Source organism: Ursus maritimus, unplaced genomic scaffold (genome assembly GCF_017311325.1).
Source record: "Ursus maritimus isolate PB19 unplaced genomic scaffold, ASM1731132v1 scaffold_28, whole genome shotgun sequence".
Lineage (NCBI taxonomy): Eukaryota > Metazoa > Chordata > Mammalia > Carnivora > Ursidae > Ursus > Ursus maritimus.
In genome coordinates this window covers 6,330,003-6,400,807 of record NW_024425341.1, presented here as the reverse complement: position 1 = coordinate 6,400,807, position 70,805 = coordinate 6,330,003, and the positions used below count along the sequence as shown (strand labels likewise).

The following is a 70,805-nucleotide window of genomic DNA, read 5'->3' as shown; positions in this document are numbered from 1 at the left end:
AGAAACCACAGTGGGATGTTCTGTGTACTGACCTACTTAAGAGCCGAGGGCCGTGGACGGTGAGGAAATGATAGGTTTGCTCAAATGAGCACAGCTTCCTCTTTCACCCTCAGCCGGTCTTGCTCACAGGGCAGAGGGCTGCCCCACTACAGCAGCTTACTGTGCACTGAAAGCAAAGGGGCAGAGGGAAGCAGACGCCTAACACTTAAAGAGCACCGATAGCATACCTGGCACTGTGCACACTTAGGGGCGTCCTCATCTAAGTCTCGCAAGAATGACACGGAGTGGACATTACACCCATTTTACAAAGACACTGAGGCTCACAAGTGAGGTGATTCGTCCAAGGTTTTGCAACTGGTAAAGGGCACGGGCAGATTCTGAGTCAGTTCTGCATTTCTCCAAAGTTCCTATTCTTTCTCTTACACCAAAATTCCTGCTTTGCATTCTCTCCTAATTCACCTCCCCTCTGCAACACTCCAGAGGAGGGCTCAAATTTAAATTCTTTCTGAGGCCAGCTTAAGCTTTGCATTTAAAAGTCCTATCGTAAGAAAAAAAAAAAGTGTTCTCGGAAGAAAGGGGGAAAACCCGCCATAGCTGGCCACCCATCATAAATCGTAAGATTACAGATAAAGTCCAGTTTGCAAAGCCATCGAGAAGAACTCAGACTGGATTTAAAAAAATAAAGCCAGTATCGGAGAAAATGCTGAGAGCTATGATTCTGGACCTTTAGAGGGAAACCTTTTATGGTTTTTAAAACCACAGGCCGCAGCTGGAGGTGGGGGGGGGGGGGGAGATGCAAGGTGTTTATACACCACCTCACCCCTGCCAGTCTGGTGTCTTTCCAATTTATTTTCCAAGACGGAGCCCGGAAGTGTTGGCATATTTGTCACTTAGATGTCCAGAGGACTATTTGTAGTTTTCTCTCCAGTAACGTGGCTCAAGGGTAGCCCGGGTGATGAAGGGTGGTTAGCTTTTGTAAATACCCACTGCACGCACCTGGAAAGGGGAAGCTGCTGAAAGCTGCCTGCGGAGCTCAGATGACCACACCAGCCGCAAGGAGTTTCACCTCTTCACCCTGGGGAGGCCAGTGGGTCAGGCCGCCTCCCCAAGCTCTTCCCCGAATCTCAGTCCCTTAGCCTCGTGGGGGATGCAGAGACGAACTTCAAAGCAGGCTGTCAACAGTTCCTGGGACATGCCCGCCTCTCCAAAAGTATCCTGTTTGCTTTGAGTGATGCTACAACCAACTCTAGAATCCTCCCTGGGGGCCTATTATTACCTGATACATAGGTTCAGTCCCCCAGCACCAAAGTGGGATTTGTTTGGGGAACCCCCAAAACCACTAGGAGGTGTGAATAGACGCTTCGTCAACTGTTCCTATCATGTATTTTTCACAGGCAAACCTAAAACCGAACACCAGGTAGCCAAGAACGGGCACAGGGCTATTTAAGGATGTGAAAAGCAGACCAACTCACAGGGAAGTGTCCCATGCAAACGTTCAGAATTTTTAAAAATCCATGCTGGATTTATCAAAGCTGGAAAAGAAGACAGGAATTGCTTCTTCTGACAGTATTACACGCGTCATTAAACATTCAAACGGTTTGAGCAAGGGTCCTTTTGGCATATGCATAATTCAGCAATAAATGAAAGCCTGGATTTGTGAATGTCTCACGCTAAGAAATCCCAAACCAGACATGTTTGTGGGTTTCAACATTCAAGCATCAATTCGATTTCAAGTGTTTCTATTCACTTGGTTGTGTGCATTTTTCCCCCCCTCACTTAATTCCATCCCCTCGAGGAAGTAGTTCATCAATCATGAAGTCCCAGCATAGCCACACAGCCTCTGATGGCAGAACGGGTGTGTTCCTGCATTACCTTTCATGTAGGCCCAGAAAGCTTCAATTATCTCAGAAATCAGGGCTAGGTTCATTTTCCTAGTCCAAAGGGCAGAGCACAGAAAGAAAGCCATCATCCCAAGGTAGTGAGTTTGTTTTTAAGCCCATATTCTGGAAAAATCCTGCAACCGATCAAGAAAATCAAACAATCCCTTCTCTAATCAAATAATTATTTCAACTTATGATTAAAAACCCAGTTCTTCAAAAATCAAAAGGATCTCTGAATACGTAGAAAGTGACAGAGGACTTATATAAACTATATTTTAAAGTAATAACAGGCATAAGGTAAAAATGCAAATCATACAAAACGGTACAAAATGAAAACTTCAATCTTCCTACCCCTCTACGCCCCTCACTCAAGTAATGGTCCTGGGCATATATAGGCAAAAATGCCTGTTACCCAAATAGGCTGCCCTGCTGTTTTATTTTTTATTTTTATTTTTTTTTAAAGATTTTATTTATTTGACAGAGATAGAGACAGCCAGCGAGAGAGGGAACACAAGCAGGGGGAGTGGGAGAGGAAGAAGCAGGCTCATAGCGGAGGAGCCTGATGTGGGGCTCGATCCCATAATGCCAGGATCACGCCCTGAGCCAAAGGCAGACGCTTAACCGCTGTGCCACCCAGGCGCCCCTGCCCTGCTGTTTTAGAGTTTTTTTGGGTTTGGGGTTTTGTTTGGTCAAACACAAGACAAGGCAATAGCTAAAAATACAGAAAAAATCATTTATGTCTTTTATTGCCTGGATCTGCATTGTCAAATCTCCTGGGCTTTTTTTTTAAACAGTCATTTTGAGAAGAGCTTAAATTATCCAACCATGCCCAATTCTCAGGGCCAGTCTGCCTCCCAGCGCACCATTTCTCACTATGCAGCTCAAACACATGGAAAATTGATCACAGGGGGTCTTCCCTCGGAATGTGACAGGTTGAGGGCCGTGTGGTTCCTGCTCTTGGGAAATGAAAAGTCTCACAGCAATGCAGACTTTTGGGATTATACTTGTAAAGGACTGGCCGGTATGTCTCAAAAATAATCTTTCTGAAGCTGAAACAAACATGTTTTTCCTTTAAAACATTCCAGAGGGCAAACACGTACAGGGAAATGCTGGCTTCAAAGATTCAGTTCAAACATTTTTACATAGCACGCACTGGAAATACAAAATGAAAGGGCCAGATTCTGCCCTTAAAAGCGTACCCTCCGGTGGGAGAAAGAGACCAAGCTCACCAAACATCACCGAGTGTCACATTAGGACCATTGCTGCCTTTTCTTTCTGACTTTGAAGCATGAGAAAATAATTAGACACGGGAAGAAATGCCTGCTAAAGGATACAGTTTCATCCCAAGTAAGGACTCTCACACACAAATAAGGTCCTCAGCAAAATTAAATCCCAAGGGGCTATGCGAACCACCTACTCAGGGGCTCCAGCAAAACGAATACTGTATACTTGTATGAGACACGGGAGGCTCCCAGGAAAGGGAGGGGAAGAAAGACCACTAGCTCTACAAGTGACTTCAACATCTTCATGTGTGTTAATTTCAAGGGGTCCTTGTCTGGGGGTCTTGTTGGACCCCAGGGTCAGTGGTGGACTGCCTATTTCCCTCCCCCTACGAAATCTCTACCTGCCTTGTAGCGCGAGTCACCTCCGTGGCAACCAAGCATTGTGACCCAGGGGATTATGGCCTCAGGTGAGGGAAGAAGCAGGAAGAACAGAACAGCACCTGCTATGGTATTGGACAGAGAGGACACTCCCAATCTTTCTCAGACGAAGGATTTTTCTTTCAAAGCGATTCCTTAGTTGGCTTCGCCAGGAAATAAAAATAAGGCTGAAAATCACATGGGGTTAGCAGTTGAGAATGTCTAAAAGGGGTTCTGAAGAGGGGTGAGTCCATATGGGTGAAATGTCTGGACTCTTCACTTGGTAGCCTAGAAGCAGTGTATAGCAAACAGGGACAGAAACGTTTACGACCTATAAAACAGTTGTGGTGTGTACCCTGCAGAGGCGAAGTAGTTTAACAAGTTTTGTCATTGCCCTTGGTAGCTGGTCATCGTTACCTAACTCGGAACACAGAATGATGGATCGGCCGAACTTGCCTCCTTAGGTGGCCCTCTCTGCCCACTGTCAACAATTTGGAAGAATTTGTAGTCAATCATGAGAGAAGTAAATGGCTCGTTTTTTTTTTGTTTTGTTTTGTTTTGTTTTTAACCCCAATCCCTAAGACAGCCATCCTGGCAGCACTGAAAAGCTATCTGTAGACACCAAACTCAACCCTAAAAGCTGGTAAGTGCCATGCTACAGGAGAGAGAACAGAAAAATCGGGTTGAAAATGCTTTGGGTCCTTTCCATATTATTTGCTCTACGGAAATTCTCTTAGAAAGTCAGCACAACAGGTTACAGAAATTTTTTGTTAGGGCACCTGGGTGGCTCAGTTGATTAAGTATCTGACTCTTGATCTCAGCTCAGGTTTTGATCTCAGGGTTGGGAGATCCAGTCCCATGTAAAGAGAAAGAAGAGAGGAGAGGAGAGAGGAGAGGAGAGGAGAAAAGAGGAGAAGAGAGGAGAGAAAAAGGAAGAAAGGGAAGGAAGGGAGGAAAGAAGGAAGAAAAAAAGAAAAGAGAAAAGAAAAAATTTTTTTTTACTTTTTTTAAATGAACTCACTTGCATGCTAATCTGACCATTATTACCTTTTCATGTATCTTCTTAAAGTCTTTTTCCGGTACATTTTAACAATCACTAGCTGAGAGATTTTAGGCAAGTTACTTAACCTCTCTGTGGCTCAGCCTCCTCTGAAACAGAGCTAAAAGCACCTACCTCATCAGGATGTTATGAAGATAAAACGACCCGATATATGTCAAGCGCTCAGAACAGTGCCTGGCACTTAGGAAGCATTCGGTAAGTATCAGCTATAATCCTTACTCAGCTGTAACCGGAGCAGACATGCCATTTTATTTATAGTGTTGTACACATTACTGCCCTCCGGTCTTCGTACCTGCCATTTCTAATGGCTGCACGACCCTCTGCAGAGTGCACGTATACCACGGTCTATACGTGAGCTATTCAGATAGCTCTCGGAAGGGAATTCAAGGCATTAACATTTCTGACGGGCTATACTTCTAGTTACCTGACCTTATCCATCAAATCCGAACAATGGTTTGCGTGTGAAGGGAGGAGGAAAAAACTCAGTTACAAAATCAGTTTGTATTACACAATTTCTAAAATTAAGAAGTATATAAGAGTTTTAAAAATACCATGATCGGTGTATATTTTCTGTCACTTACTGAGAGGTTTACCGACCCCCAGATATAACTCTTTAGTGTTTCTACATAGCAGGGACAAGAAACAGAGGGCTTCCAAACCCTTGTGGAGATACGGCAGGATGGCATAACTGACTGAAGTATCAGCATCAAGACCTGTGTTTTATTTTATTTCACAAACTTTATTTTTTAAGAATTAAAAAAAAATTTTAAATTTATTTTTGCGAGAGAGCGCAGGCATGAGGGGGGGCGGTTGAGGGAGAAGCAGACTCCCCCCCTGAGCAAGGATTCCCCGATGTGGGACTCAATCCCAGGACCCTGGGATCATGACCTGAGCTAAAGGCAGACACTTAACCAACTGAGCCACCCAGATGCCCAAGACCTGTGTTTTAAGTGGAAAGTAATCACTCAGTGCCAAATTCCTTGTAGGTGAGGACTATAGAGAGAGCAAGCATCAGTATTTCAAGATTCTCTAAAAATTCGAAAAATCAGGGCGCCTGGGTGGCTTGGTTGGTTGGGTGCCTGCCTTCCGCTCAGGTCATGATCCCAGGGTCTTGAGATTGAGCCCCCCCAAGTCATCATCAGGCTCCCTGCTCAGTGGGGAGCCTGCTTCTCCCTCTCGCTCTACCCCTCCCCCCCTTGTGTGTGCACACACGCGTGCTCGCTCTCTCTCAAATAAATAGAATCTCTAAAAATAAATAAATACATAAATAAAAATTAGAAAAATCAACATGTTTTTAAACATGGAAGTCTACCCCTCCTATAATCATTTACTTGTCAATTCCTTTTTTTTACTTGATCATATCTCAAAAAGCCACAAATGCTAATACTCTACCATCTGATCCAGCATCTCACCTCTTGCCCAATGGGTCTGTCAAAGCACAATCTCCTAGCAATCACGGGGTCCTTTATCACTCATGCAGAGACTTGACGAATGGGACAAAAATGCAGTGGCCTTGTTCCCCATCTCTTGAATGGGATAAAAGAAAACAAACACACCCTAGCATAAGGGACCTACCAGTCCACTCCCCACCCCACAGACAGATTCGCACTCTTTCAGCGAGAGCTCCTGGCAAGGAAGCAGAGTATCGATGATTTATCTTGCAATCAAGCTGAGACTCAGGAAGGAGAGGGGAAAAACCCCCACATTTTTAAATCTTGTTTTAACAACCAACGATTAGTAAAAATGAGAAGTGCCACTGGCGTACAAGGAAAACCCCACAAGACCGCTGCTAGAGGAGGCAACACCCCCGAAGAACTATCCTGGGGTGCAGCCCGCGCTGGGGCCCTTCGCACAGGACACCCATTCTTCATGATCACAAGAGGCCTTTTCAGACCAGGCTTTCTGGAAGCCTTAACTGGTCTACCTAGCTTAGCTGCGTCCTTTCTCATCAGAGTTTTTAAAAATTGAAGTGCACAGCAGCCACACCTCTAGAAACATTTTTCTGGGATTTCTTATAAATGCCTCCCCTCTACTCCATTCAAAGGCCAGCATTCAGGAAAGGACACTTCATCACCACCGCCTTTTTTCTCTCCACAGCCACATTCCTAAATGTGTCCCTCGGGGCCACCCTGGAGACTAAAATCCTTGATTTTTCTCTAACAGATTCTCCACAGACTTCTCCCTGCAGGAAAGGAATTTCTCATCTCATTAGTAGCTAAAAGCAGCTCCTTTGCCAAAGGCATGGTTAGCAGGAGGCAACCTGCTTCTGCAGTGCTAAGAAAAGCAGTGGCCAGCGAGCCACAGCCAAAACCGAGAGACAGAAGCAGAGCTCTGCCTTCACGCCTCAGACGCCCCTGGTCTTTAATCCCCTGGGCTGACCGTCAGATTAAGCCCTTCTCCACATCCACCCCGTGCCGACAGGGACCTCAGCAAATCACCATCATCACTCACTCACTCACTCACTCACGCAGTCGTTCTGAGCGCCTGCCCTGGGTCACATGGCAAAGAACAAGACCAAAGTGGTCCCGGCCAAGGGAAAAGCAGGCGAAGCCAGGCGTGGTCTCCTGAGCCCACTGGGGCACCGGATCGGACTCAGGACACCTTCAGAGGAGCAGTTCTCACTGCCAAGGCTTTTCCAAAACAAATGATCTTGGCGGGGGACTGATTTTCTTCAAAGACCAATACAAGGGTCTGGGTGTTGATTTTGTTGGAATTCAAAGGCCCGGAGGCTTAGAGATCTGCACAAGACCCAGAATCAAAGGCCACCCAGGGCACTGCTCTGGGGGGAAGATAAGGCCTGAAATGACCTCTTATCACTTTCTCCATTAGGCTAGGGCTTCTTAATCCCTCTGGAGCTAAGCCAGAGCTAGGTCTCCAAGAGTACAGAGCGCGGAGCACAGTTTTCTAGGATGTATGGCAACTAAAATTGTCGTATTTTAATAGATATCTGAGATTACTGTTAAGGGGGAAAAGAGTAAGGTCAGCAAATGCGTGCTGGGGTGGGCAACATTTTAATAAGCACATGTATTGCTTTTAATGTAATGAGAACATTTTTTGGTTTATCACTACAATTAAAAGGACATATCAGATACTACTTCTAAAAACCTCCCTCTGACGGTAGTTACAGAAATACAATAGAGGTCTTTGTAACCAAAGGGAAGTTTAAGCAAAGTGAGAAAGGCACAAGACTCCTTTGTACACCTACCTTCCCTAATGTGAAAAGCATGTAAATGGGTGACTTACTTGTCTCCACAGTTTTATTTTTCATTTACGGGTTTATTTTTCCTAGTGTTATATATTATTTTCTCCTTTTCTGGGTCCTGTATTCCTTGAGCAGTGACTTCATCCGCTGTGTTTGAGCATACCAGTGAGATTTCATTAGCTACATACACTATTACAAAACAAAGACTCGGCCTGTATTAAAACTATAAATACTTGGACACACACACACAGACACCCTGGTTTCAGTGGCGTTTCTCTGGACTCAAAGGTGTCACTGCCCAAAGCTGTCTTTGTAATGGTGACCTCACTCCAGTATCACGGTGGCTGCTGGGGAAAGAAAGCGCCACCACTTCCTGGTTCATTTTCAACAGCAAGCTCTCCCTACTTTATTAACTCATTTTTATCACTTCCTCTCTCTCACCCCCACCCACATGCGACCCATCACAAACCAGGCCAACTGAACCTCCAAGATATTTCTGAAATCCACCACCTCTGTCTACCTCCAGGGCCGTCACCCTGGAGCAAGCCACTACCATCGGCGGCCTAGATTAGGAGGCCTCCCGTTTTGTCTGTCTGATTGCAGGCTAGGCCTGCCTCAGATCCATTCTCCACCCAAGAGCCACAGTGATTTTTTTAAACGGGGATCACAACACCCCTCTGCTTTTAATACTCGGGGACTTCCCACTGCTCTTAAATAAAGCCCTGCCTTCCTCTTCAGCCTCAATCTACACAATCTTTCCAGCTTCCCAGGCATTCCCACCTCAGGGCCTTTGCACAGGCGGCTCCCACTCCCTCAGGTCCCATTCCTCTACTTTTCACCAGAAAAATCTCTTCGTCCTTCAGGTTTCTGCCTCAGAGAAGCTATTTGCCATCTCCTTCTTTAACTCATGTCTTTCCCCCTCCATCCTCTTATGATACCTGTTCTCTTCCTCCACAGTACTTATCACAATACATGCTTATTTATTTACGTGTTCATTTGTTTAATGTCTATCTTCCCCACTGGGCTCTGAGCTTCCTGAAAGTAAGGATCGTGTCTGTTTTGGTCACTGTTGTTTACACCCCAGTGCTTGGCACACAGTAGGTATTAAAAAATATTTACTAAAAATATAAGAATGAGATCTTGCCATCTGCAACAACGCGGATGGGCCTAGAGGGTATTATGCCAAGTGTAATAAGAGAGAGAAAGACAAATACCATATGATTTCACTCATATCTGGAGTCAAAAAACCAAAACAAATAGCAGAAACAGACTCATCAATACAGAGAACAAAGTGGGTGATCACCAGGGGAGGAGGAAGTGGGGGATGGGCAAAAATGGGTCAAAGGCAGTGGGAGGTACGGGCTTCCAGGCATGGAATGAGTAAGTCACGGGGATGAAAGGCACAGCACAGGGAGCAGTCAGTGGGACTGTAATAGTCTTGTATGTGACAGACGGTAGCGACACTTGCAGTGGGCGTAGCATAAAATCACTATGTTGTTCACCTGAAACTTAGTGTAATACTGAATGTCAACTATACTTCAATTAAAAAAATTACTAAAAATACAGGTTTTAGGGGCACCTGGGTGGCTCAGTCATTAAGCATCTGCCTTCAGCTCAGGTGTCGATGAAGCCCCGCATTGGGCTCCTTGCTCAGCAGGAAGCCTGTTTCTCCCTCTCACTCCCCCTGCTTGTGTTTCTTCCCTCGCTGTGCCTCTCTCTGTCAAATAAACAAATAAAATCTTTAAAAAACATATATGTACAGACTTTAAAGACAAAAAAAAAAAAAAGCAGTTGAAACTTTCCCCAAGCTAACTGAATGTCTTACAGATGAAATCATAGTCAAATAATACCATGAGGGTGTTTCTCTCTCATCCGTGGAACAATGACTCTAAAGTACCCTCCCTCTTCTTAGTCACTTCATTCCACGGCTGTAAGCAGGCTAGGGTTACTTCTTCCAGAGCTGAGAGTCTCAGTCCCTGGCATCTCCAGCACCCAGCAACCAGTTTACTTCACAGGAGTGGGAGGGAACTGTGGCCCCGTGAGAGGCAGGACCGTTTCCAGTAAGGCCCAATGTTATCTTTAAGGGGAGTCCCAAGAAAGGAAAAACTTAATCAGTAACATTGCTCCAATTTTTCAATTTGTTACAAAAAAACCTAAATGAACTTAGGAGACTTGACAGTACAAGCACAAGCACCGGCTGCTTAGTACCTATCTCTCTGCTCATTTAAATCATTTGTCTGCATCCGACGCTTAAGGAAAACAACTATTGAGCCCTTATTTCTTTTTAATAACCCGCATTTCCTTTGACAACTTACTACGGTATCTTACTACAGTTCTTCAAAGTCTCTAACCTTTATTAATATCCAATTCCTTCCATATGCAACCAAATTCCCTCTTGCATCTTCAAGAGATGTAAGAAAATGACTCTCCATCACTCACTCTCTCTTCATGGCGGGAAGACTATTACAGTATTAAGTTTCATGATATTAGTTACTCAGTGGCCTTCCGGCCGCCAACCTGAACGGAGGTTTATTTTAATCTGTCCTAAACAGATTACTTCCCCACATCTTGTTGCTCGTAGTATCCCAAAAAGGTTTTTTTTTCCTTAGACCAATCTAGGATCCCAAACTACATGAGACTAGAGAGCTGAGCAGAGAATCCCACGTGTTGCACCTGTTTTTGCCTCGCAGATTCATGTCTGTTTTATGATCATGAGACTTAACTGGTTCCCATTTAACCAAGGCCCCACTATGACCCGGGGTCTTTAACAGGTAAGGATAAGAGCAAAATCAATGCATTTCAGTTTCCTCTTAACGACGGGGTCATGCACTCCTCCCTATTCAAATTATCCTACCTCTAGGTCAGCCTCCGTGTGGTGTTTTAAAGATGTGCGTCATCACGCTAAATTTAAGGTCCGCAAAATGTGAGTCCCGAAAAGCATATTCTCTTGCCTCCAAATATATGACAGATGAGGGCTTATCAAGAGGACAAAAGGAAATTCTAGCACAGTTAGCTCTTGATGTCTTGAGTTTCTGGACCCACGACAAGAGTCATACTCTACAGCAACTCTTCTTTGCTCAAGATTAACACACATGCATGGGCGCGCACACACACACAGACACACACACACACACAAACCTAGAGACCAAAATTTAAGCTTTTGTTTTGTTGCTGGTTTTTAATACCTAAGGTGGAGTCAAACCATTAATAACTAGTTCAAATGACTTTCCTAGCCCAACCAGTTTCTTTCTGGTAAACTTCCGCCTCTCGGTATATATCTCACCCTCCAAATCTCGGCTATCTTGAGCACCCAAGTGGTGTACCAGGGCAGCAGACAGCCTTGGTTTAACTAGGTTCCCCGGCACCTTGGAAAGTCCCAGGAAGCGGGAGATGGAAAGCTTGCAATTTCACCTACTGCTGAGGGGGCAAAAAAGACTTCGTTTGCAATTATGGGGGGGGAAAAAACCCAACACATCAACTAAGCATCACTTTCCTACAGGTTGATACTGTGACTAAGTGGTAATCAGCTCATACAATAGAGACAGGAGTAACCGTCTCGGTTTAGGATTACACTGGAGAGGAGCACAGAAATGAAGATGCAGACTTCTGAATCCTTCCTGAAATAGGGAACTTAAGGTTTTCATTTCTCACAAAGCAGTAACAGAACGTTTTGAGTCTATACACAGGCCCCAGTAATCCAGGAACCCAGAAACATCCTCCAAATATCAATTAAGCCCGGCAAGAAGCTCCATGTATAAATAGGGAAATGTGGGTGTTTAGAGACCAAGCAGCCCAAAGCCTAACAATGAGTCAGGACCACAGTGGGCACCAGACCCAGGAATCTGGAAGCCTCATCTCTGGCGGGGACATGCGATCTTTCAAGGGAATAAAATGTTCACATAAGAAACAGACGGCAGAGACAGATGATAATACCCGAGCATCTTGGGACGGAACAAGACAAGGGATGGCCAAATGGCACCCAGTTGAAGCTGGAAAGGAGGCCAACCCAAGGCCCCAAATGTCATTTAATCAAATGGAAAATTAGCATTGCTTCAGCGCCTCCTTAGCAAAGGCACTGCTCACCTTATGGCTTGTAAGCTAATGCCAAGAGATACCCTACCCATCCTCACCTCAAGGCTCTCTATTTTTATCTGATTTGAATTCAGAAACGCCTATTCATCTTTGGCCAGATAAGTGAATCAGGTATTGCATTTGCAAGCATGCAAGCTGAAATTGGACCCACGATGCAGAAAAGGGAGTCTGGTAACTTCAAACCCTCTGGTTTTTCCTGTCCCCCTCACAAGGGAAAGTTAAAATACCATTTATATCTAAAACACCCCACGTGAATCCATGTGCTTCACAAACCGTGGGAGTTGGGGTAATATGACTGACTGCATATTTAAAGTTCAGCAAAGTAACCAATTAAGCTAAGGAGGCCAGCTTTTGGGACAGTACTCGAGCATAATCAAATGTTCCATAATCAAACGCTCCATGACAAACACCTGCGAAAGAGAATAAATAAATGGGTGACAGCTTGAAGTGACCTGGGTGGTGCCCAGCTTTCCCTGTGGGAGTGAGATACCCTAGCACACAACTCTAGACTGAGAAGTTACAGGTGAGCGGCCATCCATTCCGAGTAGGACCAGAGAGAACCCGACAAAGTGCCAAAAAGAAACAATGCCTACCTCCCACTTCAGCTGGGCCAAGGGCAGGCGCTGGCTCCAACCAGCATTGGGAAATCCTTACTAACCTGGGGTTCAGGGCAAACAGGGTTAATAATTCTCAGTCTGAAAGTGAAGACCAAACTGTTCTAGCATGCTGGGGGGCGGGGGTGGGGGAGGAAAAGGAGAAGAGGGAGAAGCGGATTCTCTTCACCAACCCCATAGGCAGTAGCTGAGGTGGGGGTGAGGGATAGCCATCTCTGGGCAGCCTCCACCCCGCACTGTAATGCCCCAGCTCTGTCCCTGGGTGAGCCTCTAAGGCCAGACAGTGTCAGTGGGGTTCACCCTCCACTTGACCCTCCGCCTCCCGGGCCCAGCCCTTCCCAGCTCAGAGTCTAGGACAGTGAAATACCCAGGAGGCGTTCCACAGAAGCTAATGAGCGTATCAAACACCCACACTACCCACACTAGGAAGAAGAATTCGTCAGCCCACATGTATTTTCAATTCATTGAAAATCCATTAAGTGCTTACTAAGTTCCGGGCGCTGAGAGACGTCCCGCAGATTCAAAAACACCCCAGGTACTCCCCCACCCCCACCCCAGCGCCGGCTTCAAAGAGCCCACACCCTGGGAGGGCTGGGGCGGGACCGCCTAGGTGAGAATATGATTATCGGCCAGGGGGAGCCCTGTCCAAAGGCCTCTCTCCGTCCGTCCCCTTGGGACACAGCGGCGCGGGGACCGCCGCTCTCGCTTTAGAAGGATCTCAGCACCCAGCCGCATTTTCCCCACCCGCACTGCCCCGCTCCCCGGCCGCACTCACTGGGTCTTCCTGCGGCCCTGGTCCCGGTGTAGCTCCCGCAGGTCCACCTCGGCGCGGCCCAGGAATTTGTCGAGGCCGAGCAGCGCGCGGTGCAGCACGGTGAGCTGCAGGGTGGCGGCGGCCGCAGGCGCGGCCTCGGCGGACAGCAGCGGCGGCAGCTCGAAGGTGGCCTCCTCCCGCCACACTGGCGCGCCCAGGCTGCGCTCCGACACCGAGGTGGCGTACTTCTCCTTGCCCACCTGGATCACCGCGTACGCGTCGCTCGTGCCCCCGGGGCCCTTGGCCCGCAGGCCCCGCGCCTGCAGCACCGTCACCTGCACGTGCGTTGGGGACCACACGGCCCCCGGGCCCCGGCCCGCCGAGGCCGCCAGGGACATGGTGACGGCACCGCGATCGGCTGGGAAGCGAGGAGAAGATCGCCGCGGTCCGCGGGCTGTGCGGCCCGCCCCCCCGCCACAGCCTCTTTAAGGCTTCCGGCCACGCCCCCGCCAGGGCCCGCCTCTCCCCGCCTGCACAGCCCCTCCCGCCCCACCTGCCCGCGCCGCGCGCGCCCCTGCGGCTCAGGCTGGCGAGCACCCGGCGCCGGAGGCTGGAGCGGCTGGGGCGGGGGCGGGGGCTTGGAGAATTCCGGTGCGAGGGGTGTTGGTTAAGGCTCTGGGTCCCCAACCGCCAAAGGTCGCACGGCCCTACCGGAACTGACCGGGGCACGGCCTTGAGAGTCAGACCTCATTTCCAATCTTGCACCGCCAACTGGCAGGTGTGTGAGCTGGCACAGATTACTTAACATCTTTTGGTCTCAGTTTCTTCACCCATAAAATGAGATAACAATCTCCTCGTAGTATTGCTGTAAAAAAGATAATGTAGCCTCGCACACGGTGAGTCCTCAATCAAGAGTAGCTATGAGAGTGATAATGAACGCGATCCCAAATTCAGGGCTCTTGATTTTGACCAGCCGGTGGTTTACTCTGGAGGACGGTGCGTCTGGGATGGCGCTAGGTGGGTGCGGAAGAAGGAGGATCATTTGAGGGCCTGAAAAGGGGAAGGTAAGGGGGTGGGGGGCGGTCATGGGGTGGTGTGGGAGTGTCCTATTTTGCCCTGCCCTCGCCAAATAAGGTGAGGCTAAGAGGCTCAATTAGGGAAGGGGAATAAAGGAGGAACTGAAAATAGGATTGCCAAACCAGACATCGGGAGAACAGAGTGCCCTCCCGCCCCCCCCCCGTTCCCCAGCTCTCCCCGGCTGGATCCTCATCAGTCTCTCCCTGCTTCTTATCTCTGGGCTTCCAATCATCACTTCCTTGTTCCAGATGTCCGTTCGATTGGCAGACTCCCTTCATTCCCAAGTCCTGCTGACTGTAAGACTTTGTTCGTATTTCCCCATGGGTAAGTTCCCAGTAGTCCCTGTCAGGGCAGGGACCAGGTGGTGACTTATTTAACTTGTCCCTTCCATAGCCCCTGGCAGAAACCTGGGTACACAGTAGGTCCTCAGGAAGTGCTATGGAATTGAAGAGTGTGCGGGTTATACTAGCCAACCATGAGTACGTAGAGTTTCTTTTTCCCACGGAGAAAATTAGAAGATGCATGATGCCTTGGGTTTGCGACTGAGGGTGCCTCCCGTGTGGGAAAGACCTGTTCGGTATGTTGTAAATATGTAATGGTGAAAGAAAGGGAAAGAAAGGAGGGACCAGACAGGTAAGTGATGGGAAAGCCCTAATAGAACTCTGCTGTTTGGGTGCCATTTCCGCTTCTTGGCCATCTGTTGGTGTCATTCAAACCCATGGCTCCATTCGTTACCATAAAGATTTACTGAGAACTTCATTGGTGCCCATGCTAGGAGCTACGGAGAGCACAAAGCCCCCTGAACAAGATCCCGTTCCAAGGCACACCATGGCAAATGCTATAAAGCAAGTCCTACACTAATAAAATGCTTTGGGGGTTTTGAGGTTGGAGTGATTTCTCTAAGCAGGTAGATTTTTTATGAAGGAAGTGACCTTGAGCTGGGCCCTAAAGCGTATACCAGATTTGACAGGCCGAGAGGAGGACGTGGGGGAAGAGCATTTCAGGAAGAGAGAACAGAACAGCTTAAGCAAGTATGGGGGCCGGAGAGTTCATGGCATGTTTAGGGGTTATGAGCGCCCCATTGGGGCTGGAATGTGGGACATTTTAGGAGGGCACTGGGGGCGGAGGGTAGAGAGAAGACCGCCACGGCAGGTGGGCCCGATCACGTAGATCATGATTGCCAGGCTTAGGAGTTGATCCCACAGCGTCAGACCAGGGCGAGCCAGCTTCAGAGGATTTTGAGCAGTGGTGGGATGAGGCTTGCTTCACGTTGTAAGGCAGGTATGAGCGGGATTCACCCGGCAGCCAATATCATGGCGGGTCACAGCCAGATGCCTGCATGCCCACCCGGGGCCTGTCTGCCTCTGGCCCTACTCTACCCCGCCCCTGACCCAACCTTGATGTCTATTCCAAGTTGGTCCTGTATTCAACAAGGCGTTGACTTCCCTCCGGGTTTTCCTACCTGTGCACTGCTCCACTACATCCCAGCTGGACAAAGTCAGAGATCTGGGGTCCCCGCTGATACTGGGAGTAAAGTTTTTCAGCTCTCCTCTCCCATCCGCCCCCACACTCACATTGTTAGTGCTGCCCCACAATAAAGATAGCAAGGAATGAACCCTAGCCAGACAGCCTCACAGGCTGAGTAGGACGCCAAGCGTCCCTTCCATTCATGGAAAGGATTAGAGGACAACGGGGGCGAGAGGGAAGGGAAAATGATGAGTACCTTGTGACTGCATGTGTTTGCGTTTCTGTCAGACACACATAGGCTCTGTGGTTAAAGCAGAGGTGGTGGTTTGGGGGAGGGTAAGGCTGTCCCACCACCACCAGGACATCAAGATCGAGATCCTTCCAGACACTGGACGCTGGCAGGGGTTAACTCAGAGGAGTGGGGGCTCACTAGAGGCAGGAACTGGAAATACGTCAGGGGAGAGAGAAGCCAGGAGCTAGAGCACCGGATGTACTTGGTGCTAGAATGCCCGGGTGGCGGTTTTCTCCCTTCCTCCAGCCAGAGCACGTTGTCCCTCAAGCCTCACTTGCTGACCACCCCTGAGTGAGTCTGTCTTCTCCCAATTTTATAGCCCCACAGTCCAGGCTGGCGGGGTGCAGGTGCAACGACAAGGACCACAACAGGGCTGGCGCTCCACCCGGCCCTGTTCCCTACCTGCCCTCAGAGGAATCCACCTGGGCATCCCTCCACCCTCTCCCACAGGCCAGACAGTCTTGGGGTGGCTGACCCCTCGCAGGTTCACTGCATTCCAGGAGTGCTTATAAACACCTCCCACAGCCAGGGTGCGGCGAGTTGACTTCTCGTTCCTCTCACTGGCCCGCCTCTAGCCCTGACTGAGAGAGAAGAGGAGTTTCTGTTGGCCCTGAGCACGTGGACAAGGCACCTGGCAGGTTGGACTGGACAGGTTAGCCACCTGTCCTCCTCCCAAAGCAGCAGAGTAGAGCGTGCCAGGACTCCCAGACCCCAGCTGTGCAGTTAGAGGACCAGCGCGGGTTTGCTTTTGGGAGCAACCAGAACAATCCCCCAGGATAAGACATTGTGTAGAGCCATGCTAGGGGTGGGGAGGAAGGGCCAGCGGAGGGAGAGACGTTGACCACCCTGCCGCTGCCAATCACTCCTGTCCCCAGCTCCCCAACTGCAAGAGAACTAACTCAAAAACCACCTCTGGGGGGGGCACTTGGGGGGCTCAGTCAGTTAAGCTTCTGACTTTTGGTTTCAGCTCAGGTCATGATCTCAGGGGTGTGAGATTCAGCCCCTGCATCAGGCTCCACGCTCAGTGCGAGCCTGCTTGTCCCTCTCCCTCTGCTCCTCCCCCTGCCACAAAAAAACCAAACCACCCCTGGGTGCTCTGAATGAGCTAATGTGCAGTCCCAAGGGAGGAGCGGAAAGAGGCTAGTAATGGTTGCTTGTCTTTCTCCTTTGCCTTGGACTCTGGGGTGTGGTGACAAACGTCCACACACATGACTCATTCACTGCAGTGCTTGTAAACAGCCTTCTGGCTTCTCCAGGTCCAGCTGCCTCGGACTCTTACCCACTCAGCTGACCAAAGAGACTACTTTCCAGGTGTCAGCCTTGGGAGCAAGGGGCTCCTGCCTCAGGGCTCAGCGAGTCAGGGGGACAAGTCCCCAACATCAAGCTCTCTTTCCATTGGCCCCGGTGGGTGTGGCCATGTGGAAGTTAAAACTACAGTCACACCGGGGGCCCTTGGGGGGCTCAGTTGGTTAAGCGTCTGATTCTTGGTTTCTGCTCGGTCATGATCTCATGGGTTGTGGGACTGAGCCCCGTGTTGGGCCCCACGTGCAGCGGGGAGTCTGTTGGAGATTCTCTCCCCCTGACCCTCCTCCCACATGCATGCACGTTCTCCTCTTTCAAATACATCAAAAAACACAAAAAACAAAAAGCAACTATAGCCACACTGGACGGTGGATGGTCTCAAGAGGCCAATGACTAACATTTCCCCCTTTCCCCCATTACTTTGTTTAACAAAACTTGCATCATAGATAACACTAAGCTATTATCATTCAAATTTATCTAGGCTCTTCAGAGAAGGCCCTTGAAGCTTACAACTACAGTCTTAACAGACTGTAGAGAGAGAACTCGGACCCCTCACCTTCCGCTTTCTCCACTAAGCCTTCCGCTGTGCCTCTCGCATTCAGAATGGCTTCTGGTTGCCTAGCTTCTTTCTTAGGCTCTGATTCAGCACCTGTTTTATTCCCCTGTGAGCATCTCAAAGGCAGGAAACATGGTCCTCATCATTTCTGGCTCTCCCCGTGCCTTGCAAACAGAAGGCAGGTCAGGTTAAGTGGGAGAGGCATAGACGACTCTGAAGCCTTTTAGCACCACCCGATATAACCATCTTTTGAAAATCGAGGCTTAATTTTTTCTGATTATAAAAGAAATACGTGTTCCTCATTGGTGCAAGCTGTACTTCACCTTTCTGGAATCGGTTTCATGACATACAAGAGGAGACCAGAAGTTCTGAGCCTTTATTCCTCCTTGAATTGTCCCATTGGAAACCACCCCTCAGGGTCTTGTTCTCCTTCTGGACTCTTCCATGTAAGGCACGAGCCTCCCCTTTCTCAACTGCAGGGACCCCTGGACACAGACCCGCAGAGGCAGAGCTGGCCAAGAGGTGGTGTAAGCGGCCCCACCACCCCTTCCTTCTCTTCCCTTTTGACGCAACAGCACATGGCGTGAGGCTGTTGGGAATGCTGACTTTTGACCCTAAGGAATTATAATATAGGCCTAAAAGCCTCAAGGCAAGCCCAGTGTTTGACATTTCACCAGTTCCAAGGCTGGGGTGGGGGTGGGCACAGCCAGAATCAGACTCTTTACCGAGGGGTCCCCCTAGGAAGCAACCCAGGTTCTAACCAGGTTCTATCCTTAATACCCTCTTCTTTTTTTTTTTTTCAAGATTTTATTTATTTATTTGACAGAGAGAGACAGCCAGCGAGAGAGGGAACACAGGCAGGGGGAGTGGGAGAGGAAGAAGCAGGCTCCCAGTGGAGGAGCCTGATGTGGGGCTCGATCCCAAGACTCTGGGATCACGCCCTGAGCCGAAGGCAGACGCTTAACGACTGAGCCACCCAGGCGCCCCCTTAATACCCTCTTCTTACCTGCCCTTATGGTCCCTCTGATGAATTTCTGCCCGCCTTCGGGAAATGCTATCCCTTACCTATCCTGGGATGTATAACGCTTTTCCTAAGTCTGAGCCCTTTTCCTAAGTCTAATCATTCACCGTGGAGTAACTTCCTGTTGCCATCCCAACCACTGGCACTCCAAATTGGGAGACGCCTTCAGCCAGGAAAGTCAGTGACACTAAGGGCTTATAGAGCAGTTTGGGAACGAATTACAAGACAGCACATTTTGTGACACCATTGGGTTCCCCGATTCGAGGTTCCATCAAAACCCATTAGACTAAAAAATATATATACATGTCCCCAAAACAGACATTCCTGAGAGATGGTAGTGCCTAAACCCAGAGTGAGAAAGAAAATATTGTCAATAATCATAATATTTAATAACCCATAGGTATTGAAATCTAATGTATACGGGAAGTAGAAGAAAATGTGAACAAGGTGAAAAGGAAAATGTCCTATAAACATTATCTGCAGGAAAGTGCATAAAAGCATTCAGCGTGGTGAGACTTCGCCACCCATATCAGGAAATAGAGCAGTATTGGCACATGCAGAAACCATGCCTGCGTCCCTCTTGGTCACCGGGCCCCCTTCTTTCCATAGGGTAGCAAGCACCATCCCAGCTCCTGTCCCCTAGGTTAGTCTTTTGCTATTTTTGAACATGATATATATGAATCATACGTTAGGTATTTATTTGGGGTCTGGCTCCTTTCACTCACCATATAAGAGTCACCCATGGTGTGCGTGGAGCAGTAATGTGGTCATCTTTATTGTTTTATGGTCATCTATCACAATTTTTCATTCTACAGTTGTAGACATTTAGGTTGTTTCTGGTTTGGGGCTGGTAGTGTGCTGAATGACGCCCCCAACACACAAATATATGCACATCCTAATCCCCGGAACCTGTGAATACTACTTGTTTAGAAATCGAGTTTTTGCAGGGGCACCTGGGTGGCTCAGTCAAGGGTCTGACTCTTGGTTTCGGCTCAGGTCATGATCTCATGGGTCATGACATCGAATTCCACCCTGGGCCCCATGGTCCGTAGCGAGTCTGCTTGAAGATTCTCTCCCTCTGCCCCTCCCTCCAGTCTCTCACTTTCTCAAATAAGTACATCTTAAAAAAAAAAAAAAGTGAGTTCTTGCAGATCTAATCAAGAATCTTGAGATGAGGAGATCATCCTGGATTGTCCAAGCGGGCCCTAGATCCGATGACAGGCATCCTGAAAGGAATGAGTCAGAGAGGTTACGTGGAAGGGGACAAGGCCATGACAAGGAGCCAAAGGCTGGAGGAATGGATCCCCACGCCGTCAAACGCCCATAGCCACCAGAAGCTGGAAGAGACCAGGAACAGAATCTCCCCTAGAGCCTCTGGAGGGAGTGGAGCCCTGACGCTTTGATTTCAGACTTCTGACGTCCGGAACTGACAGAGAATTAATCACTGTTTTAAATCACCGAGTTTAAGTTAGTTTGTCACGGCAGCTACAGGGATCGAACACAGAGCCATTAAGAATAAATTGCTGTACATCCTCGTATGTCTTTTTGTACGTCTACACATACATAAACATACAGACACACACACACCTATGAATGGAATTACTGGATCGGGTTGGGTATGTGTTTAGCACTAAGAGGTATTGCCAAATAATTTTTCAAAGCGGTTATACCAATTTATACTCCCACCTGCGATGTTTGAGAAATCCAGTTTCTCCACAGGTTTGGCAGCCGTGGCATCGTCCGTCTTTTGTATTTGCTCTTCTGGTAGACGGCCCGCAGTTTTCATTTGCATTTCCCTGAGGACTCACAAGCTTCGACACTTCTTTACTGGCCATTTGGATGTGGCCTTTTGTGATGTGCCGTTCAGGTGTTTTGTCCATTTTTCTTTTCTGTTGTCTATGTTCTTATTGACTTGAAATATTTATATATTTGTATTATATATAATATATAATTTCTATGTTTCTATTACATATATATATATATTAAATACCTTTGTTTAAAAATGCTTTGCAAATATATTCTCCCACCCTGTGGCTTGCCTTTTCACTCTCCGTGGTGTTCCTGGGTGAAAAGCACTTAGTTTTAATGAAATTTGAGTTATTCGTCTTTTCTTTTATGCTTAGTGCTTTTGTGTCCTGTTTAAGAAAATTTTGCTGCCCCAAGGTCATGAATATAGTCTCCTTCATAATCTTCTAGAAGCTTTATTGCTTTAGCTTTCACGTTTAGGTTAGCAATCCACCTGGAATTAATTTGTATGAATTGTTAAAAGATAATTTTTTATTTTTTTAAAGATTGTGTTTATTTATTTGACAGATCACAAATAGGCAGAGTGGCAAAAAAGATAACTTTTTTAAAAGATAAAATCATGGGGGCGCCTGGGTGGCACAGCGGTTAAGCGTCTGCCTTCGGCTCAGGGCGTGATCCCAGCGTTATGGGATCGAGCCCCACATCAGGCTCCTCCGCTATGAGCCTGCTTCTTCCTCTCCCACTCCCCCTGCTTGTGTTCTCTCTCTCGCTGGCTGTCTCTATCTCTGTCAAATAAATAAATAAAATTTAAAAAATAAATAAAAGATAAAATCATGACTCTCATACAGATATAAAAATGAACACGTTAAAAATTTACTTATTAAGAAGAAAAACTGGCAAGGTGTTTCAACCTGTTCAAAAGTGAGTCCAAAGAACAGACACATTCATAGATCAGGAATATTGAAATGAATATGCAAATTGAGGCAAAATAAGTTTTTCCACGGGGGCGGGGGGATGGTGTCCCTCCACCACACAGAATTTATTTTCATGAATTTTGCTTTGCTATCAGCTATCTACAAAGATATAAAATAGTTGCCATAAAATCACAATCAGATAATCCAGACGCCATGCTACAAAAATGCAGTTTTCCATGGAAGCATAAATTTTTCCAACTGTATAGTAACAGATAGGAATCAAGATTCTTTTGGTTTTACACAAACATATCCCATAGACCCAGCACCATTTATTGAAGAACCTAGCTCCCCCCCCCCCCCCCCACCAGCTCTTCACTGTCACGGTTATGTGTGGATTTGTTTCTCACTTCTACTCTGGTCCATTGGTCTACTGGTCTGTTCTTGAACCGATGCCACACTGTCTGACTATTATAGCTTTCTAATACTTCTTGATATCTACCAATGTAAAGCCTTCAGCTTTGTCCTTCATCCGTCTAGATTTCTTGGCTGTTCTTGGCCCTTTGCGTTTTCATATTCATTTTAGAATCAACTGTTCATTTCTTTTTTTAAAAGATTTTATTTGAGAGAGAGAGAAAGTGCACAAGCAGGGGGGAGGGGCAGAGGGAGAGGGAGAAGCAGAGCTCCTGCTGAGCAGGGAGCCCAATGTGGGGCTGGATCCCAGGACCTCGGGATCATGATCTGAACTGGAGGCAGACGCTCAACGAACTGAGCCACCCAGATGCCCTCAACTTGCTCATTTCTAAAATGCAACAAGACAAAACAACAAAAACCTGCTCACATTTCGATTGGGATTGCATTGAATTTATAGGTCAGCTTGGGGGAAATTGCACATCTTTACAACATTGAATCTTTCAAACAATGAGCAAGATAGATTCTTATTAAATTTGATTTCTCTCAACATTTGTAGTTTTCCACGTAGGTCTCGTACGTCTTTTGTTAGATTTATTCCTATGCATTTGATGTTTTTGATGCCATTGTAAACAGTTATCATTTTACATTTTCATTTTTTTAAAAGATTTTATTTATCTGCCAGAGAGAGAGCACGCACAAGCAGGGGGAGCAGCAGGCAGAGGGAGAAGCAGGCTCCCTCCTGAGCAAGGATCCCGATGTGGGGCTTGATCCCAGGACCCCAGGATCATGACCTGAGCCAAAGGTGGACGCTTAACTGACTGAGCCACCCAGCATCCCTTCATTTTTGTTTTTAATAACCATTCATAATTTGTAAAACCTCTCTGATCCTGGGGCACCTTGCTGGCTCAGTTGGTAGAGCATACAACTCTTCATCTCAGGATTATAAGTTCAAGCCCCACACTGGGTGTAGAGATTACTTAAAAATAAAATCAGTGTTTGGTCCTTCTCCTTCATTTTCCCTCTCTTCTTCTCTGCCATATATACCAGCCAGTGAGATCCTTGAGGCCCACCAGGAAAAAGAGGGCTCACTTAAGAATGCAAAGGGCTGACCCTTTGAAAAAGGACTTTATTTTTGTTTTTTTTAAGATTTTATTTATTTATTTGACAGAGATAGAGACAGGCAGCGAGAGAGGGAACACAAGCAGGGGGAGTGGGAGAGGAAGAAGCAGGCACCCAGCAGAGAAGCCTGATGCGGGGCTCGATCCCAGAACGCCGGGATCACGCCCTGAGCTGAAGGCAGACGCTTAACGACTGAGCCACCCAGGTGCCCCGAAAAAGGACTTTATTAAATTCTTAACCTAAAGCCTTCATTTACCTCAATTTCTTTCTTTAATACCAAGCCTTCCTTTATTTATGTATTTATTTGAGTTTTTATTTCCATCACATAAAATTCACCACTTTAAAGTGTGCAGTGCAGTGTTTTTTAAGACCTTCACTATGTTGTGCAATCATCACCACCATTTAATTCCAGAACATGTCCATCACCCGAGAAAGAAACCCCATGCCTCTGAGCAATCAGTCCCAGTTCCTCCTCCCCAGCCCCTGGTGACCACTAATCTGCTTTCTGTCTCTATGGACTTGCCTTTTCTGGACATTTCATGTAAATGGAATCATATAATCTGTGGCCTTTTGTGTCTGGCTTCCTTCATTTAGTCTCAGGTTATCGAGGTTCATCCAAGTCTTAGCATATGTGTCAGTACTTGATTTATTTCTATGGCATTGCCTCTGTGTTCACATAGGAAGGGAGTGAGGATTGGTTCATAGGAAACCTGGAAAACAAAGACAAGTAGAAAAAGGTAAAAACAGGGGCGCCTGGGTGGCGCAGTCGTTAAGCGTCTGCCTTCGGCTCAGGGCGTGATCCTGGCGTTCCGGGATCGAGTCCCACATCAGGCTCCTCCGCTGGGAGCCTGCTTCTTCCTCTCCTACTCCCCCTGCTGTGTTCCCTCTCTCGCTGGCTGTCTCCCTGTCACATAAATAAATAAAATCTTTAAAAAAAAAGAAAGGAAAAAGGTAAAAACAAAAAAAAATCCCACTTATATTCTCCTTTGGAAAAATAACAACAGAAAACATGTGCTTTTCTTTTAAGATTTTATTTATTTGAGAGACAGAGAGAGCGTGCGTGAGATAGCGAGATAGAGCAGGAGGAGGAAGGAGGGAGAAGCAGGCTCCCCACGGAGCAGGGAGTGTGACGTAGGACTCGATCGCAGGACCCTGAGATCATGACCTGAGCTGAAGGCAGATGCCTAACCGACTGAGCCACCCTGGCGTCCCAACAACGTGTTTTCTATGCACACCTGTCTTCACATGAAGTTGAGACTATACTGCATACACACTTTGTATCGTATTTTCCCCCACGTTTTCTCATTTTATTGGAAAATCTCATATTCTTCATTTCCAACGTTTATTTAATTTCATCATGTGAATGGACACTAGTTTTTTAACGATCTCCTTATTATTAAACATAATGCTATCAATAATACCTCCATGAAAATCTTTGTGCCGAAAACACTGCTCATACCTAGATTTATTTCCTTAACACATTACCTGATGACATGTTCTGGGAAATAGGTCAAAAGCTGTGAACATTTTTGATATTTGTTATTCATAATGACAAATATCACTCCCCTCCCGAGCAATGTATTGCAAAAGCGATTTCCCCAGCCTTCTCTCCAATACTGAGTATTATACACTTTTTATTTTTGTTAATTTGATAGATTAAAACAGCGATGCTTGCATTTATGCGATTATGAATAGTGTGATTTGCATTCCTTTGATTTCCGACAAGGCTGAATATTTTTTCAGGTGTCAATTATTATATTCCACACGTGAGGTGTCGGTTCATATCCTTTGCCCGATTTCTTCCCTGGGGTCTTAGCACTGGTTTACTAATTGATAAACATCCTGATGTAATACGGATATTAACCTTTTGTATAGTTTCTGATCATCTATTTTCCCTCCATTTTGTTGTTTACCTTTTAACATCATTAATTTTTCATTTTTATGTGATCAAACAGTTTCTTTTGGGGGAGTGGGAATAATGTTTTCCATTGCCCTTAAGCTGAGAATGTCTTCCCCCCTCTGGATATGAGATAAATATTCACTTATGTTTTCATACAGCCCTTTTTGGCTTGAATTTTTACCATTTTGCATGTTAATCTTTCTGGAACTTCTATTGGCACATGACACGTGGTTTAAAAATAAATTTTACTTTTTCCCACAAACTGCTAACTAAATATTAAAAGATAATTTGTTGAATAAACTGACCCTTCCCTCATTGGATTTATAATCCTTCCTTATCATGTAATAAGTGCCTATATTTCCAGGGTCTGCTCGAAACACCTAGACTGCCTGAGTGATTCTAACCATCTTAATATATAAGATTCCATCACCTTACACGTTTCGGGGACTTTCAAGAAAAAAGAAGATATGCATTGGAGAAGATAACCTGGAAAAGCCCTTCTTTGCTTGATTTTATTGAATCCTGATATCACAGGCAAAGGCAATATCTTCCAAAGGTCCATACCCTGTCTCCAGGCTAAACTACACTTAAATCATCCCCTAAGGCATTCATGAACTAAGGAGGACCTCGCTGAGATGACAGCATCCTGGAATATTTTTTTTTAAAGATTTTATTTATGTGACAGAGAGACAGCCAGCGAGAGAGGGAACACAAGCAGGGGAGCGAGAGAGGGAACACAAGCAGGGGGAGTGGGAGAGGAAGAAGCAGGCTCCCATTGGAGGAGCCCGATGTGGGGCTCGATCCCGGAACGCCGGGATCACGCCCTGAGCCGAAGGCAGACGCTTAACGACTGCGCCACCCAGGCGCCCCGCATCCTGGACTATTTTTTATCAAACATTAGTAATCCTCTGAGGATTTATATCTAATAGGGGGGAAAAAAGAATACAGGTAAATGTATTCGATGGTACTTCCCAAAAACACATGAAGAAAGAAATGATGACTTATATGTTAATGGTCCTTGACCAGGTCCTTGACTTCATGTAGGAAGACAGACAAAAAACATTTATAAGTTGTGAAAAGTTTCGTGCAGAAAACAATTATACAAACAAATGTAAAAATTGAACCATGACAAGTGCTACAGAGCTATCTCTTTTTGGTATTTTTAAAGTTATTTTGATTATGACTTGTCTGTCAAATACATTTGACATCAGGACCTACAAGAACTAGTACTCTAAGCTCTGAGAATGACATCAGGAGGATCAGTAGAAATTAAGTGGGTGAAGAGGAGAAGAATGGTCCAAGAAGAGAAAGCAATATGTGCAAAGGCCCTGTGGCAGGACAGAGCAAGTGATCATAGGCATTGTAAAAAAGGCTACCTGGCTGGGATCTAAAGAACCAAGGTGATCATGATATGAGACGAGGCTACAAGAGTCCTAGGATACAGACCATGTACGACCTCAGAGGCCACGGCAAAAGCACTTGTCTCAGATTCAGATTTGTTTTGAAAAGATCACTGGCTACGGTGGAAGATATATAGAAATCGGGCTGAGCATGGATGAAGGGAGATTAGTCAGGAGGCCATTGCTGTAGTGCCAGTGAGAGGTTATGGCAGCCCGGACTGAACAGTAATGGTGGAGATGGAGGAAAATGAATGCAATCCACAGATTGTAATTCCATAGGACATAATCTGCACCCTCTCTGTGCCATGCACTGTTCTAGGTCGTGAAGACACCCCAGAAAACAAGACAGGCCGGGTCCTAGCTCCAGGTTTCTGGCTTGCATAACTGTGCTCACAATGATGCCATTGACTGAGATAAGGAATCCTGGAAGAAGGATCAGGGGCTCTTTCGGACATGCTGACCTTTGGGTACTTTTGAGACACCCCAAGACGATGGCAAACACACCGTTGGAAATATGAGTCTGGAGCTCAGAGGAGAGGTCTGGCCTGGAAATATAAGTGTATCTTCTTCATCAGACCTAGACCCAAACCAAGAGATAAGAGACACACCATGTACACACATCTTTGTACACATAAAGCTAAGCAGAAATTGTGTTCATCTCAACTGATGCCCTCCTTGCTTCCTGGATACTTACAATACACGGAAAATCACATGTATGTGCACGGGCAGCTACTATGTATCTGTACACATGTGTACACACACCTGTGACATACCCGCACATTGTGTGTGGGTATGTGTCTTGTATCTCAAAAGTAATTTGTTTGTACTTAGGGAGAAGTTTCCCTGTTTGTGTTACTATTTTTTTTTTCACATACAGTGATCCTAAACTCCTTACTAAATTGTGACAATAATGATCAAGGTCAGCTGTATATTAGAATTATTTAAGCCTACGTCCACCCGTCATGAACTTCTAAAGGGTAGGACCTTGACTAGATTTCATCGTTTGCCCTAGAGTTCTGCATTCAATGGATAAAATTAAAATTTTTTTCTCCCTCAGACTCATTCACTCCTTCCATTTATTAGGGTCCAGATTTGCATCTGTGCATACCTTAAGACACTCATCACCAACAGCTAAAATTGTGCACACAGCACAAATAACCATTCCTCTGTTACGTTACTTCGTAATTCTACTAACTTGCCTGTGTGTGTACACGTGTGTGTGTGTGTACACGTGTGTGTGTGTGTTTGCATCTATATAGATCTACTTCTGTAAAGAAAGCCCCAGTCACGATTATACTTCTATGTAGATATGCAAGACGCCAATCTGGGTAGAGCAGTGAGAAAAAGAGTGGCCTGGCTACCAATAGGCATAAATCTTAGTTTATGCTCTTCAGCTCTGGGACCGTCAGCAAGCCATTGAATCACTTCCAGCCTGAATACTCTGCACGAATGGCAGTAAATGGTCTCTATGGTCTCTTACATCCCCAAGATCCTTTGAAATCCAATTTGATAGTAAAAAATGGCTTTTCAACACTGAGATGTCTCCGACCACAAACCTTTGCTGAAATACCTCAGAGAAAGTGGGAAATACTTCTAAGTATTGGGTATGGCTACATTCATCTTCTAAGATGGCAGGGGGGCGGGCGGGGGATGTGTGAGTTAAACTGAAAGCCAGCGTTGGTGCTGGAGTTATGAAGCATCATCTGGTTTGCAAGTTGCTCTAGAAAGGGGTGCTAGAAGGACCACCCTCTAGGGGTGGGGAACACGGGGTCCTGCCCTTTGAGAATTGTTTAGGTTTGTAGCTAGTGTAGGAATATGACCTCCGGGGGCACCTGGGTGGCTCAGTTGGTTAAGCATCAGCCTTCTGCTCAGGTCATGATCTCAGGGTCCTGGGATCGAGCCCAGCATCAGGCTCTCTGCTCAGTGGGGAGCCTGCTTCTCCCTCTACCTCTGTGCTCTCCCTCTCTCTCTCAAATAAAATATTTTTTAAAAGGGGGGGCAAGCCTGGGTGGCTCAGTTGGTTAAGTGTCTGCCTTCGGCTCAGGTCATGATCCCGGGGTCCTGGGATGGAGCCCCAAATCGAGATCCCTGCTCAGCAGGGAGCCTGCTTCTCTCTCTCTCTCTACCCCACCCCCCTGCTCATTCTGCTCTCTCTCTCTCTCTTGCTCTCAAATAAATAAAAAAATATGACCACCAGCCTGATCAGCTTTCTTATGAATGTTGAAGTCACCACGCGGTGCGTAATGGAAAATATCAGGAACTATCGCTTAGATGACCTAGTTTCGTGTTATTTTCTGCTTACGTTTTGCTCATCTGATAGTCTTTTTAGAAGTTATTTCAAATGTTCCGGTCTTATGAGTTTAGAGCTCTGCAGGGAGCATTAGGGAAAGGTCATGAGTCCACAGCAGCAAATGGTTAAAGGGGCACAGCCTCCCCAGCCCTCACCCCATCCTAAAGCTTGGCAGTAACAGCAGCAACTCTAGGAAGATGCTGGGGCTGGGGGGGCGGGGAGGCACCAGGAATGCCAGAAACAAAACTCCAGTCTGTGGCCCTGTCACTTCTTTCCATGAGGAGACAGATCCTTTCTCTATTGTGAGTTGTGGAAGATTCTGGATGTTATGGTCACTAAGGGGTGTAGTCATTTTCTTAAGTTAGCACAAAGTTTAGCCAATATCAAAACATCTGACCTTTCCGAGTCGTGTTTTCCTTTCTATTTATTTGTACCATGCCCGATCTCAAAAAGGATTTAAGACTGTTTACAAAATCACGTAAGTGAAGTCAAAGAGCATAAATTAGAACACCCCAGAAAGGTGAGGCCGAGGAAAAACAAGGATAGGGACAGAAACGCATGTCGAGAGCGAGGCTGGCAAGTGGGGAGTTCCAAAGGCGCACTGGGCTTTGGTGTGTTGGGCTTTTTAAAAACTTGCTGAAGCTGTCGAACCAGTGTTGTGTTTGCATTCCCCAGAATCCTGTCATTGTTGGGGACAAAGCCCAACGACACAATCAAATCCAGACTCACTGGATAGAAGGAGACCTCCTCCCTAATCCAGTGCCCTAACCCAGCGCCAAGCACCGGTTCGCCAACGAGTCGCCATGGATGCTTTCTGGAACCTGAGCTCACGGGATAAAAGCCCCATATTTAAAACTACAGTTCAGGAGAGGTTTCCCAAGTGTTTGGTCTGTTTTACTGCGGAGTCCCAGGCTCCTCAGAGCAGTTTGAGCTTTCTAAGGAGAGGGGGGCACAGGGGAGTCTCAGGAGCGGGAGTTGCAGGGAAAGCCTTCGGAGCTGCCCTGAGCTGGGTCCAGGGTGAGTCAGCCTGGCTGAGGGAGGGGTGTGTAAGAATGCCTCCGAATTTCTTGACCCGTCCCAGACAGACTGCTGCTGGCCACCACCCAGGATTTCACCTGAGCTGCATTCCAGAAACATTTGGGATACCAGCACACGTGGGAACCACGAGAGAGAACAGATCCCAGCCCTCCCTGCTCCCAGGGCCAGCTGAGGAGCCCGAACGAGCTCGAAGAGGAAGATGATTCCCATCTCCCACACCCTTCTCTGCTCAGGTCCAAGGAAGGGAGAGAGTTACCAGGGTAGAGACGCCGGACTTCTCAAGTTCAAAGTTCAGGTTTTGTCTTCTCGGCTCCCAAGTTTACTCCACAGCACCACCTGCTGTCTCCGAAGTCAGGAGACTGGCCAGAGTCTCCGGTGGAGCACGTCTCCCCCTCACAGCGCCTGCAAGAAGACTCTTAGAAAAGGCAGAGGGAGGGCAGGACACCCCTGCAGGCCAGCTTTATGCTCTGTCCTGCATGGCCCCCCCGCCTCCCCCCTCCACACCGGCCCTCCCCTCTCAAAATCCACCAATTTCCCACAGCTTCCGGCTAATTCCACCACCAGCACCACCTCAACCATCCCTCTGACAACCACTTAACCATTGCTAAAGCAGGTCCTGGACCCAAATTCAGTCCCTGGCTTCTGCACTTCCTGGTAGGAAGGGGTCGTTAACTGCTGAGGGTCTGGTAGGGCGATAGACCCCTAAACGTTCTCGTGGGGGACATGCTGCCCAGTAATTTTTTTTAAATTGTGGTAAAACACACGTAACATAAAATTTACATTTTCTTTTTCTTTTTTTAAAAATTTTATTTGAGAGAGATAGCGAGAGAAAGCATGAACAGGGGGGAGAGGGAGAAGCAGGCTCCCTGTTGAGAGGGAGCCCGATGTGGGGGCTGATCCCAGGACCCTGGGATTATGACCTGAGCCGAAGGCACTTAACCCACTGAGCCACCCAGGCGCCCCTAAAACTTAAATTTTTCATGTGTATAGTTCAGTACACTCAGGGGTAATTCCCCGTGTCCAGAACTCTTGACACCTTAACCGTGGTAACATTCTCAATACCTTTCTGCCCCCACTCCCACCCCTCCTGTCCCCTCTCTTATCCCAAGGTCGTCTTCATTGGCATATATTTTTAAATAGATCTCATGAATCCTCATCCATCTCTCAATTTCCCACCAGCTGTCTTTAAACACTGGTTTGTTTCAATTTTCCTTCTGCCCTCCTTAAAGCAGTTTTAGTTCCTCGTTTTGACGGCTCCTGACAAAGAGAAGGCAGGAAAGAGAAAGGAGCTGAGGTGTGCTCACTTTTCTGCTGGTGCCGCACCGTGAGAGTCAGCCCAGGAAAGAGCTAAAGAACTAGTCTCCCGGGGCGCTGGAGAAACAGGCTTCCCTGAACATTGTATGCAAACTGCATGTGCCTCTGGGAATATACTTATATTTAGGGAGCCATTCTCTACGTTTCCTCAGATTCTCAAAGGCTTCCCTGGCCCAGAAAAAGCTAAGAGCCACGGACAGGCACCGTTGGCGATTAGCATCTGGAGCTTTCATTAATCCAGCTCCTTCCTTGAACAATCAGTGGCTGTGAACCACATGACACCCAACAGTATCCTTGCCTTGTATTGACCACAGTTGTGGACTGAGTGAGTAAGGACATCAAAGAGTGGCAAGGACATCACAGAAGGAAAATTGGAGCAAAGCGCTCAGAAGAAAGATTGAAGTGGAATCCTGAGAGGAGGGTTATAATCTGCAGACATTCCTAGGAAGCCAGAGAGATAAGGAGGCTAGTCAGAGGCCTTTCATACCCCACCATGGCCTTGGGTGGTTCCTTGAGTTCTCACCTAGTCACTTTAGTGACCATAGAAACTTCTGGAAGATTTCTCCTAATAATAACTCTTACTGAGCACTTATTATGGTCTTTACAGACATGACCTTATTCATCCTCACCACAACCCATAAAAGTGGGTATTTTAATCTTCATTTTACAGAGAGAAAACCGAGCCTTGGGGATAATAGGTAATTTTCCCAAGGTCAAAGCACAGATTGAAATCCAGGTTTGCCTCGCTTCAAAGCACATCCTCGTGCACTAGGCTATCCCTTAGTTGTTTTTTTTTTAATTGTAATAAAATGGAGAAAAGCTCAGTATGGAATACACCCTTATCTCCTCCCCCCTCCCTACAGGGAAGTCCATTTTCATTGGGGAAATACTCAATAAGCTGCTCAGGTGTGTGTAGAGGGAGATGATACCCCCAGGTACACCCCCAGGTATACCCCCCCCCCGTACTCCAGTAACCAGAGGTGCTTTCTAAACTGCCTTCTAAAGGCTGGACCCCTCTGAATGGAGAGTATAAGCTCCAGGTCTGAACTAAGCTGCTTAAGATCATTCAAAATTTGTGAGGTGTAAATAGGAAAGAGGAAGGGGAGGAAAAGGAGGCAGTCAGTAACCAGCCAGAGAATTTCAGGCAACAACAGGGAGGTCTAAAAGGGAATTTACTAAGTTTGCCACGTGGGATACCAAAACCAGATAAAGACACCACAAAAAAAGAGGCCAATATTTTTGATGAACATAGATTCAAAATCCTCAACAAAATACTAGCTAATGGAATTCAACAATACATTTTAAAAAATCATACACCATGATGAAGTGGGATTTATTCCCGGATGCAAAGGTAATTCAATAGTCACAAATCGATCAACGTGATACATCCCACCAGTAAGAGAAAGGATAAAAACCATCTGATCATTTCAATAGACACAGTAAAAGCATTTGACAAAATACAACATCCATTCATGATAAAAACCCCCAACAAGATAGGTGTAGAGAGAAAATACCTCACCATAATAAAGGCCATGTCTGAAAAACCCGCAGCGAACATCATACTCGATGGGGAAACTGGGAGCTTTCCCCCTAAGGTCAGGAACAAGAAAAGGATGTCTACTCTCACCACGTTTAGTCAGCCTAGTACTGGAGGTCCTAGCCACAGCAATCAGGCAACATAAAGACATAAAAGGCATCCGAATTGCTAAGGAAGAAGTAAAAGTCTCACTATTTGCAGAGGACATGATACTATATATAGAAAACCCTAAAGACGTCACCAGAAAACTACTAGAACTGATGAATGAATTCAGTAAAGTCGCAGGATACAATATGGATGGTTCAGAAATCTGTTGCTTTCCCGTACACCAATAATGATGCAGCGGAAAGAGAAATTAGGAAAACAATCCCATTTACAACTGCACCAAAAATAATGAGATATCTAGGAAGAAACTTAACCAAAGAGGTGAAAGACCTGTAATCTGAAATCTATAAAACACTGACAAAAGAAATTGAGGATGACACAAAGAAACGGAAAGACATTCCACGCTCATGGACTGGAAGAACAAATACTGTTAAAATGTCTATACTACCCAAAACAACCTACAGATTTAACGCAATCCCTATCAAAATACCAACAGCATTTTCACAGAACTAGAACAAAGAATCCTAAAGTTTGTATGGAACCACAAAGGACCCCAAATAGCCAAAGCAATCTTGAAAAAGAAAAACAAAACTGGAGGGGTCACAATTTCAGACTTCAAGTTCTATTACAAAGCTGTAGGCATCCAAACAGTATGGTGCTGGAACAAAAACAGACACATAGATCAATGGAACAGAAGAGAAACCCAGAAATAAACCTACAGCTATATGGCCAATTAATTTTTGACAAAGCAGGAAAGAATATCCAATGGGAAAAAGACAGTCTCTTCAACAAATGTTGTTGGGAAACCTGGACAGCCACATGCAAAAGAATAAAACAGAACCACTTTCTTACACCATACACAAAAATAAACTCAAAATGGATTAAAGACCTAAATATGAGACCTGAAACCACAGAAATCCTGGAAGAGAACACAGCCAGTAATGTCTCTGACATTAGCTTTAGCAGCATTTTTCTAGATACGTCTCTTGGGGCAAGGGAAATAAAAGCAAAGATAAATTATTGGGACTACATCAAAATAAAAAGCTTCTGCACAGCAAAGGAAACAGTCAACAAAACTAAAAGGCAACCTACTGAACGGGAGAAGATATTTGCGAATGACATATCTGATAAAGGGTTAGTATCCAAAATAAATAAAGAACCTACACGACTCAACACCCAAAACAAATAATACAATTAAAAAATGGGCAGAAGACATAAACAGACATTCTCCAAAGAAGGCATCCAGATAGCCAACAGACACATGAAAAGTTGCTCAACGTTACTCATCATCAGGGAAATGCAAATCAAAACTACTATGAGATACCGCCTCACACTTGTCAGAATGGCTAAAATAAAAAACACAAGAAATAACAGGTGTTGGCGAGGATGTGGAGAAAAAGGAACCCTCGTGCACTGTTGGTGGGAATGCAAGCTGGTGCAGCCACTGTGGAAAAGAGTATAGAGGTTCCTCAAAAATGTAAAAATAAAACCACCCTATGATCTAGTAATCACACTACTGGGTATCTACCCAAAAAATACAAACACTAATTCAAAGGGATACAGGCACCCCTATGTTTATGGCATCATTATCAACAATAGCCAAACTAAGGAAGCAGCCCAAGTGTCCGTTGATAGATGAATTGGTAAAGGAGAGGCGGTATACATAGATACACAATGGAATATTATTCAGCCGTAAAAGGAATATAATCTTGCCATTTGCAACAACATGGATGGAATTAATGAGTATAACGCTAAGTGAAATAAGTCGGAAAAAGAAAAATACCATTTGATTTCACTCATATGTCAAATTTCAGAAACAAAACAAATGAGCAAAGGGAAGAAAAAAGAGAGAGACAAACAAAGAAACAGACTCTTAACTATAGGGAACACACTGCTGGCTACCAGATGGGAGGTGGGTGGAGGAATGGATTACACAGGTGATAGAAATTAAGGGCACACTCACCATGATGAGCACTGAGTGATGTATTGAAGTGATGAATCACTATATTGTACACCTGAAACTAATACAACGCTGTGCATTAACTATATTGGATTACAATTGTAGAATTAATTTTAGATATAAAGGTTTGTAAACTTAAACTCAAAAAGACAAAAAGGATTTTAGGTAGATCAATGATGTTTTGTATTGTAAGAAAATGCTGCTCAACTATATCTTGGCCTTTCAAGGCCAAAAAAAAAAAAAAATTCCATATGGGGTAAATTCACTTCTCTGTCCCCATGACAGCTTCAGCTTTGTGGTGTAAGATCAGTTTTGAAGAAATGGGGTGATGTGCTGAATTTGCCTCAAAGGGAGAACGGTGAAAAGCCAAGGCTGGGGGGTGGGGGACGGCCCACCCAGACTCACTGTCCCCTATTTATTGAGCTGCTGAGTGCCAGACCCTGTATGAGGTCCCAGGAATACTGGTAGCTGCCTTAGGTCTCTAAAGGAGCTACAGGGAATGAAGAGGACACCTAGGCGCCAAACTTACATATGGACAGACCGGAGCTGCTGCAAAAGCCCAGGTCTCTGCAGAGCTGGGGAGGCTGCCCTGTCCCGGAGGCATTTTCCGGCTCCAATGTTCTATGGAGCCGGGAGTCAATTAATTAATAAAAGTGCGATCACAAAAATTTCAGAACCTGTCACGTGCCGGCCACAGGCTTGACAAGGCAAATATGTTCCCTTCCTTATGTTACATTAAATTGTCAAAGTCAGAGAAGAAAATAAAAGAAACACGAAGTATACACGACGAGGTATAAAGGAAACAAGAAAGAGGAAATAAATATGTTTGTGGGGAGAGGAGACCTTACTTTGTAGGTGGGTTAGATAACAGCTTTTCTGAGGGGGAGACATTTACGCCGAGATGTGAGACCCACACGATGAGAAAGAGTTGACCTTGCAAAAAGCAGAGAAAAGTGTTACTGGCATAAGAGAGAGCGTGTGCAAAGGGCCTGAGACAGGAAGACCTGTGGATGTTCCAAGAACTGAAAGAAGACCCGGTGTGGCTGCAGCGTGGTGAACAAGCGAGAGAAGGCACGTAAATCTTGTACCACAGAGTAGGGTGAAGGTCTCTATTACAGGTCCCTGGGAGAGGAGTAGGCGCGTACACAGATTTGGAGGCCCAGGAGGATCCTAGAGCCGAACAGGATGGAAACCTCAAGCAAAGGCGAAGAAGGCCTGCTGGGGGCGCTCAAGTCCCTCCTCCACCCCGACCCCTAACCCCCAGCCCTCCCGCGAGCCAGCTGTGGGGCTTCCTTCGCGGTTCGCTCTCCCATCCTTGTTCGGAGACGGGAGCCCCAGCCCTGGCTAGTCCAGGGCTCTAGGGCGAGGCCGGGGTAGAGAACCCCTTCCTCCCACCCCTGGGCTCCCACCTACGCGGCAGGCTGGTTGTCGGCCCCGGCGCCCGAGGTCGGAAGCGCGGTCAAAAGTCACGCCTTCAGTCCCCAGGGTCCGTGCGGTCCTGGGGGCCGTGCCCTTGCTCCGCCCCAGAACCCCATCCTCAGCTTTTCTCAGCTGAAGCTCGGGGTCACCCCCACCAACACAACACACACGCGCGCGCGCACACACAGGGGATTTGGGGCCCGAGCCTGGGGCCATCTCTGCCTGCAGAGAGCGGAGAACGGGGTCCCCGCGTGGAAAAAGCGCCCCAGTGCTGGGCTTTCCTCCAGCTGCCTTCGCAGCCATCTGTTGACGCGGCCCCCACCTCCTTTTCTTTTACGACGAGGTCTTGCTCGGACCCACTGCCGATGAAAAAGGGGAGAAGGCGGCCGAAGAAATGCTGGGTCAAGCTCAGCGTGCGCACCCACAAACTGCTGGGCTCAAGCGCCCGCACCCGTGAATTAACACAAGGGCGCACGTTTTGGGGATGCATGGAACCTTCTGGAATCTCCGCGTGCCCCTACGGGGAGAACTTCGCCGTTGCCAGGCCCCTTCAGAGGCGGATTCACGTAAAGATCCGGCTCCCCGACGGCAGGTCAGGGCTCATGGCAGTGCGTCGATAACTGCCCTTTGGAATGCTTCCTCCGGGGCGCGTCCTACCCAAAGCACGTACGCACCAGATGCGAGAAGAAGCCGGTCCTAGCGTAGTCCCGGCGGCCGTCAGCAATACCGGGGAGGAGCCCGACTGCCCCCAGAACGGGCGGAGCCGCAGGACCTGTGCAGACACCGCCTGGAGCCTCGGCCGCGAAACCCGGCGTCTTTGCAGCCACGCCGCCCACAGCTGCGGCCGAGCAGCTGGTGGCGCCGCGCGCACTTTCACCCGGCTTTCCCCGGCAGAAGAAAGCCTGTTGACCCTTCCTTGCCGCCTACCTGTTCCTTTATCTCTTTGTCCCTACCAGCCCTCTGAGCGCCAAGTTTTCCTTGGGCGCAGAGGACTGTATCTGCCCCGAGGGGACGCAGTTGTGCAGCCCTTCGTTCTCCAAAAGGCTCAGGGGGGTACCGTGGGCTCCCAGCGCGCAGAGCTTGGAGGCTCCTCTCGGCTGGAACAGTCTCCTTCTGGACCCTGTTCTGCGTGCTTAGTACCTCCTCAGAGTTAGATGCAGCAGCCCTTGGGGGGCAGGAGTGAAGGAGTGATAGGAGCAGCCTGGATGCCTAGCAGGGGTCAAGGCACTATGCTCCTGGACCCCTCACCCCTGACTAGCTGTGTGACCTGGGCTGGGCACGTTATGATGCCCAGCAAGACGCGAGATGTTGGACGTAAAGTGCTTAGAACTACAGCTCCAGACAAGCATTCGACGTCGGTTAGCTATGACAGTAATGGTCATTATTACAGTCTGGACTCATTGGAAGAACCAGATGCATATACGAACAATTTACTCAACCTAAGGACCCATATTTCCAGTGTCCTAGTCTGGGTTACAAAGGAAAACAGGCTCCTAAGAACAAAAAGTGCAAATGCATTCCTTTCCATGTTAACTCCACCAGAAAATGCACCATTACTGAAATCCTGTCTAACTTCCCACCTGCAGACTGTCACCTTCTACATTTCTCTGATTCCGAGACTTCTGATTCACTGGCTCCCATGACTTTTTCACTTTTTATCACTCCTCCCATATATTTTCTTTTAAGTGGACTATAATCGACATAATAATCTGCACATATTTAAAGTATACAATTTGATAGGCTTTGACATACGTACACACCTGTGAAATCATTACTATGGTCAAGATACCTCCAAAAGCTTTCTTGTGTCCAATGGTAATCCCTCCCTCTCAGGCAACCACTGATCTTTTTGTTGCTATAGCTTAGTTTGCATTTCTAGAATGTTATACAAATGGAATCATACAGTATGCACTTTCTTGTGTAGCTTCCTTTACTCAGCATAACTGTTTTGTGACTCATCCATGTTCATGTATCTCGATACGGACATTCAGTTTGCATCTCCAGGTCGTGTTCCATCGCATAGCTGTACCACAATTTGTTAATCTGTTCGAATCCATTCACCTGTTCGCGGGCATTTCAGTTGTTTCTAGTTATTGGCTATTACAAATAAAACTGCCATGAACATTCATGCACAAGATTCTATATGGATGTCTATTTCTTTTTCCCTTGGGTAAATACCTAATAATGGAATAACTGGATCATATGATAAGTGGTGTTTAACTCTAAACCACTGCCAAAATGTTTTCCAAAGTCGATGTGTCATTTCACATCCCCCGCAGCACTGTAGGAGAGTTTCCGTTTCTCCACATCCTCACCAACACTTAGTGTGGTCAGTCTTTTAATATGTATTTCCTTATTGGCTCTCCTTATTGACTCCTTATCAACTACTGATATTGAGCACATCTTTTCGTATGCTTTATTTTGCCATTTGTATACCTTGTTTTTTTCTTGGTGAAGTATCTGTTCAAATCTTCCCCATTTAAAAAATTGTGTTGCTTTCTTATTACTAAATTTATAGTTATTTAATATTCTAGACACAAGTCCTTTATCGGATATATGGTTTGCAGATTTTTTTCATTCTCTTAACAATGACTTCAAATAGCAGAAATGTTTAATTTAAAAAAAATGTTTAACTTCGATAAATCCGAATTTGTTCTTTCTCTTATGGATCATACCTTGATGTCATATCTAAGAAATCGTTGCCTAACCCAAGGTCACAAAGATTTTCTCCAGTGTTTTCTTCTACAAGTTTTATATTTTTAAGCTTTACATTTTACATTTAGACCTATGATCCTATTAGTTAAATTTAATATATGTTGCAGGGTATGGATTGAAGTTCTTTTCTTTGTTCTATTTATTTATTCATTTATATATTGCAGATGGATATCCAACATTTACAGCCCTTCTGTCGCACTGCCTTTGCATCTCATCAAAAATCAGTTGTCTAGGGGTCCCTGGGTGGTTCAGTCGGTTAAGCGTCTGACTCTTGATTTTGGCTCAGGTCATGATCTCCAGATCATGGGATCCAGCCCTGCACTGGGCTCAGCGCTCGGCATGGGGTCTGCTTGGGATTCTCTCTCTCCGTCTCTCTCTGTGCCCTCCCCCCTCCCTGCTTGTGCTTTCTAAATACATAAATAAAATCTTTAAAGAAAAAAATTAGTTGTCCATATATATGTCTGTGTTTATTTCTGAAACTCTGTTCTGGTCTAACTTTACACCGATACCACACCATCTCTATTATTATAGCTTTATAAGACTTGAAATCAAGTAGCGTTAGTTCTCCAACTTTGTTGTTCTCAAAGTTTTTTGGCTATTCTACGTCCTTTGCATTTCCACATGAATTTTATTTATTTATTTGTTTGCTTGTTTATTGGTTTTATTTTACGTGTTCCCCGACACACCTCCCCTCTGGCAACCATCAGTGTGTTCTCCATATTTAAGAGTCTGTTTATTTTGCTTGTTTGTTCATTCGCATTGGGTTTTTTTTTTTTTTAGATTCCACATATAAGTGAAATCAGATGGTATTTGTTTTTCTCTATCTTATTTCACTTAGCATAATACTCTCCAGTTCCATTCCTGTTGTAGCAAATGGCAAGATCTCATTCTTTTTTGTGATCGAGTAAACTCCATTGTATATATGTATGTTATTTCTTCTCTTTTTGACTCTAGCCATTCTGACTGGTGCGAAGTGATATTTCATTGTGGTTTGGATTCCACGTGAGTTTTAGAATCGAGTCTCAATGTCTATTTTTTTAAAAAGCCTGGTGGATCAGCAGTTCTGCTATAATTCTTGTTTTGAAAACTTAAATGTATTCCAACACAACTGATGTATCAGGGAATAATTTGAACATAACTTAGGTGCAATTTCTACCGCGAGAAGCACTAACGGAATGCCAAGAGAGGCACACCAGCTGGGAATAAGGCTTTGAAGGAGCTGCCAGGAGGCTGACGTTCACCACGTTTTTCACTGTTTTTTTTTTTTAAGATTTTATTTATTTATTCGACAGAGGCAGAGACAGCCAGCGAGAGAGGGAACACAAGCAGGAGGAGTGGGAGAGGAAGAAGCAGGCTCATAGCAAAGGAGCCTGATGTGGGGCTCGATCCCATAACGCTGGGATCACGCCCTGAGCCAAAGGCAGACGCCTAACCGCTGTGCCACCCAGGCGCCCCTCACTGTTGGTTTTTAAGACTATGCAGAGCTAGAGAGAGGGGATGGGAACATGGCAAGTTAAAATCCCACAAAGCTCACTGCTCTTATCAAGAGTCAGCTGTTTTTTCTTGAATAAACACTCCCTGGGTTGCTGCAAACCTTTGATTAATTTCCAGAGTTATGAAAAAGTTGCTTCTGATAATTCTTGCCAGTTTCTCATTGCTTGTATGGAGGAGAGAATTTTCAGAGGTCCTGACAGCACCATTTTCATTGACGTCACTTCCTCCCCTCATGTCAACTTTCCTTCACAGCCAGTCCTGGTGCCATGGTCCAGACACCAGCGGCTGCCTACATGTTCTCATGTCCCTCTTGCCTTTTTCTCCTCTGTCACACTTTTTACTGCAAGATCCCTGTCCTGATCACACCCAGTTACCCTCTTACTCCAAGCCTGCATGTAAGTAACTGAATTTTGCTGGAGAAAACCATATAACCTTACGCAAGTAGGCATTCCACAAAAGCAGACAGTCTTACTATAATTAATTAATACTTTCTCACTCTTAAAGAGAAGTGGAGAAATGGGTATTGATTCCTGATTTTTCAGTTCCCATGCAGTATCACAGACAATATATATCTCATTTCTGGCCCTCAGATGCTGATGAGATTAACTGTTTCACTCTCATAATCTGTTGAATCTTTCTCCACACTTTTGCCGATTATTTTAGTTTGCATTATTTAATTGATGATGAATAATAATTTTTTCAGGTTGAAATTTCCTTTTTAGGAAATTACTTGCTAATGTACTAAATCCTTTCATAAATTGCTTGTGTATGTCCATTTTCCATCAAGGTCTTTTTTTTTTTACAAGATTTTATTTTTAAGTGGGGTGCCTGGGTGACTCAGTCAGCTAAGCGTTTGACTCTTGATTTTGTTCGGCTCAGGTCATGATCTCATGGGTCATGGGATCGAGCCACACAATGGGCTCCACACTCAGCAGAAAGTCTCCTTGAAGATTCCCTCTGCCTCTCCCCCCACTTGCTCTCTCTGTCTCTCTAAAATAAATAAATAAATCTTTTTAAAAAAACATTTTATTTTTAAGTAATCTCTACACCCAACATGGGGCCTGAACTCACGACCCTGAGATGAAGAGTCACATGATCTACTGACTGAACTAGCCAGGCACCCCAAGGTATGTATTCTTTTTCTTGATGTCATATATGTTGCAAATCAACACGTGTGTGTGTGTGTGTGTGTGTGTGTGTGTGTGTGTTTTTTTTTGGAACCAAAAGCAAATACTATTGGCCAGAATTGGTGTTTCTTCATGATATTTAAACGACTCAATGTCCTATACCTCTTTGTGTCCCAATGAGCTACAAACATTCCTCATACAAAACATAAAGGAGGCTCAAAATTTATTGTGGATGATGACTGAAATGATACAGGAGTTTCTTGGAGCAAAAGTTTCCTAATTCCCGAAGGCTGCTTTCTAGAGAAGCCAGCCTGGCAAATTCTTGATATAATCTTGTAGAATTTAAGTACCAGAAGAAAGTTTAGATGATGATATATTTAATTCTGGACAATTTAAGAAAATTTAAGGGGGGCCTGGGTGGGTTAGTCAGTGAAGCAATCAACTCTTGATTTCGGCTCAAATCGTGATCTCGGGTCATGAGGTTGAGCCCCATGTTGGGCTCTACCCTGAGCATGGAGCCTGCTTAAGATTTTTTCTCTCCCTCTCTCTCCACGCCTCCCCCTACCACTCTCACATGCTCTGTCTCTCTCTCTAAAAATGAAAAAGAGAGAGAGAGAGAGAGAGAAGAAAAAATTTAAGATAATTTTTAAAAATTACATTAAGAAATTTAAGAAAAACATGACCAGCTAAAGAAAGTCTAGGGAATAGTAAAGTTTCCAGGTAAAAAAAGATCTTGAGAAAATTTTATTCCAACCTATCATTTATTAAATGAGCCCCCGAAAAAGGAAATGACTAGTCAAAGATACACATCTAGTTAGAATCTCACTGGTTACTCATGACATGAATGGACTTAAACTACAAAGTTAGACTCCAGTCTGGAAAGATGAAAGCCAATGAACACAGGATCTGGATAGGGTACATGTAGATATTCTTGAGGCTGAAGCATTTAAATTTGAGATCAACCAATGAAATACTACTTATATGCTTAATAGGCTCCTGCCTAAGAAAAGTTAGGAACACTTACATAGATGCACATAGATATTTGATTACCATTTTAAACAAAATGAGAGAACCAACCAAAAACTTTTACAAAAGTTATCTACAAGGGAGAAGAGGGTAGCATGGAGGGTACAGTAAAAAACAAACAAACAAACGTCTTTGAATACGCCTCGTTGTGTAGATCTGACTTTGGAACCATGTAAGTGTTTTACATAATCATAAAAGAAGAGTAAAGTAAAAAGTATTCTCTAAAAGCAACAGTGAAATAAAACAAATGAATTCAATTGTAGATTGAATTGATGGCATAACCACACAGAGGAACTATTCTAAGTGTCTTTAAAACAAGTAATTCAGGTATATATCCCCAGCAGGATATAGCCTAAGGACAAAAACTGTGCAAAAAAAATATTTTTAACTGTTTTTAGTAATCAGATCAGTACTGGTATTGGTATTATTGTTCAGAAGCTACTGTGTGGGTAGTGTCAGTTAAAGCAAGTAATTATATTGATGTTGTCAAAAACTGGGATTTGGGGCATGAGAGCAAGGAGATCGTAAGGAGACATAAAATTAATGGGGTCGGTAAAAACAATGAAGTTCTGAATTGTGCTTGGAATACCAGTATGCACTTAATGTATTTCATGTTACTGAAAAAGCTTGGAAATGATGACCAATCCAGCAGCAATGAACACTTTAAGAGCCCAGATTATGGTGTTATAAATATTTTTATCTGCTAAAAGTGATTACAGCTCCTTTGAGAAATGACTGATTGCAGGTCTGGGACAGAAGATGTTCAAAATTTTCCTGGAACATCTTGTCATGCCAGAAAGCAGAGAAGCTACAGAGTACAAGGGATATATCAAAAGATCTCAGAAACTAACTTGAATTGGCTCCTACAGGTAAAAGAAGGGACATTTCTAATATCAATAAGGGTCATGTTTGCAGTGGAATTAAACATGTAAAATAGGCTTAAACCCATAAATTCATAACAGTTTTTTAAATACCTCATCAATCACCTTTAGAGAATGCTAGTATAATAACTCATTGATCTAAAAACTGGTAAATGGTGAGACAGAATCAAGCATTAATTCTGCCTTTCCTATATAAAATGCAGCTCACATTCATCAAATCACGGTGAGAGAAAATTCCTATTTGTAAAAGTATTTTAGCTAAAAAATGAATGAATAACATTAGACTTAGAATATCACCATTCTGCAATACTAATGAATTAATGGGACTAGGCAATGATGGTCAATAAGTACTAACATCACAGAAAAGCAACTAGGATCATGTGCTTCCTGATAAAACACACCACCACCACCTATAAAGTGACCTTACTAAGACAAAGAATAATAACCATAAACCTGAATCTGCTCAAGCCTCTAATCTTAAATTCTGTTTTTCAAGAAATACAGGGTGACAGAGAAACAGTTACATGATAGTACAGGAATGGAATCAGGAAAATTCAGTCCGTGGGAAACCCTACAGGACAAAAGACCCAGTTCTTCGATTTTAAAAAATCACAAGATTAGAAAAAAACAAAACAACAACAAAACAAACATGGAAGAAGAAACTATAAAGACTTAAAAGACAAAATAACTGTTCCACGTATCTATGCTTGTGTAATAAATCACTCCATAACAGCATTTCATTTGCTCATAAATTGGTAATAAGGGAGGGGCTTAGCAGGACAGTTTATCACTGCTTCATTCAATCAGCTGGGATGGCTTGAAGGTTGGAGGCTGGAATCATCACATGTCCAGCGGTTGATACTGGCTGTCAGTGGGATGTCCAATAGGGCCGGGGTCAAAAGACCCCCACATGACCCTCAGTGAGCCTGCTTGGATTGTCCGCAGACCGATGGCTTGGGTTCCAAAAGCAAGAGTCCTAGAGATTGAGAAAACCTGGTTGAATAAATTCTATTTTCATGCTAACGCACCATTGGGAATGGTTAGGATGCGCCACCCACATGCACTGAGGGTTCTTCTAGAGTTCTTCTTACACTGAGGCTAGAAGCCCTTTAAAAACTAAGGACAAAAAGAGGGGTCCTAAGACCTAAGAGAAGAACCTGCATCTGTGGGGAAGCACAGGGACTCAAGATAAATCCATCTGTAAGCAACAGGAGCTAGCTCCACTTGCTCCTTGAACTTGCTTGCAATCCTCCTCACTTATGAGGAGACAGAGGCTCTGCCTCCTAGCCTAAGAATCACAATCTACGGGAAAGGTACTATTTATTTTCCAGGCAGGAACCCACTAGTCTTGGCAGACAGGCTTTGGGATCTGAAGCCCAACCCCATGAGGCTGATCATTTGTCTGCTTGCCCTGTAAGAACCGTCTTCACGGAATGAAAGGAAGCTTGCTTGCACTGTATTTGCCCAAATCCTTGCACTAAATCCTGCACAAACAGAGCTCAATTCAGCACCAATGTGTGATAATGTGTATAAAGTGTTGCCAATCAGGGGTACCAAAACTCTGGGATCCAAAGTTTTATTGGGGGTCAATCACCTAGGCATGCAGTGCCCGTGTAACTGACCTTAACCACTCAATCTCCGGCCCCCAGAGGTCAAGCATGTCTCAAGATCTTGGGCATACAAAGCCACTTTTATCAAGCAGGATACTCCAAGGGCTCAGAGTTCATTTCCCAGGAACCAGTCAAGGGCCAGTCCCAAAGACCTTTGAGATGTACACAGTTTGAGCAAGCGAGTCCTCCTGAGTTAACCATTTACTGACACTCATCTAACACATATTACATGTCACCTTTTTTTTTTTTTAAGATTTTATTTATTTGACAGAGAGAGAGAGAGAGCACAGGAGTTGAGGGGTGAGAGGGAGAAGCAGACTCCCCACGGAGCAGAGAGACCAACGCGGGGCTCCATCCCAGGACCCTGGGATCATGACCTGAGCCGAAGGCAGATGCTTAAACCACTGAGCCACCCAGGTGTCCCATGTTACCTTTTATTCTTAACTACATTTTTACCATGTAAGTTGTGTCTCCCCAGCTATGGTGGAGGCCACCAAAAGAGGAGCAACTGTCTTAACTTTTAGTATCTTGGGGGCTCTCAGAGTTCCATATATTAGCAGATGCCCAATAAAAAATCATATCTTATGATCCTGCCAGTAACCCTTGCTCAGGTTGCTCTCTGCCTGGGATACCCTTCTAGATCCCTTCTACCTATTATCACTATTATCACTACTCCTAGCCATCCATCAATACCCAAACCAATTTGTAGTTCCTTGTGAGATCTTCCCCAACCGTTCTGGCCCATGTTAAGGTTTTTCTTCTCTAAATTCTTGACATATTTACTGTCCATATAATCTATGTGACTTTTCATTATATTCAACCTTGAAATATTACTTAACTTTTCTTTGGACGAAGTCTCATCTCCCAACTAGACTGTAAGCTTCTGGAGAAAAAGGACTGGATCGTACCTGGTTTTTTGCCTTCCCTTTGATGCCCAGATGCTATGATCTGAATGTTTGTGTCCCCTCAAAAGTCGTATGTTGAAACCTAATTGCCAATGTGATGGTGTTTGGATGCGGTTAGATCATGGAGGCAGAGCCCTCATGATTCGATTAGTGCCCTTATAAAAGAAGCCCTAGGGAGATCCCCTGCTTCTTCCACAGTGTTATGTTACAGTTACAAGGCGCTGTTTATGAACCAGAAGGAGGGCCGTCACCAGACCCTGAATTTGTTGGTATTTTGGCATAGCAGCCCCAACAAACTGAGGCACCAGATCAGGGCCTTAATATAGTAGGTGTTCAATAAATATGAGGTGGTCATTGAAGATAGACATTCACTTCTACTCTGGGCCTTTTTCACCTCTCTTTGCTGAGGCCAGACCAATGCTTCATAAACAGGTGGAAAGAGAGAGTGCTTTGCAGAGAAATGAATTGCAGCAATGAAAACTCAGCACGGAATTTTTGCAAAGATTAAAGCTTTTTATTCCGACCAGGAGTCATCGATTTTTTGAAGATGTTACTCCGAGCCCTTGGTGGAGAGGACAGCCTCATGGATGCTTTGAGTGATATAATCTATGTTGTAGGCATTGATACAGGTGAAGTTGATGCGACCATTCTTGGGGAGGTAGATATGCTTTTTCTTGACCAGGTATTCCACCTGTTGGGCTGGTGATAATCCCAGGGTCTGAGTTAGTAAACTCCCCTCTAGCCCAGGGTGGGTTACAGGGGATAGGAAGTGTCAGCATTTCTGGGGATCCAGAAGGGTCTTTAAAGCAACTCTACTCCTCTTGAATCCAACTCTGAGGTGAAGCTAGGTACTGGTCACCCGGTCAAAGAAAGTTCAATGTTTAAATATAACCCCAAGGTCAGAAAAGGGGGAGCTACCCCCTCCTAGACACTTACAGTTGAGTCCCAGATAGCTATGGGGCCCATTCTGGTCTGTGATGTGATCCCAGGAGCCAGGGGTTCCCAGGAGCCGGAGCTTCTCCTTCACCTTTTCCTTAATCAGCATGATGTTCTCTACAAGCCCTTTCAGACTCTGCTTCCTGCCAAAGAAAAAACAGCAAGAAATTAAAGCATGTGGTTTCCCTGCTGTCAACCTCCTTATTGCCATTGCACTCTTCTTGCCTTCAAAAGCCCAACCACAGTGACTGAGGGCACACCAGTGGAGCCCAGGATGGGAGAGGAGGTTCAGCCCATTTTAATTTAAGCAAGCCAAGTAGGCTTGCAGGCCAATTTTGCCCGAGTAGCAAGTCCTTGATGCTGCCTAGTCTTCTGCAATCTGGAAGAGTTCAAATAATTCATTAGACTGTGTCCAAAAAGAATGTCCTATTGCCCACTCCCGCAAGGCAAGGCAAGGCAAGGCAAGGCAACCTCTGGCACAGCCCCTGCTGTTGGTACACAATGAGTCCTCAGCGAATGTTGATGAATGAGTGGAGTCAAGGAGGCAATGGGGCAGGAAGAATCCTGTGAATGGGAAGTCTATACGTATGTCTAGATTCTCTGCCATCCCTTCCTGCCCCCACCCTTTGCCCTTACCATTCTTCCTGAAGAGCAGGGTTACAGAGGATGGAGGTGATAATGCGAGCACCCGTAGTAGGAGGGTTTAGCCACAGGGCCTGGGTGAGTTTCATCAGTTGGGAGAGGACGCATAGCAGGAGCTGGTTGTTGAGTGCCACCACGACCAGGATCCCTACTCCTTCATCTGCGGCATTGGGACAGACAGCCCCTCAGTCTCCGTCTCTATTACCAGGGCCTTCCCTTATGACTTTACCTCCAACCTTGCAGAAGAGAGGGTTGGACTACCAGGTCCTCCTCCCAGCCTAGCCAAGAAGGTATCCAGGCCCCAGGAAGTTGCCAGAAGCTCTTCTTCCAGAAAAAGTAGCTAGAAGTAAGACTCTCAAAGATGGAAAGCACTTGAAAGATCACTAAGCCCTCCCCGTCATCTTACAGCTGAGGAAACAGAGGCCCAAAGGGGCAAAATGATTTGACTGGAGTCAGTCTTGGGGCGCCTGTGTGACTCAATCAGTTAAGTGTCTGACTCTTGATTTTGGCTCAGGTCTTGATCTCATGAGATCAAGCCTCTTGAGCTTCTCTGTCTCCTTCTTCCTCTCCTCCCTCTTGCCTTCTCTAAAAAATAAACAAACAAATAAACAAATAAATAAATAAATACATTTTTTAAAAAGAACTGGAGTCAGTTTTAGTAGCTAGTTTTAGGAACTGAGCTGAGACAATACCACAGAACCTGACTCGTAGCTCAGAGCTCTTCTCTTCTGCCTCCATGGTGCTCTCTCTGGAGGCCTTCGCTCTGTCCAGAGAGTAGGAGATAACAAGCACATCGTTTGTGCCGTGGCTATGGCACCACTTCAGCACGAGGCCTTCCCTTCCCCTTCTGCCCATATCATACCATAGATGCCAAAAGTCTTGGACAGAGACTGGCTGCAGAAGAACTCAAAGTCTTGAGACACAAAGTACTGTAAGAATCCAGTATCTTCTTCCAAGTCCCCGGTGGACAGACCTTGATTGGGAATGTCAAAAAATGGGAATATCTGCTTGCTCTGTAGGAGAAAGGAGGATGGGAAAAGGATGAAGTTGGTGGAGGAGATGGTAGATGGCGAGAGGGAGGAAAGTCGGGCGGATGTTGGGCTCACCTTCATCCTGGCCATCAGTCTTGCCCACTGACTTTGTGTCAAGTTGCAGTCACCAATGTTCCCAATCACAAAGATACAGCCATGCGGGGCCTGCTGCAGGTAGACACTGTCTCATCAGGCACTTCCCCTACCAAGTGGGAGGGGCACCAGGGCATATGGAGGAGAAGTCATCCTCCATGTTGATTCCTACACTAAAGGACCAGGCAAATCCAAGCCTGGGAAAGGCCTTTCATGACAACGGGGGTGGAGGGGACAAAAGGAAAATGAAACTGCAATCAGGTCTGGGGAGAAGTTTCTGAGTGGGGCCCCTCTACCTCCACCACATCGAGGAGCACGTTGGGGTCCATGCACAGCTGCTTGGAGTCCCAGAAGGAGTATTCACAAACTGTAAAGCCCATGTCCTGGAAGACGAGTCCGTAGGGTTCTGTGGGAACACAGCCCCCTCCAGCTGGTACAGAGGAAATGGAGGCAGCCGTGCCAGAGCATGGGTCTGAGGGTCACTGACGGAAGGTGGGACGAAAACAGGAAAAGGACAAGCATACTTGGCTTGTCCACCATCTTGCTCATGACAGAGAGCGAGAAGGGCAACACTCAAGATTACAAATGGGGTGGGACCCAGGAACAGGAGAGGGACCTTCTGTCACCCCCATTTTGCCTAATACTCACCTTTTTTAGAAGAAATAATGTAAACTATTTGAGAATCTTTACGCCAGATTTTGAGGAACTGGGCCCCAAGTTGGAAGGCACCGTTGTCACCAACCGTGTGCACACCCCCTACCTGCCAGCAGAAAATAAACAGAAGGCACTCTTTAAAAGAGTAATTGTGATGCTGGTATGCCTCAGATTCAGATGAATTCTTTCTGGAAAGAGCTTGTACATCAGCAGGGTGGGCCGATGCAAACCACAGGGGCTTCAGGCTCTGATCCTGCCTCTGCCCTCCACTGACTAAGTCTCTGGACTCTGAGTTTCAGGGTCCCCTCTGTCAAGGCCAGGAACCCTCCAAGGCCCCTCTCTGGTGAAGGACTGTGCAGCCCCAGAGCTCCACTCCCTGTGTCTGGGTGAGTAAGCAAACGGCCCTTCCTCTCACCCTGTTCTCCACAATGACTTGGTTGTGCTTTCCGAAGAGGAGTTGCAGGGAGGCCTCAGTGAACGATTTCATGCCCTTCACTGGCATGTACTCGTAGTTCAGAGAGGGGTCCTGTGCGATCTGCAGTCGGATCTTGGGCACCACGGAAGACACCCAGGGATGGCCTTCTCTGGTCATGCAGACTGGGAGGGAAGCCACAGAGCGAGCTCTGGATGGCCGGCCTCGGGGCCTCCGAGTCAGGGCTCTGGCTCTCTTGGGGCTTTGGTAAGTTGCCTAGGAAAAGATAACTTCTCTCTTTTTTCCCTTCCCTTTTATAAAAACAATGTGCTGTGAGTGAATGTGTATAATTTTTTCTTTTTAAAGGAGACAGCTGAAGCTTATGCCATTGTTTTTTAAACCTGTGCCATTTTAAAGGGCAAACATGACATACCACGTGGGAGCTCTAGACCCGTGAGGCTAAACAAGGCAACCCCGAATGTCACAGTGGCAAGGGCTGGCTGCATTTCCGAAGGGTCGATTTGGGGAACCATTCTTAGTTCAAGAACAGAAAAGGAAGGGGAGGGGAGAAGGAAGAGGCTGAATGCCCATGCAGACCCCAAAGCATTGAGCTGGAGGGGAAGGTACATAGCTCTTACCAAATCCCTGGAAGCCCCCAGCTAAGGGCAAAGGGCTCAGAATGACCGACCCAGGACACTTTTTGCACTTTTCCCCACTGGGCAATTCTGTTAACAAGAACAGAGCCCTCCACTTGCAGAGGCTTGGCTATCTCCCGATTCCTCTGTGGCGGTGGCCCACTGTCCTCCTAGAGGCAATCAGGATATGAGTACTGTCTTGTAAGACTCCCCAACCACAAAGCATCTACCTCTAAAAGCCAGGAAAATCTTGTTAGGACAATCATCTTGCTTGTAGGTCTTTAACAAGCTGCCTTCTAGCTTCTGGGCTAGGGGCACATCCATGAACACCGAAAGGGTAGGCATCACTGAAATACAGTACAGCCAAGCCTCCGCTGTTCCCCACTCCTGCTCCGAAGCCTTCCTCCAAGCCTGGCCCAGCCAGGCCTGCCTCTTCCCGGAACCCTGGCAGATCCAATGCAGAGACACCAGACAACTGGTTACCGGAGCAACAGAACCCCACAATTCCCAGTCTCTGTGGTGGCGATCCCCAAAGGCTATGGGAATAATCCACGGCAGTTGAGGAGGGTCCCCTGAGCGGGCAGAGATGGGGAAGGAGGGAGAGAGGACCTGGAATTCCCAGGCACCTCTCTCTAATTCACTGCCTTCTCGGGGCCCCAGTTGCCCAATCCAAAGTAGCAAGCCAGTCCTTGCAAGATAGGGCAAGACAGGTGCAGGAGCCCAGGAGCCAGGTGCAGAGGTGAAAACCTCAGACCCAGCATTTAGGCAAGTTGAGAGAGACATTAAAAAAAAAACACAAAACTTCTACTTTTGTTTTGCTAAGGGCCCCAGATTTTAAAAGGAATAGAAAGAAAGCACTGTTTCCTTCCATAGTTATTTTAAATAAAGAATCCTATGTTTAGAAACAGGATAATCTGCAACTCGGTAAGCCAATCCTATTTTCTCTCAGTTCTAGAGCCAAGACGGCTACATTTGTTAACCCTTTCAGCCGTGGCCGAGCAGCAAGTGTAGATGGTGGAAATCAAGGGCGCAAAGAGCCTGCCTCTGTAGGATCAGTCTTGCGATTTGCTTTCTCCTTTAATTTTTAAACATAACTTTGTAAGTGATTGTTGTCGACACTGCCGGCGTCTCTCGCAGATACCCTTTACCCGCCTGGCTTCCAGATCCAGCTCTCTGGAGAATAGCCCTTGGCTGACAGGGGTCAGCTCACCGGGAAACCACCTGGCAGTTTACACCCCCGCCAACAGGGGGCAGCCAATGACTCTGATCCAGGCGTACAAAAGGCCAGGCCTCCTTGTCTTGGGATATCTCTTGGCTCCACTTGCACAGCACAGCCTTCCCCCGTGCCCCCCAAATCAGGTCAAGGCTAGACTTGACCTGGGACCGCATCCTTGCCAGGCCTGTTTCCCCTTCACAGTTCTGCTTCCTTACTGGTTCCTCCTACAGCGTGCTCCCTCTGCAAATCCAGACCCCCAAATCCCTTTCTCAGGCTGTGCTTCCAGGGAACCTGCCTTGTGACAAATGATTATGAAAATCATCCCTCTTATCGTAGAACACTTTATTTTATTTTTTTTAAGATTTTATTTATTTATTTGACAGAGATAGAGACAGCCAGCGAGAGAGGGAACACAAGCAGGGGGAGTGGGAGAGGAAGAAGCAGGCTCCCAGTGGAGGAACCTGATGTGGGACTCGATCCCATAACGCCGGGATCACGCCCTGAGCCGAAGGCAGACGCTTAACCGCTGTGCCACCCAGGCACCCCCGTAGAACACTTTAAAACCTCAAGAAACTATAATGAAGAACACCGATTTGCTACGAACAATCTACAACCACACTTATCAGTTTTGGTGCACCCCCTTCCAATGTCTCTCCTATGATGTTTATATTTTAAGACAACTGATATTAAATTATGATGTAATTGTCATCATACATTTTTCACTTCACATTTCAGTTGTGAGAATTTTAACATGTGCGCCAATCAGAATTGTTTCTGTTGCAAGTAAATAAGAAATCCAACCCAAGCTAGCTTGAGCAAGAGAGATCATTTATTGGTTCTATAACTGGGCAGGCCAGGGCACATCTGACTTCGATCACAGTTCAGTCCAGAGTGTCGACGTGTCGCCCGAGCTGCAGCTTCATTCCCTGTGATTTCCTTGGCTCTGCTCTGCTGGTTGCTTCAGCTTTGTTCTCCAGCCGACTCTGGGCACAGGAGCAAAAGTGAATGTAACGAGTGCAAAATGATACGCATTTGAAAGAAATTTACATCGCAGCTCTATTTGCAAATAAACGAAATGCCAATTACTAAAGGCATGTTTGAATTAATAATGGGACAGCCATATAATGGAATTCTATGCAGCTGTTAAAGGTAGCCCTCTGTGTACAGATGTGGAAAAATCTCCAAGATACCTCCTTAAGTAAAAACCAGGGAGCTACAGAATAGAGAGCAAAGTGGAGGAACATTTGGGGGGGGTCAAGGGGGGGTGGAATAAGATACATTTGCATGTATATGCATGGAAAAATCTCTGGAAGAATATACTCCAGTAGCAGGTAACAGTGACCGCCTCTGGAAAGTAGAACTGGACGGCTGACGGACAAGGACAGGGAACAAGGCTGACTTGCTTTTCACTGTACCCCATTTTGTACTCGGGAAATGAGAAACCAAGCGCATAGATTTCCCATTCAAACACTGTGTTTATGTTTTCAAAAATGGCTGCAGCCTTTCCGGACATCACAGCCTTACAATCCAGAGGAAGGGAGAGCATCTCTTCTCTTAGGTCCCAGGAAGAACGAGGACGTTTGCTTCCCTGAAGCCCCCAGCCTCCTTTTTCCATTCTCTTGGCTGCAGTGAGTCACTGGCCCATCTCTGACCTTATCGTGGCTGAGGATGGGATACTCTAGTGAGTTTAAACCAACCACCTAGAGCTGAGGCTGGGGTGGCTCCCTCCCAGACCACACAATTCAGAAAGGACCGAAGGTTTCCCTAAAAGAGATCTCAAGTGTTCTTAAAAATGAAAATGGTGGCTGGGGGGGGGGGAGGGGTGGTGGTGCTAAAAAGGCGGTCAGCAAGCTTTCACTGCATCATCCATTCCGAAGTCTTAAAAACCATCAGTTCTAATGCCTATTTTTATGTGTGTTGACCTGGTACTTCCCAATCCGTTAAACATCCAGGGTCGCTGTTGCTGTCTCAGCAGCAGTGGGGTGCAGGGAAGGTTTTTCTCTGGACTACCCCAGCCGATGCAGTGTGACAGCAGGGGGCAGTCATCACAAGGAGTTGGCTGGCTTGTGCCAGAGGCTCTGCCTGGGAGCTGATCAGCCGAACACTGGGAGTGGAGTGTCTTTGGCCCCAGGTTCCCATCTCTCAGCAGCCCAGGTACAAACATGGTTCAATTAACCAGAATAACCTGCCTTTTCCTACACAGTATGGACCACCAGCTGATCTTAGTCTTCCCCAGCTGTTCCTGACCATTCTTAGGACGTTCTTCTGTGACTTTGGGGAAAATTCTTTCACATTCATCCAGTCCTAGCCACCTCGTCCACATCTGTTCCTTAGGATATCACCTGGGTTCAGCATTTCCCCCACTGCCGCGGGTACCCGGGACCACCCTGACAACTACAGGACATCCGCGTGGATGCCAGGGTCATTCTCCTCCAAAGCCATAAACTCTCACTTACCAGAGCAGTCAGTACAGGACTGTAACCCTGAGTCCCCTGAAAATAGTTCCTTCAGCTCTTATCTACCTCCCCTCTTGGCACAGCACTCAGAGGTAGGACCCTCCTCCTCCCCGCTGTCACCTAGAGCCTCACAGTGGAGTGGACAGAGGGGGTCTTTGGTGCTAGGCAGACCTGCCTTTCCGTCTCAGCTCTTCCCCTTACTACCTGTATACCCTTAGGTAAGTGGCTTAAAATCTCTCCACCTCAATGTATGCATTTTATTTTATTTTTTTAAGATTCATTTATTTATTTTTAGAGAGAGAGAGCGTTCATGAGCAGGAGGGGCCGAGGGAGAGGGAGAGAGAATCCTAAGCAGACTCTGCACTGAGCACAGAACCCGACATGGGGCTTGATCTCGCGACCCTGAGATCACGACCTGAGCCAAAAGCGAGTCCGATGCTTAATGGACTGTGCCACCCAGGTGCCCCTATGCATTTTTAAATGGGGATAAACCAATATTATAGAATTGTGTGGGGTTTATTATGGAAATGAGCATGTCCCTCAGGTTACCGAGAGACAGAAACTACAAAATCAATGTCCAAGGAAGTTTTGACTATAGAGTTTATAACAGAGCATTTGGGAGGTTCACACTAACATCTGAACAGACTAGGTGTTTAAAGGGCTCTCCCCTCCCAGAAAATTGCAAGCCCCAATCTTCAGGTTCTAGTAACCATGCTCACAGAAGTTGGCAGCTTAAGTGGAATTGTCTTCACCGGGCAATCTTCCCATAGCCCCCCGCAGGCTCAGCCTAGGAGGACAAAGGGTAAAGAAAAATCCTGAAGGGTTGGGAGAGAAGGGTGCCCTTATTAGCTGATCCAAAGACTTCACTCCATCGCTAGGAACGTGGATCAAAAAAACGGTTGCCCCTTGTGTCCCTGTCCACAGAAATGTGGTCTGTGCCCTGGACTAATGATCACTGTGTGTTGCTCCCCTTCCCCGCTTTTCTAGATGGCCTTTATAACCATTTCTCTCCCAGCATTGAACATTGGATGTATTCGGGAATAGTTAAATTCAGTTTTAGTCCACAAGCGGCAGTATTACGGGTATAGCCTCTTTCAGATGAAGAAAGTGCACCTCACCCAGAGATCCAAACTCTGAGCTGGATGTTGGATGTGAGTTTGGGTTGTTCCTTTTGGGGAGGAGAGAGCGAGGTTTTACTTGCATGTCACTGTATTATGTTAGTTTTGACCATTCTGAAAATTACATGTTTGGAGAAAAAAAATGGGCTGATGAGCTTCCAAAAGGAGGAAGGTGGCGATTTTTCACTGAGTCCACCCAGAAACCCTTTTCCTACTGGTCCCTGAATCCCGAGTGCCAGCGCTTGCTCGGGGAAGAGGCGTGTGGCTCAAGCCTGGGCTCTTGGAGTCTTACTGGAGCTGGCAGGGAAGAGCCGTTCATTACTCGCTAGTCATAGAGCCATAAGGACATGACCCTAAAGCTCTCAGAAGCTACTGGCCACACCATGTAGGAAACCCCCCAAATGACACCAACTGCCTGTGAAGAGAAATTGGGAAAAAAATGTTAGTTGGCTCAAGTCTCTGATTCCTGTCAGTACCCGTTTAAGCTCTTGGTTAGATTCAAGCAACAGAAATGGTCTCTAGCTGATTTACGTATAAGAGGGATTTATTGAAAAGATATAAGGTAGCTCGCATAACCGATAGAGAGGCTGGAGATTTGGCAGCAGGAAGCCCGGCCACCATCAGACCACGAAAGGAAGGGGTGGGGGTCCTACTGCTGAACATCAGATAGCACAGTGACCAGCCCCGGAAGGCCGGCTGCCACTGCAGGTCCCAGAGATGGGTCTTTGCTGCCACAACTACTGCTGTGGGTCATGACCCTCCAGGGTCCTTCCTTCCCAACTTCGGCTCTGAAGGCCCACAGACCAGGAAGTCTGTGCCCGATCGGCTGAACCCACTCACGTGACCCTCTGCCTCCCTCCCCCAAAGCTCTAGTTAAGGGGTGGGAGGAGAGAGGGTCTGGTCATTCCAGCTTCAGTTACGGCAGGTGGGCTCTGCCTTCCGACGAGTCAGAAAATGGAGAATTCTCCAAACTTTAGAAAGAGGTGCACAGATTGGGCCGCCAAAAAAGACAAATTTTCACAATTATATCACCCCTTTCCCTCTTTCCTCCAACACCCCACACTTCCTCCCAGAAGTTTCAACTACTGAGGGTACTTACTTATTTCACAGAGACGGGAAAAGCTATCGGAAGAGGGTTTCATGGGCTCCCATCACAGCTGCCCATCTACTTGCAAAGTACCCACCAAGTCTGTCTTTTCTCTTAGTACCATGCTCGAGCCCACCTCTTCTGAGCCCCATCTCAGTCCACCCTCTGCCTTTGTGCCCTGGGTCCTGGCTGCACTGTCGTGCAGTTGTCTTTTGTCATGTGGGTATTGTAGGAATTAGACCTCACACAATTGGAAGAGGACCCCAGGAAAGGAAGGTCCAGGGGAGGGAGTTGGAGATTTAAAGAAAAATCCTTAATCAGCCTTCTTGAAGCACCCCGAGGTGGACAAATCAGAGTTTACAGGGAAATCTGAGACGTGGGACACAACTAGGCGCAGAATTGGGACTCAGAAGGGCAAATGCGTGGAGAGGTCTACGGGAAGATAGGGCTTCTGTGCAGCTCCCACTTCTGCGGGTCTGCAGCCAAGTGCCCAGTGGTGTGTGATCCCGCAGTCAGCAGAGTCCACACTCGGGACGCAGAGCTGGACCTGGCACGGAGGAGAGGCTGAAGACAAGCCAGGACCCACACAGCACCTCTGCTTTCTATATCTCACCCTGAAGTCCTTCAGGTATTAAGGGGTTCCACTTCTCTTCTGGCTCTCATATCTTCGGCAAGTTTCTCCTCTTTTGGTCAACCCTAACCGGAAATCTAACAAGAATTCTGGGAAACAGGGTGCCCAGATTAACTAAGATGACAACGAGATCATCCACCCACCACATTTCTCTGATGCTCTTCAGAACAGCAGCTATGGAAAGAATGGTTCATACTTTCTATCTCCACTTCTTCACCTCCCAAGTCCTACTGAGCCCACTCCATCACCTCCACGCCAGTAAGCTGCTCTCATCAAGGTCACAAATGACAATGATGTGTTCTCGGTCCTCCTGTTATCTGGTGTGTCAGCCGCGTATGACACAACTGGCCACTTCCTCCTTAAAACACTTTCTTCCCACGGCATCCAGGATGCTACTTACTGTTGCTTCTCCTTTCACCCCACGGCTGCTGCTTCTCAGTTGCCTTTGCTGGTTTCTTCTATTTCTGACCTCTAGATGTTAGAATGCTCCAGGGCTTGGTCCTCGGAATTCCTTTTTTTTTTTTTCATGCTTGAAGTTGTTTTATCTTTTTCCAGCTTTACTGAGATCTAACTGGCCTATAACAAACATTGTGTGAGTTTAAGGTATACGACGTCTTGATTTGATACACTGAATTTTTCTCTTCTCTGTCTATGGTCATCATGCCGGTGAGCTCATCCACTTCCATGAGCTTAAATAGCCATCTGTCAGATTTATCTATCCAGTTCCAACTTCCCTCCTAACCTACAGATTTGGAAATCCAAATGCCTATTGATACTCCAACAAATAATTAATAGACTTTTCAAATTCACTGTGCCCAAAAACTAACTCATAATTTCATATCCCACTTCCCTCGCCACCCCCCTCATTTTGGTAAATCCATTCTGCCAGGTGGTCAGGCCAAAAATCTTGGTCTCATCCCTGACATCTCTCTTTTTCTCTTGTACCCTACATTCAAGTCCTTGGCAAACTGTATCAGTTTTACTGTGTAGTATATCTAGAGTCTCTTCTCACTGGTACTGCCAAGAAGGATGGACGAGTGGATGAACAGTGTACAATCCGTGTTTACATGGGTGACAGAGGGTACAGTCTGTGTGAAGATACAAAGATGAAGAAGAAAATGAGTTCTTTAGTAACTGTAAGTGTGGTTGGAGTAACAGTGTACGAGGGAAGAGAGTGGTGGGGAATCGGGTAAGGAAGGTAGGCACTGTCCATTTAATGCCACACCTCTGTGTTGAGGGGTCTGAATCTTACCCCAAATGCTTTGGAAAGCCATTGAATGATTTTAAGGAAGAGAATGACATGGTCAGATTTATATTTTAGAAGAATCTCTCTGGGGGCTTGTGGGAGATAAATTGAAGGGTACTCAGAACTCGGCAAGACAAGTGGAGTCTATTGTAGTTAATTTGGTTAAGAAGTGATGAGAGCCCGAGCAATGGCAGTGGCTCACGGGTAGACTTGACAGGTGTCCTCCCTAAAAGTACCAGGCACTAGACCAAGCATTGAGGGAGATGTTGGCAAGCAGGGACAGTCCTGAAAAATATCCCCTTAACTTAAACTATATCTTATGTGTCAATAATAATTTCCACTTATTTTTGTTCAACTTTCTATCTCCTGTTTTTTTAAAGAATTTTTTATCACAACTTGCAAAAAACGTTAAAGGACAGGATAGGCAAAGTTTATAAATAGTTTTTCATTTCATGAGGTCAGAAGTCCAATACCAGACCACCCAGGTCGATATCAGCTAGCCAGCAACCCTACCAAGGGGATGAGCATGAGTGGGTTAGGGGTAAGAACTAGTTTGTTCTTAGGACTAGTTCTTCCCGGGGCACCTGGGTGGCTCAGTCGATTAAGCGTCTGATTCTTAATCTTGACTCAGGTCATGATCTCAGGGTCCTAGGATCGAACCCTGTGTCCTGTCCGTCTGTCAGTCCATCTGTCCATCCATCGGGCTCCAGGCTCAGTGAGGATTCTGCTTGAGATTCTCTCTCTCCCTCCCCCGCTGCCCCACCCCCGCTCAAGCGCACTTTCTCGCTCACTCATGCTCTCTCTCATAAATAAATAAATAAATAAATAAATAAATCTTTAAAAAGAAAAGACTAGTTCCTCCCTTGAAAATGGGAGGAAGCCATCACTCAGCTAGGCTCTGGATCTTGAGGTTGCTGGAGCAGTAAAACTCGCCCTCAGCTCCATATGTTTCTCCTTCCCCCAAATTGGTAGGAATTTCTCCATTGGCAGCTGCCTATGCTTCTTCCCTTAGTTCCCCAGTCTCCCTCCCTGTGGTTCTAGGAGAATGTTAACATCAATTAGGTTCAGACTTGGGCCCAGGGGGAGGCCGGGGAGGAAGGGCTCACTCACATGATCCAGTGACTGGAGAGAAACCAAAGACACCGTGGGTGGCGCTGAGCTGATGCAAAGCTCTCCTGTCCCCACTTCTCTCTTCCCTGGGCGGAAGTGACCCATCTCTTCTCCCTTTTGAGAATACCAACAGCGGAAGCAACAATCCTGGGTTCTTGCTAAAGAGATTTTGGGAACTACGTTTGTTGTGTCTTTGTGGTATAAAGGATGGCTCCTCACCAGCAACTCAGAAATAAATCGCTTTTGAACCTTTAGCTCCCCATTTTCTTAAAAAGGTGTGTGGGGGCCAAGGAATCATAGAATGACTGGTCATTCCCTCAGGCCTTCATGAAAGATAAAGACTGAAAGACCCTGTTCCTCAGACACCCAAGCAAGAGTCTCCGATAGTCCTTTGGGAGAATAGTAAACTGTGGCAGGTCACATGGGATCTTCCTGAGCTTGTGGTCCCACTGGATTTTGATTTCTGATGGGAAACCTTTAAAAACACCGCCAGACGGGGGCATCCGGGGAGTGGGCAGCTCTTGATCTCAGGGTCGTGAGTTCCAGCCCCACCTTGGGTGTAGAGATTGCTTAAGTAAATAAACTTTAAAAAACAAAAGAAAACAAAACACCACCAGAGAAGGGCTGTTAGAAAGAGCAGGCTTGGGCAGGATTGTGCAGTGACTGCATTTGTTTTCTGTCGTCGTGTAACAAATTACAACAAACTTAACAGCTTAGAACAACACACATTTATTACCTCACAGTTTCCATGTCTCAAGAGTCTGTACGCAGGAGCTTGATCTTCTTTTTTTTTTTTTTTAAAGATTTTATTTATTTATTCGACAGAGATAGAGACAGCCAGCGAGAGAAGGAACACAAGCAGGGGGAGTGGGAGAGGAAGAAGCAGGCTCATAGCGGAGGAGCCTGATGTGGGGCTCGATCCCATAACGCCGGGGTCAGGCCCTGAGCCGAAGGCAGACGCTTAACCGCTGTGCCACCCAGGCGCCCCAGGAGCTTGATCTTCTGCTCAGCGTCTCACCAGGCTACAGTGAAGATGTCAGCCAGGGCCATGGTCTCATCTGACGCTCAGTGTACTCTTCCAACTCACGTGCTTGTTGGCAGGATCCACTTCCTTGCAGTTGTGGAATTCCTGGTGGCTAGCTTCCTCGAGGCCAGCAGGAGTATCTTTCTGACTTCTTCCATCTTTGACCTCTGGCCTTCTTTTAAAGGGCTTGCCTGATTAGGTCAGACCCACCCAGGATAATCTGCCTTTTAATTAACTTAAAACAATTGATTAGAGACCTTAATTACATCTCACCCTTCACCTCTGTCATGTAATATAACATAATCACAGGAGGGATACCCCATCACTTTTGCCATATTATTAGTTCTTCGAAGAAAATTATAGGTCCCACCCACATTCAAGGGGAGGGAATTATACAAGGACAGGGGTCCTTGGGAGTTCTCAGCTCTGCCTACCACAGAGTCTAAGAGCTTCTGGAGAGAAAAGCCCTTTCCTGTGGGGCAACGGGAGTGGACGATAATCTTCAAGACCAGCACTCTCAGTTAAAGGATTTGTAAGTGTCTCTCACTATAGTAGTGGGTTGAATGGTAGTCCCCAAGTATATGTCAACCTGGAATCTCATAATGTGACCTTATTTGGATTAAGGGTCTTTGCAGATATAATTAAGGTAGGGATCTTGAGATGAGATTATTCCAGATTAGGATAGGCTCCAAATCCAATGACGTGTGTCCCTATAAGAGACAGAAAAGAGACACACATGGACACCGGAAGAAAGTGAGGACAGAGGTAGAGACTGGAGTGAGATATGTCTATAAGCCAAGGATGCTAAAAATTGCCAGAGCCACCAGAAGCTATGAAAAAATCATGGGAGAGATTCCTCCTCAGAGCCTCCGGAAGAAGCCAGTTCTGTTGACACCTTGCTTTCAGACTTCCGGCCTCCAGCATTGTGACAGAATACATTTCTGTTGTTTTAAGCCACCAAGATCACGGCAACTTGTTGCGGCAGCCTTGGAAAATGAATACGCTCACTGATCATTGTCCCCATGTCAAAGAGACAGACTTGGTGGTCTCGGGTGCCGCACGAACTCTGACTCTATAGAGAAGCCAGTTCCCGGAGACCAGGGGTGCCCCGAGAGGTACAAAACAAGGCAGCTCTGTCATCCAGGCTGCATTCATCACAGAAGGTCAGCAGATGCCCATTCATTTATACCCTCTTTTGTTATCCCTTCATTGATGAATTTGTGTGATTCGGTTGCTATTTTAAAAAAAAAAGCTAAAATAACTCTGGCTTAAACAAGATAGTGTATTTTTCTTTCATGTAAGAGTCTTAAACATAAGCAATCCATGGTGGACATGGTGACTCCACACTGTTGAACACCCAGGCTCCTCCTATCTGGTTCTTCTGCCGCCTGTAACACACGGTTGCTATCTCATGACCTAAGGTGGCTGCTTCAGTTCCTACCATCACACCTGCATTCCAGCCAGTGGGAAGGGAAGACATGGATGTTGAGGATATGCCCCTTCCCTTTAATGGCAGACCTGGAAGCTGTACACCTCAATTGGCTAGAACTTAGTCACATGGTCACACCTATGTCTGCCAGGAAGCTGCAATATGTCTTTAGCAAGACCATGTGCCCAGCTGAAACTTAGGGGTTCTATCACTACAGGAAGAAGGGAAGAATGGAGAATGGAGAGCAACTTCTGTCCACAGGAGACAACAAACACAAGGTCTCACTTGCTCAGTGGCTTCTCAAATCTGGGGCCCAGGAAGAAGGGAAGAAAGGTCCAGAAATGGAAATCCAGGAATAGATAGCACCCCTACCACCCTTCTGAGTATGGAATGGAGCAGAACCTTGAAAATGTGTGTTTTTTTTTTTAAACAGCAGGAATAAGATGAACATGGAAAAGCTAGGAGGATAATATTACTCCTTCCCCATGATACCTTCTGTTGTGGGTTGAATCATGTCCCCCTTAAAGATATGCTGCAGTCCTAACCCCCAGAACCTGTGAATGTGAACTTTTTTGGAAATAGGGTCTTTGCTGATGTAATCAAGTTAAAATGAGCTCATACTGAATTGAGTCGGGCCCTAATCCAATGACTGGTGTCCTTATAAGAAGAGGGGAAATGTGGACACAGACACACAGGGGGAGATAGCCGTGTGAAGATGGAGGCAGAAGTTGTAAAGACACCACTACAAGCCAAGCAATGCCAAGGATTGCCCGCAACCGTGAGAAGCTACAAGAGCCAAACAAGGACTCCTCCCCTAGAACCTTCAGAGAGACCATGATCCTGCCAACACCTTGATTTTCTATTTCCAGCCTCTAGAACTATGAGAAAAGGAATTTGTTATGCCAGCCCTAGCAAACTAATAGACTGTCTTCTCTTTGGGTTCTTTAGGGCCCCATTCTAATGAACCTTTCCTATAATATACTATAAAGCCCTGACATCCAGAAGTGCCCTCTGTCCTAAACTTCCATCCTTAAAATTTAGCTCATCACATATGCTGTGTGAGAAGCAGAAGGGTGATCCAAAACAGGACCAAAATGTCAGGCGCAGGCAGACCAGTCTGAATGTGAAAAAAGAACCGGGAGGGGTTGGGGGGAGCTGGTGTGTGCAGTGACCTGGATATGAAACCAGGGGCAACAATCTGAGGCAGGGATGAACTTGCAGAAGAAAGACCAGGAGGGACATGCCCACCCCGGTCAAAGACAAGTCCAAGATCTAGGCTGTCCGTGGAAGCAGGACTACCCACAGATCAAAACCAGGAGGCCTGAGACGAATCCTTGCTCCCTACTCTGATGACACTGTTTACACTGAAGGAGCCCTATCGGTTTCCAAACTGTTTTATATGCGGGGTCTCATTTGGTCTTCAAAACTGGTCTGCGTGAGCTGAGTAGAACAATAATAGAAGCTCCATTTGAGTCACAGGCAAACAAAATGTCAGAGGTGCCATGTAACCTGCTCAGTGTCACCTAACTGATTATCAGGGTGTGTGGAGGAGAAGAAAATGAACTTTGGAGTCCGGTAGACTGGGTTAGAAGCTATTTGATTTCTATGAGGCTCAACTATTTGTTATTACTTCAACGTAATATTTGTAGATCACATCTTACAGTATTGGCCTGTGGACTGGTGCTCAATAAATGGCCATTTCCTTCCTTCTCCCTTCCTTGCTTCTCCAGCTCCAGATTTAGTCCTCTGATACACTACCCGTGTTGCCTTTCTCTGACTAAAGTAATCTTGGCTACTTACAGTTCACCTCTCTAGAAGTCAGTTTCTTCATCCACTTTATCAAAGGATTGGACTAAATCATTTCGACCATCTCTCCCAGCTCTGATCGTCCCTGGCCTTTGGGAAAACCGCATTCAGAGCGGCACCAAGCCCACACCTGCTGTACCCGCTATCACCATGAGGGGGCGCCCAGCACCGCTTATGCCTGCGGTGGAGCAAAGGCCGAAGCTGCGAAGCTCGCTCAGCCTCGGTCTGCACAGAACTTTAGGGGAGCCAGCCATCCCGGGGACCCTCATTCCCCCTCCGAAGGCAAGAGACGAGAGAAAGTCAACCTTTCTCCCTTTACTTTATAGATGAGGATGCTGATGAAACCGTTTTGATTTTCCTTAATCTCATAATAGTTTTTGCTCCTCCTGGAGTTTCTGCTAATTTAACTGAGTTGCATATTGTTTTAACTAATTGGCCTACAGTGGACCACATCCAGGGCCTATCGCATGGGGGTGGGGGAGAGTATCAGCTGTTCCCCCTCCCCACTGCAGGTTCCCCCTTGTCCCCTGGGGAGACATGCAAACACAGACATCTGTAGCCAGGAAGCACGAGAGGGAGCCCGGAGCCCAGATGATTGACTTTCAGGATCAAAACATAAAGGAGCAGTATTCCCGTGGCCCTCACCCGTTCCCCCAGAATGAAAGGGGGAGACGCTGTTCCTACTAAGAGCTGAGGAATGAAGCCGGTGTGGGATTATAGCCCTGTGACTACCCATGAGACCCACAGCCTGCACCTACCACCATCCCCCAGAAGAATCTACCACGGGGAGAGTCCTAGGAAAGCCTGTTCTCAACCTCCTCCTTACCCTAATTCGGCCTCCTCCTCCTTAGCGGTTCCACCTGTCGACCTGATGCGGAAGGTAAGCCACCTCTGGAACACCCTGTCACTCCTCATTCCCTCTCCACTGAGCTCAGCCCCCTTCGGCGGGTCATTTCTGCCCACGCCCAGCTCCAGCTAACAGACTCTGGCAAGGCCAGGGTTCCACGGGCTCTTTCGTCCTCACTGGTCTGTAAGCCTTCACCTCTCTGGGTTGGGAGGGTGGCTGTTTGTCTTCCACAGTTCAAGTGCTCAGGCCCCGTGCTTGCAAAAGCAGCCTGCTCAGCGTCCAAGATGTAAATCTCCCTCAGCCTGACACCTGGCCACGAGTTGAGTTGCGGGAGGGATGACCAGCATGGCGGACTCTCCGTCTGTCAGATGCACTGGTGACAATTTGCAGATGGAGTCCACAGCCCAGTGCAAGTCTAAACACTCTAACGGGGCCTGACAGCTGGTACATGGGTGGGTGTCAAGCGAGACTCACGCAGTATGAGCTCTTGGATAATGTTCAAGGACATTTCTACAAACCAGAGCCCCACTCCCCCCCAAAAATCATCCTTCTTCCTGCCTAGGACTGACTGGACAACTTTCCTCAGTGATGTTGGAAAAATATCCAGAGATGGAGAGAGGAGGCCCTCATATTTTTTCCCAGGCCAAAGCAAGACTTCCTTCTCCACTAAGCATTCAGAAGTTGAGTCCTTGCCAAGAAACCTCCCACACCTCAGACCCCAGAGATCTCACACAGCTCTGGATTGAGAAGGAGAAAGTCATGTTTGGTATGCAAACATCCTAAGAAATAAAACCTGGGCTCCTGGAGAAAAGGGAGCGACAGAGGCCAGGTCCAATTCACAGGGAACACCCATATGTGGAAATCCACTGAGCTTATCCTCAGGGCAAACTGAAGTTTTATAACTCTGGAGCCCCTGGCCCTAGCCGTGGGTTGTACTCTGCTGTCACACAGCACATTAAACATTTGGTGATTTACTAGCCGTCCTACAAATCACCCCGGACAATGGTCTCTGCTTATGGAGTTTAAATAAGAACTCACGAAATGATTCAGTGATTTCCACAGACATTTTCTTTCCATAGGAAACTGCCTGATGAGTTTCTTAAGAATAGGAATAAGGGGGTAAAATTATCAACGGACTCAAACTTGTAACTCCAGTTTTACTTCAAAAGGATAACATTGATTTCTGCAGCCCAGGAAAGGGAGAGGTTGTGGAAAGGATGGGAGACGTCAGAATATATTTATAACCAAAGACATTTGCCCAACACAAACAATGCTCTGCGCCTCCAGACACACACACACACACACATACACACACACACACACACGATGCTAGACAAAACTGGTTCCCCATGGCAATGCGGTCTTACAACTGCACCACTGGCTTATAGCATGGGAGCCGACATACACCCCATCCGCTCTGACCCTGAGCACAGCAAACTCTGTCCTCCTGTGAGCACTGCACTCAAGTCCTTGGGGCAGCTTGGCGTTGCTACCCACTTGCAACTGGATTCCATGAATTTTGGAAAGATGGGGGTGCAGGAGTGGCAAAGGTTCAAGTTCACTCCCCTTTACCCAGACTTTTCATCTTTTGTTTCGTGATGATTAGGAAGAAAGGGGCAAGGATTCGTCCTAATTTTTTACATCTGTCAAAAGCCAGCTCTAAGAAGGGAGTAAGTGGATTATAGGGGAAAGAAAGGGAGAAAAGAAGGCAGGGGATGAATTGAATTCAGTAATATTTATTAATTTGATGTTCGAAGGAAAAGAAGGGATCCGTTCTAATGGTTCACCGTCCAGCCCCCCAGAACCCTGAAGAAGTCCTCTGACACTGCTGTGAGGTAGATCGGAGCTGTCCTGTGTCCAAAGTGAGGGAGGCTGGTGCTTAGAAATCTGTAGCGATGGGCTCAGGGACAAAACCCCAAACCTGGACCTTTTCTAGCTTCCTGCTCCCAGCCTAGGCCACCGAGCCTGAAGAACACTGCGTGGCCCGTCAGGTCCAGGCAGCAGAAGGAATGGAAGGAGGAGTGCTCTCTTTGCCCTAGAAGCACAGAAGTGAGCAAGGTGATAGGCTCGCCACGAAAGCTAGTCCTGCTGCTCCAAGGGCGACTTCAGCGGCTGAGGTAGTGGTGAAGTTCAGGGGTGGGGTATACGAAACTTCTCTCAGAAAGAGAGAGACAAGAGGATGGTGAAAACCCCTCCCCATCCCAAGGCCAAGTCATCAGTTTCTGGAGGTCAGAGATTTCCAGCTGGGAAACTCCACGGGGCTCATTCTAAACAGGGGCCAGAGGCTTTCCAAAAGTTCTGGATCGACAGAGTTGGTTCTTGTCGTTCAGGACCTAAGAAATTCCCCAGGAAGCTTTGAGAAAGGGAGATAACATATCTTGGGGTGAGGGGCACCGGGTGGGAACAGGGGCACGGAGAGGAAAGGAGTAAAGGTCAGGGACCCTAGAAAGCATTTGTTTGTAATCACACAAAAGCATCCGGGCTCCACCCAGCCACAAAATACCCACCCCCAGCTCCAACCCAGCCTTGCTCCTTCCAGGGAGAACTGACACTCAGGGTTCCCCCACTCCCAGTTATCCTTCATACCCAAGTGGATTCTATCACTTCGTAGCTATCAAACCTTTCAGAGAAACCAGAGCTGAGGCCGAGAGTTTGGGAAGGCCTCCAATCTTCTCTGCAAGTCAAAGCCAGCCCGAGGGGTGGCAAGAAATCTGGGAGGCCAAAGAACTGAGCTAGAAAATCTGCAGCTGACCAGGCAGGCCCAGAATACCACCGCACTTCCTGACCCACACTGGGTGGGTCCTGGGGTGAAGAGCATTCCGCTGCCCTCCTTTGCTTCAATCCTAGGGCAGGTGGGTCGGATGCGGGAGAAGAAAGGGTCCTGGGCTCCACTTTGGTTCCCTACTCCATGTCCCCCCTTCTTTTCGCTGCAGAGACCTCTCCAACTCCACCTTATCCTTCCGAACCCCAAACTGGAAATGACCAAAAGAGACACCGAATGCTTCCTGGTCCTGAGCCGCCGGCCTCCTCGCCTCGGTTACCTACCCGTCGAGCGGTGGGCACTGCCTGGACTCCGCGGGGCTGGTCAGTGCCGCAGGGGCGCCCGAGGGGTCGCCGGGCGGGGAGGCGGCGGCGTGGTGCTCCTCCAGCCGGCAGCGGCACAGCAGGCGGCGGAAGGCGCTGCGAAAGTCGGGGCTGCGGCAGTAGATGAGCGGGTTGAAGGCGGAGTTGGCATAGCCCAGCCAGTTAAGGGCCAGGAAAGCCGGGCCGGGAACCAGAGAGGGGCCCCCGAGAGCGCGCGTCACGTTGGCCACAAAGAAGGGCAACCAGCAGAGAGTGAAGGTACCCATGATGAGACCCAAGGTGCGCAGGGCTCGGTGTTCCCGGAGAGGCAGAAGGCGCGCGGGCCGCCGACCGTAAGCGGACACCCCTGCCGGCGAGGCGCACGGCCCGGCTGGGGCGGGGGACGGAGAGCGAGACGCAGCCGGCGGAGACTCCTCCGGCGGGGACTCCTCCAGCGGGAAGCGGCCCCGCTCCCGGCGCAGCAGGCGCCGTTGGCGCGTGGCCACGAGGAAAACGCGCGCGTAGACGAAGAGCATCACGAGAAGCGGAAGGTAGAAGGAGACGGAGGAGGAGAGCAGCGCGTAGGGTATGTTGGAGGCGAAGGCGCAGCAGTGTGGATTGGAGTGGCAACGCTGGGCCTCGGCGTCGGCTCCCACGCGCCACCATTTGCTCATGATGGGCGCAAACGACACCGTGGCGGACACGACCCACACCAGTACCACTGCTGCCCGGGCGCGCCGTTTGGTGACCAGCGCGCCGTAGCGCAGCGGGCTGGTCACTGCCAGGTAGCGGTCCACGGCCAGGGCGCACAGGGTTTCGATGCTGGCCGTCACACACAGCACGTCCACTGAGGTCCACAGCTCGCAACCAGTGGCGCCCAGGGGCCAGTGGCCAGTCAGCGCCAAGGTGGCCCCCGGCGGCACTACCAGGAGTCCCACCACCAGGTCGGCTGTGGCCAGCGAAGTCACGAACACGTTGGTCATGGTCTGGAGTCTCGGCGTCCGAGCGATGGCCACGATTACCAGCAGGTTGCCTCCCACGGTGACCAGCACCTCCAGCGCCAACAGCGCCCCCGCCAAGGCCACCGCCCACGGCAGCCCTGGCAGCCCACTCGCGTTGGCAGTATTGGGCGTCGGGGTGGGAGCAGCCGGCCACGAGGCCAGAGAGCTGTTCCCGTGAGGCCACGGAGCCATTCCCGCGGCGCGCGTGGGGCGGGAGGGAAAGAGAGAGGGGGGTCTCCCTTCTAGATGGGTCCCTTCCCCCAGCTCAGGGGAGGGGACAGCGGGGCGTGGGAGCGATTTCCTCCGCCTGGGCCATCTTCCCTAGATGACCAGGCGAGACCGCTCAGCCTCCCCCCCACCCGCTTGGTGCCACCGCTTGGTGGGGGGTGGGGTGGGGTGGAGGCCCTTAAAGGGGCAGCGGCCAACAGTCTCGACGCCGGGTGTCAGGAAGGGAATTGGAGGGAGGGGAGGGAAGAGAGACGGATGCCTGAGTTTTCCTTGAACCATGGCTGGAGTACCGACATCCGGACTTCTCTGCCGGTTGTGCCCACTGCCTCTGTAACCACTGCGCGCACTCCGCGCCGCACTCCGTCGGCACTGATTTCCTGGAACTGCACCAATTTCCCGGGAAGACCCAGCACAGCAGCAACGCTAGCGAAGGGTAGTGAAGACCCGCCCCCCCACCACCACCTTAACCTTGTTAGAGGAAAAGGTAGCCCTCCCAGGGCAAGCAAAATGATCCGCGGTAGCACGTCATCGACCTGAGTGTCCTTCTCTAAAATATTCTAGGTAGAAGAGGGCCGCCAGTGTCTTCTCTCTCCTCCCAAGACCTCATTCCGATGAGATTTGTGCCATTTCCCTTCTTCTGTTTCGTGTATCCTCCCCTGCTCCTCCAGTTCTCTGTTGTCTTTTTGTCGTTCTTGTTCATTTCAGTTACTGGAGAAATTCGACATTTTCCAGGAGTCTTTAGCATTGCCTACTCATTTAAATTTTGATTTGCCTTCCTGTAGTCTGGGATGCTGACAGTTTCAATTTCTCCATCTTCCCCATTGTACATTGCCCCTTCCACACACCTTTCCACCTAGAAAATTTCTAGATGGATCCCTTCTTTTAAAATTCTTTAAGGGGCGCCTGGGTGGTGCAGTTGTTAAGCGTCTGCTTTCGGCGCAGGGTGTGATCCGTGATCGAGTCCCACATCAGGGCTCCCCTGCTGGGAGCCTGCTTCTTCCTCTCCCACTCCCCTGCTGTGTTCCCTCTCTCGCTGGCTGTCTCTCTGTAAAATAAATAAATAAAATCTTTATAAAAAAATAAAATTCTTTAAAATTTTACATTTTAAAATTCTTTAAAATTTTACACTTTAAAATTCTTTAAAATTTTTAAATTTCAAAATTCTTTAAGGACATGTTGAAAGTGAACAAATGGGTTTGGGGTTGGGGCGTGAGGCCTGTTCACCATCACCCCCCAGCTATCCACAAAGCTTCCATCACTACCCTCCCGAAAGTGAAATGTTCACTCTACTTCCTTGAAGGTTTTATTCATGAACTTTTAAAAAATGAGAAGACATTCAGCTGAGGAATTCACACGTTGCATCTTCTTTTTTTTTTTTTTAAGATTTTATTTATTTATTCGACAGAGATAGAGACAGCCATCGAGAGAGGGAACACAAGCAGGGGGAGTGGGAGAGGAAGAAGCAGGCTCATAGCAGAGGAGCCTGATGTGGGGCTCGATCCCAGAATGCCGGGATCACGCCCTGAGCCGAAGGCAGACGCTTAACCGCTGTGCCACCCAGGTGCCCCCACACGTTGCATCTTCTAGTGTGTGAAAGGATAGGCCTGGTATTTTAAGGCCTCTTGAAGTTTCTCCTACTGCCCCATCAGAGGCTCCCTCACCTGACAAGTCCAAAGCTCTTTCTGTCCCCCAGATTTCAGAGTGCTTCTGCCAGCCAAGCTCTCCCAGTCTCTAAGCCAGTTCCTGTCAAGCAGGGTGTGGGAAGGTGAGGCTGGAAAAGAAGCCCCTGCGTTCAAGTCGAGAGGCAGGAAGACATAATACCTTTATTAGGTCCTATCAGAGAACCTGACCCTGAAGCCATCTTGCTTCCTCGCCTGTAACAATGGACAAAAGGGGAAAAATGATCATGGAAAATGCCTCCAGGGCCATACCCTCACATGTCTTGTTTGAACAGCTCTATATTTCAAAAGAACGCTGTATAGTCACTGGTCGAAGCAATCCCTCTGGGAGGCTGAGCCAGGGTTTGGGAGGGGATGTGAAGACCTAAAATTATCCCTGAGGAGAAAGAACCAGTTTTGTCTCCCAGGGACCGGCAGCTCACCCACAAGCAGGGTTTGTCTGTGGCCCCCAAACCAATGCCTTCCACACCAGCAGCACCCCAAGCAGGTCTTTGGATCCATGGGGCTGCCCAATGGGTAGAGGTCGAGAGCATTTTCTTTGCCTCCCCCCCCCCGCCCGGTCCTGCCTGAGTGGTGCAGGCCCCACTTGGCCT

General features: G+C 47.0%; 3 protein-coding genes and 1 long non-coding RNA gene across 6 annotated transcripts in view; all 4 read right to left on the bottom strand.

Annotated features, from left to right (window-relative positions):
* The window catches only part of RAB11FIP1 (RAB11 family interacting protein 1), a 30,863-nt gene extending 17,149 nt beyond the window's left edge, over positions 1 to 13,714 (bottom strand). For all 3 annotated transcript variants that reach the window (XM_008686627.2, XM_040643265.1, XM_040643264.1), the window contains exon 1: positions 13,264 to 13,714. In XM_008686627.2, the coding sequence (XP_008684849.2) occupies positions 13,264 to 13,640 (377 nt within the window). In that variant the 5' untranslated portion in view covers positions 13,641 to 13,714. The remainder of the gene's footprint in view (positions 1 to 13,263) is intronic.
* A 32,704-nt stretch (positions 13,715 to 46,418) lies between these two features.
* GOT1L1 (glutamic-oxaloacetic transaminase 1 like 1) lies at positions 46,419 to 50,616 on the bottom strand. The gene is made up of 9 exons (XM_008686594.1): positions 50,502 to 50,616; positions 49,640 to 49,821; positions 49,219 to 49,330; positions 48,867 to 48,976; positions 48,553 to 48,645; positions 48,309 to 48,459; positions 47,441 to 47,606; positions 46,805 to 46,947; positions 46,419 to 46,567 (listed from the first exon to the last, which is right to left on the bottom strand). Exons 1-9 carry the CDS (start codon positions 50,614 to 50,616, stop codon positions 46,419 to 46,421), a joined length of 1,221 nt encoding a protein of 406 aa, XP_008684816.1.
* Positions 50,617 to 52,298: 1,682 nt separating this feature from the next.
* Positions 52,299 to 59,263, bottom strand: LOC103659120. Its single transcript, XR_567405.2, has 3 exons — positions 59,136 to 59,263; positions 57,180 to 57,355; positions 52,299 to 52,470 (listed from the first exon to the last, which is right to left on the bottom strand). It is a non-coding gene; the product is annotated as an uncharacterized LOC103659120 (long non-coding RNA).
* Positions 59,264 to 60,054: 791 nt separating this feature from the next.
* On the bottom strand, positions 60,055 to 69,483 carry ADRB3 (adrenoceptor beta 3). The gene is made up of 2 exons (XM_040643263.1): positions 67,287 to 69,483; positions 60,055 to 60,869 (listed from the first exon to the last, which is right to left on the bottom strand). The coding sequence occupies exons 1-2, from the start codon at positions 68,495 to 68,497 to the stop codon at positions 60,836 to 60,838; spliced, it is 1,245 nt and encodes a 414-aa protein (XP_040499197.1). The 5' UTR covers positions 68,498 to 69,483; the 3' UTR covers positions 60,055 to 60,835.
* Between the last annotated feature and the right edge of the window lie 1,322 nt (positions 69,484 to 70,805).

What these genes read in the sequence shown, in the direction of transcription:
- ADRB3 (XM_040643263.1), bottom strand. Translation starts at nt 68,497, where the DNA reads ATGGCTCCGTGGCCTCACGGGAACAGCTCTCTGGCCTCGTGGCCGGCT. An exon ending in CAGTGCCCACCGCTCGACGG is followed by an intron (nt 60,870 to 67,286) that starts GTAGGTAACCGA and finishes TGTCTCTTATAG; the next exon opens with GGACACACGTCATTGGATTT.
- GOT1L1 (XM_008686594.1), bottom strand. Translation starts at nt 50,616, where the DNA reads ATGCCTACCCTTTCGGTGTTCATGGATGTGCCCCTAGCCCAGAAGCTA. An exon ending in GATTTTCCTGGCTTTTAGAG is followed by an intron (nt 49,822 to 50,501) that starts GTAGATGCTTTG and finishes CTTCCCTCCCAG; the next exon opens with TCTGCATGACCAGAGAAGGC. An exon ending in TGCTCCTCGATGTGGTGGAG is followed by an intron (nt 48,646 to 48,866) that starts GTAGAGGGGCCC and finishes GTCTACCTGCAG; the next exon opens with CAGGCCCCGCATGGCTGTAT.